The sequence below is a fragment of the Ctenopharyngodon idella genome, chromosome 21 (assembly GCF_019924925.1).
Source record: "Ctenopharyngodon idella isolate HZGC_01 chromosome 21, HZGC01, whole genome shotgun sequence".
NCBI lineage: Eukaryota > Metazoa > Chordata > Actinopteri > Cypriniformes > Xenocyprididae > Ctenopharyngodon > Ctenopharyngodon idella.
The window spans coordinates 6,108,144-6,180,232 of NC_067240.1; the positions used below are offsets into that span (position 1 = coordinate 6,108,144).

The window sequence follows — 72,089 nt, forward strand, 5'->3', positions numbered from 1 at the left end:
ACTGAATAATTCTGCACTACACAATTAAATAACCAAATAGCATAAGAGAAACACAAACCAATATTAAACAATTTAGAACATGAAATGACTTTATTTTACCAAATAAATACTGTTTACTTTCATATATGTTTTTATGGTCAATCAAATCATAATATAGAAGTGAAACTGAACCTGAAGAGTGAATGTCCAGTCTCTCTGGTTGTGTATGAATCTCTGTGCTGTGTTTTGTAGACTGACTTCACAGCTGTCACAGAATATGTGAGAATGATTTCATCTGTTACATGTCACATAATGCGAATATGCGAATATTAAAAGTAAAAAAATGAATTTGAAAAAAAAAAAAAAACATGTCTTATCTTAGTATATATGTTGAATGTTGAATGGATACTTTATATTTTATATAAAGGATACTTTATATAATGGATACTTTAGTAAATGACCATTTTGACAAGGAAAATGCCTTGATTATCTAATGAATCATACATCTCTTTGGAGAAATTATACTCTTTAAACTAAAATTAAAAATTAAACTTTTTAATTTTTTTTAAATTTTGTATTTCATCAGACATGACTGGCTTATTTTGATTAAAATTGATATTGTTCACCAAGCAACATCTGAATAACATTTATCAACTGACAATTATAACATCAATACAAAGGCTAACACAAACACAATTGTTGTTATATAATTGTATTTTTCTAGACACATAATCAGACTTCTCAAACAATATCCATAAATCTAAACTGCAGGTGCTACACATTTAACATCTGCAACATTTTTTTTTTTTTTTTAGAGTGTTAAATGCAAGATAGGCAATGCTGATTTATCAATGTAGCAGTTTATTGGAAAAACTAATATATGGGCAATCTCTCTATGAAAGACATTGCTTAGGTGAGGATAAAGCCTGGTTGCCAGTCATTTTCTCCATTAAAAGGGTGATTTGTCTTTTTCTGTTGTTGCTCCCCGATTATGGAATTCTCAGGCTCACATTACCATGTTTTGAGGTACAGAAGAACAGGAAAATTAATTTGCAAGTGTAAAACAGTAACTTAAAACTTTTCCTGTCAAGGGTATTTGAAAAAAAAAATGATGGAGAGCAAAGACAGGAGAGTTTTCCAACCCGGTGCAGATAAAGAGCAGGCTGAACAAAACCAATCAGTACATTACAAAAAAAACTCAAAGAAAAAAGTTCCGTAATATACTTATGTGTTGGAATGAAAGAGAATCCTGAGATAGTAAATGGCATATAGAAAATAATCATGTTTACAGTAGTTATTACAATGAGAAGAGATGCTCTTCTTTTCATGAGATTTTCCTCCTCTCTCCCTCTCTCTCCTGGTCCTGACTGCTTCAGAGCTCTGAGAACAGCCACAAGACAAAACAACTGGATGGAGAAGAAGAGGAGGAACTGAATGAAGTAGAACCATACATACATATAAAACAAGCCTATAGTAAAGATGCAGCACACACAGGATCCAAGCGTGATTATCCAGGCCACAGTGCAGCAGATCACTCTATATCTGAGAGGTTTGTACTTCAGAAAGGTTACAGGATGAACCACTGCCAGGTAACGCTCAACACAAATCAGACAATGAAACAGAGGACGACCAGTGATGCCTATTCCTGTCAAAAACACTGTTAATGTTGTTAGATGTGAAAACCTAGTACAAAAATAAAATATATAAAACAAAGAGACCAGACAGTTACCAGTCTCACAAACAGACAGACTGAGGTTAAAGAATCCTGATGCAACTCCTGATCCTGTGATGATAAGCCATGTAACATAGGAGTGTGTAGGAAGACCAAACAATACGTTGATGCCATGTATAAAAATGTTCAGACCGTCCATCAGTCCAATGGACTGAGTTGTGGAGTTTGTAGATGTTTCAGGTGTGGTGAAGTTCACTGTAGAGTTATTCATGTCTTCTTTTCTTTTCTTTCAGCTCAAAAACTCAAGAAATGGATTAACAAATATAGCAGCTGTGATCAATAGGAAAAGAGAAAATGTAATTCAGACTGTATTAAACAAGCCAATGTTACGTCTTCTATTATTAAATTAGAAGGTTTTCAAACAGTGTGTAATTCTACACTATTGCAATTAGTGTTTCATTATTAAATGTCTATCATATACGGCAAGGTCATTTTTAGGCAGGTCACTTACTATTCAACAATATTACTAATCTGTCTGCATTGACACAATTATAAGAGAACTGAACTGAGCTGAATGATGAAGTCACTGTTTTCTCCAGAGCTGCTGTATAGATAAATGAACTAAATGAATCAACACTGAACTTAGTTAAGCTGGACAATAACACTATTTTCTTCCAGAGCTGCTGTACAGCCAAAACAAACTTTGTTGCATTATTTTTTTGTTATCACTGTAAAGCTGCTTTGAAACAATCTGTATTGTAAAAAGCACTATATGAATAAAGATGACCCAAATAACTTTAGAGAAATTCAATCAAATATTATTTGACTTCAGAACATGAAATGGCTATTACTTCAAATAATGTCCTTACATAGCCTATAGCACTGCATGAAAATTCTAATCTGTTCTACTTTTAACTGTCTTTCACATTCGTTTTAAAATCTTTTAGGTATCTGCTCTGTTTTAGTTATAAAAGTTAAACCATCTTACAAAAAATGTTGTATATTATTAAGCTGAAAACAAGAAAATTAATCAAAAGTTTATCACCTGAAGAGTGAATGTCCAGTCTCTCTGTCTGTATTTGTAAAAAACTCTGTGCTGTGTTTTGGAGACTGACTTCACAGCTGTTACAAGAATATATGTGCATGACTCCATAGGCATCAAATCACAAAACATCAGATATGCAAATCTTAAAAGTAAAAAAAAAAAAAAAAAAAACAGTAACAGGAACAAAATTGCCTTTTGTTATTTTATGTTGAACTCTTACAACATGTAATTTACATTTAATAAAGAAAAAAAGATAATTTCATTGGACTATTTTATGGAGTCCAATTAAGTACAAATATATTTTAACAACACACAGAATATAGGTAATCTGAATGTATATGGGAGAGTCGATGATTTTATACTTGCAAATTTTCTTTTGTATTTAGTGATATAACATATTATTTTTTTTTTATATTTTTTTATTTATTTATTTATTTTTTTTATGGAGAGCAAAAGCAGGACAGTTTTCCAGCTCGTTTGAAATAAAGAATTGGCTGAACAAAACCAGCAAAAATATAACAAATGAAACTAAAAGCAATGAGTTCAACCATAAAGAGCTGTGAAGAAACGAAAGACAATCCTATGATTATATATGGCAAATATATAATAGCAATGCTCACAGTAGTTATTAAAATGATGTGAAACGCTCTTCTCTTCATGTTGTTTTCCTCCCCTCTCTCTCTCCCTCTCTCTCCTGGTCCTGACTGCTTCAGAGCTCTGAGAACAGCCACAAGACAAAACAACTGGATGGAGAGGAAGAGGAGAAACTGCAGTGTGTAGAACCATGTATATGCATGAAGGTTATTTGAGATTAAACTAAACATGCAGAACAAACAAGAACCAAGAGTATTTATCCAGGCCGCAGTGCAGCAGATCACTCTATATCTGAGAGGTTTATACTTCAGAAAGGTTACAGGATGAACCACTGCCAGGTAACGCTCAACACACATCAGACACTGAAACAGAGGACGACCAGTGACAGAGAGTCCTTGCAAAAAATATGTTGTTCTTGTGAGACTTGAAAACAAAAATGACAGTAGACTAAATAAAACGTTCAGACAGTTAGCAATCTCGCAAACAGACAGATTGAGGTTGAAGAACTCTGATGCAACTCCTCTTCCTGTTCCTGTGATGATGAGCCATATAACATAAGAGTGTGTAGGAACACCAACCAGGAAAGGGAGGCCAAATAGACAAATGTTCAAACTATTGAGTTGTGCAATAGAATGAGTTGTGGAGTTTGTAGATGCTTCAGGTGTGAAGTTCACTGTAGAGTTATTCATCTCCTCTGTGTTTGTCTTCTCAGCTCAGAAAATCAACTCAAGAAATATAAAAAATATGGCAACTGTGTTCAACAGTAAAAGAGAAGTGAAAATGTAATTCAAACTGTTAAGTTTTTGTCATGCATTGAATTTAAAAGTTTTCAAAAAGTGTGTAATTACACATAATATGGAATGTTTCAATATTAAATGTCTAATATTAGAGGTCATTTTAATGCATTAATTCACAATACAATGTCTAAATAACAGAAAAACATGAATGCAATACAATATTAAATGACAAACATGAAATGATTATCTTATTAATAATAATAATAATAAAAAAGCAGTTTTAATTTTACAGTTCACATGGAAATTCCCTTAAATGGCTATTACAATTTATTTTTAGCTATTAGATTAAACAAGTAGATTTCAACTCTGATTGTAAACCATCTTACATGCTCATAAACCTTACAATACCTAAAATTCAGAGCAAAAACTGAATAGCTGAAAGCAAGAAAATTAATCCAAAGTATATCACCTGAAAAGTGAATGTCCAGTCTCTCTGGATGTGTATAAATCTGTGCTGTGTTTTGTAGACTGACATCGCAGCTGCCACAAGAGTATGTGTGCATGACTTCATCTGCTGCACTTCACATAAAACATCTATGCAAATATTGATGTAAAAAAAAAAAATGAATATGAAAAAGATGGTATTTGTAAAAACCTGTGTAAACAGGAATAAAAAATGCATTTTAGTTCAATGTGGAAGCTGCATACTGGACTCTCTTGACAAACTCTACCTAAAGTTTTGCAAAACTCCAAAAAACTTACATATAAAATGAATTGCAGTTTCCAGCTGAAATCAACAATAGTGGCTGTAAATCACTAACAACTTTTATTACTTTTCATACAAATTATGATAAAAGGGAGAGATAATTAAGACTCAATTAATAAAGACTTGTCCCTTGTTCCTTGCACTGTTCCTCAGCTGTAGTTCTTGTGTTTCTCTTTCCTTCACTGATTCTGCTTGTTAACAGGAGGTGTTCATCAGTGTAATTCACACATAATCTCAAGTGGACTTTATTACTAAACTAATGCAGGGAATAGTGAATGAGGGTATAGGGTGTGGTTTGGGACACAGCCTCTGAGTGTCAAATTTGAGCGCTGCTAATTTACGTTTTACTGCTGTAGGCTATTTCTTGAAAGCAGCAAATATTACCCAGAATGCATTGTGTCGTATGGTATATTACCATTTATTTAAACTACAGCAAATATCTGTAAAACGACATGTATTTTACTGTATATTGACAGACCATTACCTGTAAAATTAAATTTATTTTTAAAAGCCTTGATTATCTAATGAATCATACATCTCTTTGGAGAAATTACACTCCATAACCATGTTTTCACATTTTGTTTTGTATTTAATCAAACATGACTGGCTTATTTTGATTAAGATTGATTTTGTTCACCAAGCATTTGAATAACATTTATCAACTGACAATTATAACATCAATACAAAGGTTAACACAAACACAATGATTGTTATATAATCTTATTTTGACACATAATCAGACTTCTCAAACAATATTCATAAATCTAAAACTGGCCTGAACAGGTGCAACATATTTAACATCTGCAACACATTTTTTTTTAAAGTGTTAAATGCAAGATAGGCAATGCTGTAGAGTTAATGGGGAATCTCTCTATGAAAGACATTGCTTAGGTGAGGATAAAGCCTGGTTGCCAGTCATTTTCTCCATTAAAAAGGTGATTTTGCTTTTTCTGTTGTTGTAGCCAATCAAAAACATATCTGTTGATTTCTTGAACACAATGGCCAATCAGAGGTCTTTAAGTTACAAAGAGTTATGTTTTCCCTTGAAATTGACATAAGGCTTAAGCTAATACATTTCCCCCCGGTTTCACAGACAAAGGCTTAAGCCTAGTCACAGACTAAAATGCATGTTTGAGCTGGTTTAACTGAAAGCAACTTATCTTAAAATGTATCAGTGCCAGTGTTTCGTCTCAAGATGCAGACCATTAATCTAAGGAGCTAATATATTGCGCAATTATTAAACAAACAAATCCAGCATTTTGCAAACAAACACAATCTGCTCTGCAAAGGAAAACTCGACTCGCAAACAAACAGAAAGTGATGTGCAAATACAAATGTCAGTTTGAGCGAAAACGCAGAGGAGTAACAAATAAATATATTGTGTTTTACAAATAAATAAATGAGCCTATACATCATATTTCACAAATAAATACAAACCATCCTACAAATGGCTTGTAAGGCTTCTCCCTGGACACTAGCGTAAACTGACCGATAGCAAAGCGCCAACCTGTTTTGGAAGAGGAAGTTGCTCAACTGCATTTGTGAGAAAATCTGCCTGGACACATTTGTGAGAAAATCAAGCTGAGAGATCTCATAAAAAGGCAAGTGTCTTACAAACGTAACAGACAGGTGTGCGTATGTATGCACTAGATTTGGTATTTGTTCAAAGGTTACATGCCATTTGTAGGATGCTTCGTATTCATTTGTGAAATATGATGTAGGCTCATTTATTTATATTTGTAAAACACAATACATATATTTGTTACTCCTCTGCGATTTCGCTCAAACTGACATTTGTATTTGCACATCACTTTCTGTTTGTTTGCGAGTCGAGTTTTCCTTTGCAAAGCAGATTGTGTTTATTTGCAAAATGCTAGATTTGTTTGTTTAATAATGGCACAATATTAGCTCCATAGTAATCTTCTTCTCTCTCTCTCTCTCTCTCTCTCTCTCTCTCTCTCTCTCTCTCTCGAATCTAGCTCCACAGCAGACTATATCCAACAGTCAAAACAGAATTACGCCATGAAAGTGTGGACTCAGAGGAAGATTGTGAGGGCTTAGGCTTCCATTTGGGACAGGGCCCAAGAAGCAACATAATATTGTGTAAAAACAAGTTAAGCACATATCACATTTTCTAATTATTATACACTTTATTTACATTGAAAACAATTTAATATTTTTTTTGTGATAAAATGCAACTAAAAAAAAAAGTTGATTTGATTGTGTACTAATGAATAATGGCCTACACTCATAAAAATAAAGGTTCCAAATAGTATTTTTCACAGTGAGTATTAGATATAAGTACTATTTTAGCCTCCCCAAAGAACCTTTCAGTGAGAAGTTCTTAAACGACTTTTTTTTTTTCTTACATACAGGTTCAAATTAGCATGTTTTTAGAAAATGAATTTGAAATTATAAGTTAAAAACTAAATAAATAAAGCAAGCTATTAAAAGGACATTTTGGAAATATTTTCCATACTGGAAAATGTCCAGTAAATGAACTTAATAGAATTAAATTAACTGGATATTTTATGAAGAACAAAGGCAGGAAAGTTTTCTTTCCCATGAAGATAAAGAACAGGCTGAACAAAACCAGCCAGAATAAAACAAAACAAAAGAAAAAAATGTCCACAATAAACAGATGTGAAAAAATAAAAGAGAATCCTGAGATAATAAATGGCATATATATAACAAACATGGTAACAGGAGTTATTAGAATGAGATAAAATGCCCTTCTCTTCATGTGGTTTTCCTCCTCTCTACCTCTCAATCTTCCTCTCTCTCCTGGTCCTGACTGCTTCAGAGCTCTGAGAACAGCCACAAGACAAAACAACTGGATGGAGAAGAAGACAATGAACTGAATCGAGTAAAAGTATATGTAAATATAAAAATTAACTTGGTTTGCCATAAACATGCTGAACAAACAGATCCAAGAATAATTATCCAGGCCGCAGAAGAGCAGATCACTTTATATCTGAGCGGTCTGTACTTCAGAAAGGTTACAGGATGAACCACTGCCAGGTAACGCTCAACACAGATCAGACACTGAAACACAGGACGACCAGTGACGAATAGTCCTAATAAAAAACTTGCTGATTTTGAAAGATTAGAAAACCAAGAATAGTAAGAAATTATAGTCAACAAAGAGTTCAGACAGGTACTACTCTCACAAAAAGAGAGATTGAGGTTGAAAAACTCAGATGCAACTCCATTTCCTGTTCCTGTGATGATGACCTAGATCACATAGGAGTGTGTACACAGTAAAATCCCCAGAATTAAATCAGCTCTGCTCAGAGTACATATGGTCCCTCTCTAAATAGTGTTAAAGTAACAATGAAGCAGAGTTCAAGTTAATCAGATAATTAAGCAATTACTTAAGTGATGATTGAACATTAATGATGAACACCTGCTCTTAACAAGCAGAATCACTGAAGAGAAACACAAGAACTACAACTGACTTCAGCCACAGCCTTAGATGAAATCAACTGTAGATAAAAGACATTAAATCTCTCAAGATCTGATTAAAATATCGGATTCACTTATTACTAACCAGATTGACTTTATTTCTGTCAGACGTCTAAAGAAGTTCTTATTGAGAATTAACAGCGGTTTAGATGTTGGTGTTTTATTGGTCAAAAAATTATGCCACCATCATGGTGGTCAAGGTTTGTTTTATTTGGGCTCTTGACACTTTTATGTCTATAAAATAGTTTGTGTTTGAGCAACTGTAATAGTGTTTCACAACAAGCACTTGTACATATCTCCTGAATCAAAATGCTGTTTGTGGAGTTGTTTAATCAGATCTTCAGAGATTTCACAATTTTTATCTTCAGTTGATTTCATCTAAGGCTGTGACTGAAGTCAGTTGTAGTTCTTGTGTTTCTCTTTTCTTCAGTCATTCTGCTTGTTAAAAGCAGGTGTTCATCACTAATGCCCAATCATCACTTAATTAATTGCTTAATTATCTCATTAACTTTAACTCTGCTTCAGTGTTATTTTAACACTATTTAGAGAGGGACCAAATGTACTCTGAACAGAGTTAAGTTAACTCTGTGGATTTTGCTGTGTAGGAAGACCAAACAAGACATTGATGCTGTAAACACACATGTCCAGGTTTGTTAAATTATATGGTAAATTTTCAGATGTGAAGTTCACTGTAGAGTTTCTCATCTTCTCCTTGTTTATCTCTCAGTCCAAAAGCTCACAAAAATGTGTCAATTACCGTTATGTGTCTGATGTTGTAGAAAGTGTTACATAAAACGTGTTACCATTCTGATAAATCAACTTGTAGACGACCCTATATAATTCACTCCTCCACTTCTGAATCAGTTTTTGGTTCAAACATATATGGTTGAATTAAACCATCATTTCCACTTGTCATTGTGTAGCGTTTACTACAGTTGACCGAGAGGATCAGGTAGTCTGAGTTGGAGTGATTATTGACTGCAGGGGGACTTTAATACTATTGCAACCATGATCTATGGGGGGAAAAGTGTAGGGTGATGTTAGGTAAATTTTAAGAATTCAGTTTTTAAAGATTTAATAATTTAATAAAAATGTTTAATTGCTTATGAATTGTATTATACAAACATAATTCATTAATTTATAAATGAACTTGAAGACACTTAGAAATACAGAGCACATTAATGAATTTATGGATCCTCAGAGGATCATATGAATATAATAAAGGAGCATTGCATGAATGAAAATGGTCTGCATAAAAATACTGAATTTTCACTCTGGTTCCATATTTAACAGAACAGAATACCGAAGCTGAAGGACTAAAGTTCTTTCAAATACACCTTTTAAAGACTCAGATACTCAGTTTGGTACTCATCTCATGTCTCAGGCACGCATAGAATTCACACAGAATGCTTAATATGAGTTGAATTAAGTTTATGTTAGTTTAGCAAGTTTAGCAAAGGGTCAGTCTCAGAAAAAGGATCCATTACATTCGTTGTTTTACCATTCTAAAATATAAATTAACATAATTCATATCACGACTGAAGTAAATCAAAATAAATTAACAAAAGTATGATTTGATGGTACAATACATTCTATACATCTGGCTCTGGTTTCACAGACAAGGCTTAAGTCCCTGACTAAAATGCATGTTTGAGCTGTTTTAACTGAAAGCAACTTGCACTGACATGTCTTAAAATATCTCAGTGTCATTGTTTTGTCTCAAGATGCACACCAGAAATGTTTTGTTTGTTTGTTTGTTTGTTTTTCCTAAGGCATGTTTATAAAAGCTTCTTAAATGTCCTAATTGAACAAAGGCCTAATCCTGGCTTAATCTAAGCCCTCTCTGTGAAACCAGGCCTCGGAGTCCAATAAAAATAAGTCTGATATTTTATTAACAAAAACAATCAAGTGTTTACTCTCACAAGCTAATTTCATACAGAAAATATCAAGTTTAAGAGGAATTTGTCACCAGAAGAGTGAATGTCCAGTCTCTCTGTATGTGTATAAAACTATGTTCTGTTCAGTAGACTGACTTCATAGCTGTTATAAGAATACAAAAAGACAAATCACACATCAATATGTAAGTATATCATGTAAATGTAAGCTTTAAGCTTGTGCAAGGCTGTGGCATGTGGCACAGTGCTGCCCACAAGGCTATCATTACTACATAACAGGTTTTTTTTTTTTTTTTTTTTTTATCAATTCTTTTGTCTTTGGGTCATTCTCATATTTCTGCTCGTTCTAAATCAGATACAGATAAAGTAGTGCAGTAAACTTTATATATATGAATACATTAATGAGAGAGTGATTGCATGTGTTAATTAATTCTACCTGTCAGCCTCTCTCTACTAATAGTGAAGCTGTGGGTTTTAGTTTCTAAGAAATACACCCTGAAAGCAACATACTGTCGGCCCAGATTCGGCCCACATCTGGTCCATGAGTAATTCACATGAACCAGATGTGGCCCGGATTTGGGCCACACTATGTTGCTGTGTGGGCTGTATGCTAGAACTTTTCAGTTTCTAAGCTATTTTATTGATAAATCATAGAACAGTGTTGACAATACATTTATGCGCTACTAAATGTTTCCGCGTGTGCATGATCTGGACATGACATCCCTAACAGCAACACAGTGTCGGCCCAGATCTGGCCCGCATTTGGTCTGCATGTAATCCATATGTACCAGATGTGGGCCAGATCTGGGCCACACTATGTTGCTGTCTGGGATGCGAGCTATACCCTACTGTCTGTGTGTTTGAGCTTAGAATGGCGATTAACTTACCCGTACACTAAGCTGTTTAAAACGTGCATTCACCCGATCAATATTGAGCATCCAGCTGGCATAATTAAACATAGCTTGTTGCGCTTTCTCGGATTATGCATTTATTTGTCATTTTAATGTTTGGAAATGGAGAGTAAAATTGGACTTCAAAGATTTCTTATCCTGTTGCGCCCTCTGTTGGCCATGATCAGCGACTAGTCAACGTCAAGCTTAAAGGAGTAACTCACTTTAAAATGAAAATTACCCCAAGCTTTATTTACCCTCAAGCCATTCTAGGTGTATATGACTTTCTTTTTTCTGGTGAACATAATTAGAGTTATATTAATAAATATACTGATGCATCCAAGCTTTATAATGGCAGTGAACGGGACCAACGAGTATGAAGCTGAAGAAAGTGAGAAAGAAAGAAAAATATCCATATTTAACAAGTTATGAAGTGAAATATCTAGCTTCCACCAGACCACCTTCCGTATTCAACTTACAAAGAAAGTGTAATGCCTTTCGCAGTTCAAAACGCTTACGCTATGTCCTACACCCTATTCAACTTACAAAAAAAGCTTAACTGACGCAACGTCAGTTCTGCTATTTTCGTAAGTTGAATACGGAAGGCGGTCTGGCGGAAGCTAGATATTTCACTATTCAACTTGTTAAATATAGATGATTTTCTCACACAAATGCATCGCTTTGCTTCAGAAGGCCTTTATCAACCCCCATTGGAGCCGTGTGGAGTATGTTTATAATGGATGGATGCACTTTCTTGAGCTTCATACTCGTTGGTCCCATTCACTGCTATTATAAAGCTCGGACGCATTAGGATATTTATTAATATAACTTCAATTGTGTTCATTAGAAAGAAGAAAGTAATATACACCTAGGATGGCTTGAGGGTGAGTAAACCTTGGGGTAATTTTCATTTTAAAGTGAAATAATCCTTCAAAGCGACATGGCAGAGCATTAAAGTCGACTAGTCTGTTCAACTTCTGAATTATACTACCAATAGAAGAGCTGCATTTTTCAATCGTCACGTTTATAGTAAATATTTAGGATGCCAAAATTGAATGCATCAATCTCAATGGAAATCTTCAATATGGGAAAAGTGACACTGTGTCATTGATGAAGTGTTTTATTGCATAATCTACAGTAACCTCTCATAATAACTATATCTGTAAAAAACACACAAAAATGTACAATGTACAACTATAAGACAGTTTGTAGCTGTATGTTATTCTAAATAAACAGATAATGACAGAAAGTCACAGTAACATGTTCTGAGCCACTTTACGCAGCAAAGACAGTAGATAAGCCACATTTCATTAAATCTATTAAATTATTCTGGTGTCACAAACACTAACATAAGAAAAACAGAAACCTTCCACTCAGAAATAAATGTTAAAGAAAGAAGTGTAGTGGTTTAACTTTTCAAAACTAAACAATTGAATGTTTTATTTAAAACAGGAGAGTTTTCCAACCCGGTTCAGATAAAGAAAAGGCTGGACAAAACCAGCAAGTAGATAACAAAAAAATCCAAATGTAAATGATTCCTGAAAATACAGATTAGTCAGAATGTAATACAATCCAGAGATAGCAAATGGCATATAGATAATAGCCAAACTCACAGTAATTATTAGAATGAGATAAAAAGCTCTTCTCTTCATGTGGTTTTTCTGCTCTTTCTCTCTCCCTCTCTCTCTGGTCCTGACTGCTTCAGAGCTCTGAGAACAGCCACCAGGAAAAACAACTGGATGGAGAAGAAGAGTAGGTACTGAATCGAAAAGCAGCATACATAAATATAAAATTTACATGAGACTATAGTAAACACGCAGCACAAACAGGATCCAAGAGTGATTATCCAGGCCACAGTGCAGCAGATCACTCTATATCTGAGAGGTTTGAACTTCAGAAAGGTTACAGGATGAACCACTGCCAGGTAACGCTCAACACAGATCAGACACTGAAACAGAGGACGACCAGTGATGCCTAGCCCTAAGATAAAATATAGTAATGTCATGAAACTTGAAAACCAATAATCAATTACATAGACCCAAATGTTCAGACAGCTGGCAATCTCGCAAACAGACAGATTGAGGATGAAGAACTCTGATGCAACTCCACTTCCTGTTCCTGTCATGATGAGCCATAAAACATAAGAGTGTGTAGGAAGACCAAAGAGGAAACTGAAGCTGTGCAGACAAAAATCCAAAATTTTCATTAGCCCAATGGACTGAGTTGTGGAGAATGTAGATGCTTCAGGTGTGGCGAAGTTCACTGTACAGTTATTCATCTCTATGGGGAAATAAATAAATAAATAAATGAGAACAGGCTACATGAACCTAAATTTGCATGCAGAGTTTTGAATTTTTAGGGAAACGTAAATACAACAACAAAAAATAATAATTAGTGTATTAGCCTAAAGTCTCACGGAAATAGAGAGCACATAAATTAATTACTGGGTCCCAGGATGATTACATGAATATTTAATAGACACAAATACACATCATAAAGTAAAACATTTTGAATGATATATTCACGGTCTGCATAAAAATGCTAAGATTTGCAGAGCATCTGATTTTATCAAAAGCCATTTTAACAGAATAGAACAGCTAAAACGGGCCACATACCTTTCAAGCACAACTTTTAAGATGTAAACAATGTAAAAAAGCTCAAAATGATACTCATCTGTCATTTGTCTCACACACAGTCTCAGGTTCACAAAGAACGCTCAAAATGAGTTGAATGAAGTTTAATACAGCAGTAAATGGGTCAATCTCAGCAACGGGTCCCATTATATCTGTCAGTTTATCAGCATTAAACTAACAAACTTCACATAATTCAGACTGAATGAAACGTTGTCAAAAATGGCAAATTTGAAATACATTCTATTATATACTTCTATAAGCCCCAATTTAAATTCAAATTACCAAAACACTAAAAAAAAAAAGAGTTCACATAGTTTTAGATTACGTATTCTACTTTCATATAGAAAATGCCATAAGTTTTTAAGAGGAATTAGTCACCTGAAGAGTGAATGTCCAGTCTCTGTGAATGTGTGTAAATCTCTGTGCTGTGTTTTGTAGACTGACTTCACTGCTGTTACAAGAATATGTTTGAATGATTTTATCTGCTACACATCACATGAAACATTAGAAATGCAAATATATAATGCAAACAAATACAAGGTTAAAAAAGTTCATATATCAAACTAAACATGCACTGATAGCCAGTCACTGACTTTCATCAATGCACATTTCTAGGAAGCAGCATTAGTATAGCCACTATACTATAGCATATCAATATTATAAACAGTACTTCTTTTTTGTTTTCTACATCTTCTTCTTTTTTTTTTTTTTTTTTTTTTGTAGCATTAGATGTAAGAGTTACATTTTAAAATAGTCACATTTCAAGTAAATCTTTAGGATGTCAAAATTGAATGCAGCAATTTGTGGAAACCCTCAATATGAGAAAAGTGACACTATGTCATTGAAGAAGCATTTTATTGGATAAACGGATAATCTATAGCAAACACTTATAAAAAAAAAAAAACATATTTGATAATCACATTCTGAATAAACATAATCTTTATGGGAAAAAGAACAATCAGGACAGACAATCAAGTCTAGATAAACAATGAATGAAAGTCACACTAACATGTTCTGAGCCGCTTTACACTGTGAAGACAGTACAGAAGCCATGTGTGAAGCTTCTTCACTTGTACTAACATGTTTAATTTCTAAAAACGAAACAATTGAATGAGAGTTTTCCAACCCGGTTCAGATAAAGAAAAGGCTGAACAAAACCAGCGAGTAGATACAAAAAAAAACTTAAAGTAAAAGATTCCTGATAATACAGATTAGTCAGAACATAAGTCAATCCTGAGATAGCAAAAGGCATATACATAAAAGTCAAGCTCACATTAGTTATTAGAATGAGATAAAACGCTATTCTCTTTATGTGGTTTTCCTCCTTTCTCGCTCTCCCTCTCTCTCCTGGTCCTGACTGCTTCAGAGCTCTGAGAACAGCCACAAGACAAAACAACTGGATGGAGAAGAAGAGTAGAAACTGAATAGAGTAGAAACATACATAATAAAAAAAATTACACGAGACTATAGTAAACATGCAGCACAAACAGGATCCAAGAGTGAATATCCAGGCCACAGTGCAGCAGATCACTCTATATCTGAGAGGTTTGAACTTCAGAAAGGTTACAGGATGAACCACTGCCAGGTAACGCTCAACACACATCAGACACTGAAACAGAGGACGACCAGTGGCGGTGAGTCCTAACATAAAATATCTCAGTGTCTTAAGATTTAAAAACCAACGCTCAAGTACGTGGACCAAAATGTTCAGACAGCTGGTAATCTCACAAACAGACAGATTGAGGTTGAAGATCTCTGATGCAACTCCACTTCTTGTTCCTGTCATGATGAGCCATAAAACATAAGAGTGTGTAGGAAGACCAAACAGGAAATTAAAGCTGTGCAGACAAAAATCCAAAATTTTCATTGGCCCAATGGACTGAGTTGTGGAGAATGTAGATGCTCCAGGTGTGGCAAAGTCCACTGTACAATTATTCATCTCTTCCTTCTTTCTCTACTCAAAATCTCAATGTGTTCTATGGAAAAATAAAAAAAAAAAAAAAAATGTTAACATATACATGAGCCTACATTTGTACACTGAGTTTACAGCTTAAAAATATCTTCATGGCAAGATTGTTAAGATTTGCAGAGCATCTGATTTTTATCAAAAGCTGCTGTCCCATTTTAACAGAACAGAATATCCAAATGGGCCTCATATCTTTAAAGCACAACTTTGAAGATGTAAACAGTGTAAAAAATCTTAAAATGATACTCATCTGTCATTTGTCTCAAGCACACACAGTCACAGGTTCTCACAGAATGCTCCAAATTAGATGAATGGAGTTTAATACAGCACAGCAAATGGGTTCTATTATTTCTTTTTCATTAAAACTTCACAATTAATAATATTAGAGTACTTTCCCTATGTTTAAACTGAAAATGTAATGTGTTTTAAGAGGAGTTACCTAGTAGTACCTGAGTAGTACCTGAAGAGTGAATGTCCAGTCTCTCTGAACGCATATAAATATCTGAGCTGTGTTTTGAATAGTCAGAAGAATATGTGTGTATGACTTCATCTGTTTCATGTCACATAAAACATGGCATATTCAAATATATAAAGAAAAAAAAAAGTAAGTTTCAAAAAGACTACTGAATTTAAAATTGTTCATCATTCCCACAAAACATTTAACCAATTCACATCTTTAGTAATAAGCAGTATATGGAAATGGTAACACAGGGTCAATGATTAAGTATTTTATTGGATAAACAATTGACAGACTTGCAGCAAACTTAATCTGAGTGTAAGTAGAGTAATCAAAAGTACAACTAAGTCTTGTTTGTGATGTGATCTCTTTAAATAAACAGTGAAACACACTAACTTTCTAACATATTGAACAGAATGCACTAATTATAATAAATATAGAATCACTGATTTGTAATATTATTCACTGTAAAAAATCCAACTTGCAAAATGTTGGCTCGGTTTAAAATTGTAAGTCAAGTGGACAAATTTTTGAGCACAGTGTTGAGTTTACTTATAAAAGCTATTTAACTGCATGTTGAATGCTACTTTGTCCACTGAATATAAACAATTAAGTTGAGAAAACTTAATATTTTGATTTCTAAGTTCGACCGCTTAACTTTTCTGTTATTGCGCATGCGCGGTCTGTCGTCCCGGTAACGCGCGGGGTTTCCCCTCTCCAATCACGCTGATGAAGGTAATGGATTTCAGCGTCTGTTCGAGGTGAGTTTTTAACGTTATTATTGAAATTAAGCTAAATAAACTGCACACCTAGATTATAAAGTGCAATGATATGTTCATAAAAGAGTAAACTCATTCTATAGCACGTGGTTATATTTTCAAAAGAGCTCAATTGTCGAGTTAGCGATCTTCACAGTTTAGCTGCTAACATCTGAAGGCTAACGTTAACAAATAGTGTATCAATTAAAAAAATTAAATGTATAGAAGTAGATTTTGTGTTGTAGACGGTGTTAATTTTGTTCTTTAATGTTCGTCATCTTTGATTTTACTGTAGGCCTAACGTTACATGTGCAGTAAATACGGCCAAGTAAGGATGTGTGAGTAACCGCTCTACTCCTTTTTTCCTATTAAGGGAAATTTAGTAACTAGTTAACCTTTTATTGTTTATATTAACTAACATTAGTTAATGTATTAAATAACATGAACAACGAGCAAAACATTTGTTACAGTATTTATTAATCTTTGTAATGTTAGTCAATAAAAATCCACCTGTTCGTTCATATTACTTAAGTGCATTGACTAATGTTAACAAATACAACATTTTAATTTAATAATGTATTAAGAAATGTTGAAATTAACATTAAGATTAATAAATGCTGTAGAAATATTGTTCATTCTTTGTTAATGTTAACTAAAGTAGTGAACTAATGTTAACTAATAAAACAGTCTAAAGTGTTACCATCATTTATTAATATTTTATGTTGTTTTAAACATTTAATGTTAATTTTGTAGAAATGTAACATTGCACCTCTCAAATTATTATTATTATTATTATTTTTTTTTTTTTCCTTTTCATAGGTTTGGAATGCAGTGTAAGCTTTGCAAATTTGCCCACAGTATACTAGCAGAGAGGTCCTCAATCACCACTATCAAGGGTGATCCTGGAAGCAGCCTTGCTTGTTACTGACTGCATCTGCACTTTCAAAACCGTAGGTGCCTTAAAATCTCATTTGATAAGAGCACACAAACAGAGTGCTGCAGTTAAAGAGCACTTTAATTTTTCATGTGAGTTATGTGATTTTAAAGATTTTTGTCAGCCATCTCAGTTTTTATTTTTAAACCATATTAGAAATCATTTGAAGAAATATGACACAGTCAAATGTCCTTTTTGTTTTTGTCTTTCAGACCTCAGATATCCTTGCTCAAAGAAAGGCAACAGCTCTTAAAGGGCTCCCTGTGTTTATGAGGGAAAAGTCAGAAAACGTCCTGAAGACCTGCCTGGTAAGAAAATGTGTTGTTATCAGCATACACTATCCAAAACAACTGTTCTATCAGACAAGAGGCAGGGAAAAGAGTAGAAAGCAGGAGACAAAGTAGAGGTAAAAAATAGTTTATTTAATAATTGTTAACACTTTAACTTTTGTTAACAAATGAAACCATATTGTAATGTATTAACTAATATTAACTAACAAAGAGTAACAAATACAGTAACAAATGTATTGCTCATGGTTAATGTTAGTTAAAGGGATAGTTCACCCAAAAATGAAAATTTTGTCATGAATTACTCACCATTGTGTCGTTCCAAACTTGTAAGACTTCCATTCATCTTCAGAACACAAATGAAGATCTTTCTGATGCAATCAGAGATTTCTGTCCCTCAATTGACTGCCTTTGCTACAACCACTTTGACACTTCAAAAAGTTCATAAAGAGATTGTAAAACTGATTCATATGAATCAAGCGGTTTAGTCCAAATTTTCTGAAAAGACTTGATCACTTTTTATGATGAATAGTTTTAATTTAGGCTTTACTTACATGTAAACATTGATCCGCGAACATAAGCTCAACCAAACATAAATAACGGACAAGAATTAACCTCTTGCAGAAGCTCAAACGTGCTGTGTAACCAGTGAGGTTTATTATTGTGTGTAACTCAGCACGTTTGAGCTTCTGCAAGAGGTTTGTTCTTGTGCGTTATTTACGTTCGGTTGAAAATCTAAGATTTCATCAAAAAATATCTTAATTTGTGTTTGAAGATGAACAAAGGTCTTATGAGTTTGGAACAACATGAGGGTTAGTAATTAATGACAGAAATTTCATTTTGGGGTGAACTAACCCTTTAATAAAAAACAACTGTTCAACGTTTGTTACTTCAGTTCATTAACTGTCATCAAATCCAACTTTCGGTTTTAATAATGTATCAGTAAATATTGATATTAACATTAACAAAGATTAATAAATGCTGAGGAAGTGCAGTTCATTATTAGTTTGTTAATTAATGTAGTTTACTAATTTTAACTAATGAAATCTTGTTGTAAAGTGTTACCGAATAATCTTAGTTTAGCTTTTCTCAGTGATCAGTCTGATTTTATCTGATAGCACAAATTCACCAAGTGTTATACCAAGGCAAAGACAATGGAAAATTACTGCTTCACAACACTGTCCTGACTTTTGTCATTACATTGCATTTAAAATTAAGATTAAGATTTTCATTACAATACATTTGCATTACGTTTAAACAATATAAAAGTGTTAGATCAGCACAGCTGTGTATTCTGCTGCCAACGAGTGGCACAGCTAATCACATCAATGCTGATATTTGTCTAACAGTACAGTTGCAAGTGTGGCACTGTTTGGGGTTGGGACATACAGGCAGTTTTATCGTTTTTTTTTTTTTAGTACTATGACTAAATTGGGTCAAGCTTCAAAACTTGTCTACCTTTACTTTCCAAATGATGTTATGTGTAGGAAGAGTAAGAAGATGTTAAACACTGGTCTAGCAGAATTCAATCGAAAATGACTTTTGACCATGTTTTTATTCTGCTTATTACTTCAGGACACAGAGCCAGAAGACAGTTACACAAAAAGGATGAAGATGGGGATCTTAAGCATCAAAGATGATGTTTCCAGCATCCATTCCAACCCAAATGTAAGGTGCTTCTGAACTTGAACTATCCTAAAGAGCTTAAATAAACTTTTGAAACCACTAATTAGTTTTTCCTGTTGTTTCAATAACAGTTGTTCCTTAACAGTACGTCCAAAAAAAAAAAAAAAAAAAGCTTTGAGTTGTAATGTAAGGCCCAGTGTTGTTTTAGCAGTTGTAATTCTTGATTTGTTTTTTTTGTTTGTTTTGTTTTTTGTTTTTTTGTTTTTTGAGTTCAGCCAAAAATGAAAATTCTCACCCTCATGTCTTTCTCAGAGGCTCAGTAAGGCCTCTGTTGCCAGTAATGTTACTGCACCTCTCAAGATCCATAAAGGTACTGAAAACATATTTAAAACAAGTCATGTGACTACAGTGGTTCAACTTTGTTATAAAGCTTCAAATACTTTTTGTGCACCAAAAAAAAAAAATAAATAAAAAAAAAAATAACGACTTGTCAACCATATGTAGTGATGGGCGATATCAAAACACTTTATGAATCGAATCAGTAGTTCACATGATTTCAGCAGTTTAATAGTTTGATACTCAATCCAAATCACTAATTCGAAACAAAAGATTTGTAAAGCTCTGAAGCTTCATGAAGCAGTGTTTTGAAATCTTGAGATGTGCAGTAACATTGCTGGCAATGCAGGCCTCACCGAGCCATCGGATTTCATCAAAAATATCTTAATTTGTGTTCCGAAAATGAACGACATGAGGGTGAGTAATAAATTCCTTTTTTTTTTTTTTTTTTTGGCCTTTACAACTTAAAAGTCTTGTTTATTGCTCTTTATAGCACTTTAAGAACAATTGTTTTGCTCCAGCACTTCAAAAGAAGTGTGTTGTTGTATTATGCCAGCACTTTGAAAAGCATTACGAGATTAGAGGATTTTTTTTTTTTTTTGCCTCTAAGTTTTTTGGGTTTTTTTTGTAATTCATCTTGATCTTGTAGAACTTCATGCTGACAGAAAATGTGCCGTTTTGCAAGCGTCAATAAATATGTTCTATAATGTTGAGTATTGTGTTGTATTTGTGTTGTTTTTACTGTATAGTATGTACTCCATGCATTTGGATGCCCAGTGGGAGGTCTATACAAGTTTCTGTGTGGGATAATTGGAGAAAGTTGAGTTAACTTTAAAAAATAAAAAGTTGAGTTAACTTAAAAAATGAAGGCAACCAGCTGCAAAGCTTTTTTGAGTTTACTGAACTTCAGGATCTCTGTAGTTGTGCTTACGTGTAGTTGTGCTTGGTTGTTAGGTGAACTTACTGAGACAGATTTAATTAACTTAATCAAATAAGTTTAGTGAACTTTAAAAAATTATTTGGCACAACTTTGACCACTGAAGTTGAGTAAACTCAAAAATGCTTTGCAGCTGGTTGCCTTATTTTTTTAAGTTAACACTGTAAAAAATAAAAAGTTGAGTTCTTCATAAGCTAAAATAGACACACAGTGAAGAAGAAATTATTATCTGAACAGGGAATGTCTAGTTTTCCCATGCAGACACTCTTTAAAAATTTGAAATTGACCTACAGGTGTGATGCAGTGAACACCTGGCATGCAAATTTCTTGAAGTGTCAAATTTAAATACACAGTAAATATGTTATGATGAGATTTCAAGTCCAATGAAATAATCGTTGTCTCCTGGGTAATTGTCGAAATGGAAAATAATTATAATGGGTGTTGATGAAGTGATTTATTGCAGTGGTTCTCAACCAGGAGGCTGGGGCCAGTACACTGTAAAAAATTATTTTCATGATTTGTTATCACAACATTTTTTTCTTTTGTCAAATCAACTTAGATAATTCATGTGGTTCAGATAACATAATATTTTGAGTTTCTGTTGATTAAACCAATCACCTTCATTGTATTAACTCTTTTAACTTTTTTTTTTTTTTTTTTTTAATTAACTCAAAATTTTGAGGTAACTTACTTTTTTAAGTTAAACCAACAGGGGCCCTCAACAAACCTCTGAAAAAAGATTTAAAAACTAAGCAACTTAATATTTTATAAAACACGAAAACAGGAAGGTTTTCTAGCCCGGTTCAGATAAAGAACAGGCTGAACAAAACCAGCCAAAATAAAACAATATAATCCAACATCAAAAAGTTCCTGAATAAAATCATGTGTTAGAATGAAAAACAAACCTGAGACAATAAATGGCACATAGATAAAACCCATGCTCACAGTAATTATAAGAATGAGATGAAATGCTCTTCTCTTCATGTGGTTTTCCTCCTCTCTCTCTCTCCTTCTCTCTCCTGGTCCTGACTGCTTCAGAGCTCTGAGAACAGCCACAAGACAAAACAACTGGATGGAGAGGAAAAGGATGAACAGCACTGAGTAGAACCATGTATAAACATGAAAAAACAAGCCTGTAGTAAAGAGGCAGAACAAACAAGAACCAAGAGTCATTATCCAGACCGCAGTGCAGCAGATCACTCTATATCTGAGAGGTTTGAACTTCAGAAAGGTTACAGGATGAACCACTGCCAGGTAACGCTCAACACACATCAGACACTGAAACAGAGGACGACCGGTGATGCCTAGTCCTATTAAAAAATTTGTTAATTTCTTGATTTGGATCCAAGTCTCAAATATAGAGAGCAAAGAATTCACAGAGTTACCAAGCTCACAAACAGAGAGATTGAGGTTGAAGAATCCTGTTGCAACTCCACTTTCTGTTCCTGTGATGATGAGCCATATAACATAGGAGTGTGCAGGAAAACCAAACATGAAACTGAAAAAGTCCAGAATGTTGGATGGCCCAAAGAATTGAGTTGTGGAGTTTGCAGATGCTCCATATGTGGTGAAGTTCACTGATGAGTTATTCATCGCCTTATCTGTCGCTTAGCAGCTCACAGAAATTGTAAAAGGTCTAGGAAACAAATTGGACAAGATAAGGTTGGAGATTCATAATCCTAGTTTAAAGTTATAGTTCACCCAAACATTAAAATGTTATCCTCTCCCTCATGTGATACCAAACCTGTATGAATTTCATTGTTCTGTGGAACAAAAGATATTTTGAAGAAGATATTTTGAAAAATGTCTGTTTTATTTGTTCACCCCAATGTTGTTTGAAACCACCATTCTTCAAAATATCTTCATTTTGTGTTCCACAAAAGAATATGATGACAATTTTCATTTTAGGTTTAAACATAACGATCAAATTTTTTCCACATCTACTCGATACTCAACATAGAATTTGATTTGTTTACTAATGCTTTGTTTACTTGTGTCCTTGTCATGCTAATTGCTAACCTCCTGGGACCTAGAATATCATGTACAAATTATTGTTTTAGTTTTTAGGCTAATTTTCATTTTAACATTGTTAAACAAAGGTATAATAAAACAAAGAAAGTGTGCCTGCATTTAACACATTTTTCAGCACTTAATTTTTTGTGATTAACCACACATGAATCTTCGCATGTAATTCCAAATTTAATTTTATGAAATATTTTACAGCTTGATTTGTTTATTTACTGTACTTAATGACTAACGAAACAATTTGTGTATACACATTGCAAAAATGGTGTTTCCAAGCTCTTACATATGTTTTGTTTATGAACTGTGCTTTTGGGAAACTTTTATTATTAAAAATAATTTTTACATTAACTTATAGAAAAAGGAGAAAATATGGAGCATGTAAATAGATTTCTGGATTAGGTGAATATATTTGATAGAAAGTAACAATGATGAATAATATCTTTATGTTTGTATAAAAATACTGAGATTCGTAAAGTATCCTAACTGATTAAAAAAAAAAAAAAATGCTATTTGAAGTCCCATTTTAACAGAACAGAATTGCTATAATGGGCTATTATGTCCTTTCACTTCACATAATGGGTGAAACAAACAAATCAAGTAAGCAAAAAAGTAAGATTTGAAATGACATTTTCAATACATTCCAGTGCAAATATTTATATCTTTCTCTTTTTTTTTCCCCCTAAATAAGACTGCAACGTTAATAGTTAATAGTTGAATATTGTACCACTTACCGTAATTTAATCTCTTTCCTTAAATGAAATCTCCTAAATCGTGGAGGAAAACCTTCTGTTGGACAAGCCTGTTAGTGATCTCTCTCTTTCTCTGCACGACCATGTCAGAAGTGTGCATGTGCAGCTATTACCAGGATGTATAACATGTTTTTTTGTTGTTGTTGGTTTTTTTATTTGCATTTGTTTTTCCATTCATTTCCATTCAAATTCACTTAGGCTATTTCGGCTATGTATTTGAGCACAACCATTACAAAGAAATGGCATGTAACACTATTAAACTTGATGTTTTGATGTAGAAAGACTGAAATAGTATAGTCATGTAATAATTGTCTGGATTTATTTTGCTGAATTAGGAAGATATGCTAATATAAAAACATGTTTACATAATTTCCTTTGCTTTAATATTGATGGTCAGTTGGATATTAAAATGGTAGGGTGCAACTGAAAATTACTGAAAAAAAAAAAAAAAAAAAAAAAAAAATCAAGAAAATATCAAGTTTTTTTTAGAAGATTGTCACCTGAAGAATGAATGTCCAACCACTTACAACATCTAATAAACACAGAATACACACAGCAAAATCCCCAGAGTTAAATCAAGTCTGCTTAGAGAACATTTAGTCCCTCTCTAAATATTGTTAAAATAACACTGAAGCAGAGTTAAAGTTAATGGAAATAATTAAGCAATTAATTAAGTGATGATTGAGCAATAATGATAAACGCCTGCTGTTAACAAGCAGAATCAAACTACAACTGACTTCAGTCACAGCCTTAGACAAGCCTTAGATAAAAACTGAAAAAAAACTGAAGATAAAATCGTTACATCTCTGTAGATCTGATTAAACAACTCCACAAACAGCATTACCAGCTTCACATATTACTAACCAGATTGACTTTATTTTCTCATATATACAGAATTGAGAATTAACAGAGGTTTATTGGTCAAGAAAAGAAAAGAAAAGAAAAGAAAAGAAAAGAAAAAAAAAAAGACGCCACCATCGAGGAGATCAGCGTTTGCTTAAGTTGGGCTCTTGACCCTTGACTTTCTATGTTAGATTTTTCTCTCCAACAATGCATATGTTGTTGGAAAGCAGTGAAATCAGTGCTTTACAGTGAGCAGGTATTAGCTGCTTTTATATGATGCAGTTGTTGTGAGATTGCCTGATTGCATCCAAAGCAACTGATAATATGTTTTGTCATTTGTACATTTTGAAGAGAATGTACTATATCAAACAGATATATTGAGTAATTTAAAACAAAAAAATGCATTGCATAAAAAAATTTAACTACAGCATCACTTAGACACAGAGAGACATCAAGAATCAGCATATGAATCTCAACAATGGTGATTAAAAAAAATGCTTCACGCTGCAATGCATGCTGGGTATCACCATAGGACAAAACTCCCATCATGCACTGCAGTATGACTAATTACTGTCACCACCATTGAGGATTGTATGCTATGTTTTCATGTATAAGCCTGAGCAGAAGTAGTCGTTCATTTTTAGCACAGAAGCATTACGGTGGCATTTGAATCAAGAATCAGCATATGAATCTCAACAATGGTGATTAAAAAAAATGCTTCACGCTGCAAAGCAATAGACCTCTTTGTAATGCTAATTCGAAATGCTTTCAAGCAGCAAATTCAAGCTGACCTGCTCCTTCAGTCTTTTGAATGTACAAGTGTTTGATATGAAACACTATTGCAATTGCTCAAACACAAATGATTTTAAAAACATAAAAGGGTCAAGAGCCCAACTAAAACAAACCCTGACCACTACGATGGTGGCATACATTTTTAATCAATAAAACAACAACACCTAAACCTCTGTTAATTCTCAATAAGAACTTTTTTAGACTTGTGACAGAAATAAAGTCAATCTGGTTAGTAATAAGTGAATCAGATCTTTTAATCAGATCTAGTGAGATTTAATGACTTTTATCTTCAGTTGATTTCAATTAAATGGTTTTGGCTAAAGTCAGTTGTAGTTCTTGTGTTTCTCTTTTCTTCAGTGATTCTGCTTGTTAACAGCAGGTGTTCATCGTTAATTTTTAATCATCACTTAATTAATAGCTTAATTATCTCATTAACTTTAACTCTGCTTCAGTGTTATTTTAACACTTTTCAGAGAGGGACCAAATGTACTCTGAGCAGAGCAGATTTAACTCTGGGGATTTTACTGTGCAGTTAATATGTTGGCCTATGTAAAGTCAGGCATTTTATAAGGAATCAGTGAATGGGTGGATCACTAAATAAACAGGAAATGGAATGAAAGAGGAGCATACTAACATGTTCTGCATCAAAAATGCAAATATTCATTAAAGAATCCATTGTAATTGAAAACCACAGGGAACATTTTTTAAAGTTGTTCCAGCCAAAGCTAAAAACGAAATTAGGCTTGGTAATGGTAATTATGTAAAAATTAAACAATTGAATGTTATGGGAAACAGGGGCAGGAAAGTTTTCCAATTCGGTGCAGATAAAGAACAGGCTGCACAAAACTAACAAGAACAAAACAAAAAAATACAGCAGAAAAAAGGTCACCAGAATATTGTTGTGTCAGAATGAAAGAGAATCCTGAGAGAGTCAATGGCACATATATGATAGTCATGCTTACAGTAATTATTAGAATGAGATAAAACGCTCTTCTCTTCATGTGGTTTTCCTCCTCTCTCTCTCTCCCTCTCTCTCCTGGTCCGGACTGCTTCAGAGCTCTGAGAACAGCCACACAGCAGAACAACTGGATAGAGAGGAAGAAGGAGAACTGAATCGAGTAGAAGCATGCATAAATATTAAAGTTAAATAAGACTACACGAAACATTAAACACAAACAGGAGCCAAGAGTGATTATCCAGGCTCCAGTGCAGCAGATCACTCTATATCTGAGAGGTTTGAACTTCAGAAAAGTTACAGGATGAATTACTGCCAGGTAAAGCTCAACGCAGATCAGACATTGAAACAGAGGACGACCAGTGATGCCTAGTCCTGAAAAAAACCATGTTAATTCCCCAAGTCTTGAAAACCAAGGAAGAGTACAGACTAGTACAGAGAGCAAGGAATCGAGACTGTAACCAATCTCACAAACAGACAGATTGAGTCTGAAGAACTCTGATGCAACTCCACTTCCTGTTCCTGTGATGATGAGCCATATAACATAGGAGTGTGTAGGAACACCAAACAGGAAATTAATGATGTGCACACAAATGTCCAGAATGGTCACTACTCCAAAGGACTGAGTTGTGGAGTCTGCAGATGTTCCAGATGTGGTGAAGTTCACTGTAGAGCTGTTCATCTCTGTGGGGGCAAAAAGAACTTTGGCACAGAAAACTCAACTTTCAACTTTTCATATACAAATACATCACATACAGGTGCTGGTCATATAATTAGAATATCATGAAAAAGTTCATTTTTTTATTGTAAATTATTTTTAAAAATGAAACTTTCATATATTCTAGATTCCCTACATGTAAAGTAAAACATTTCAAAAGTTTTTTTTTTTAAATTTTGATGATTAGAGCGTACAGCTCATGAAAGTCCAAAATCCAGTATCTCAAAATATTAGAATATTTTCTAAGATCAATCAAAAAATGGATTTGCTAAACAGAAAAGTTCAAGTTCTTTAAAGTATGTTCATTTGTGCACTCAATACTTGGTCGGCAGCACATATTACAGCAAATGACTTGCTCCTAGCACAAATTACAGCATCAGTGAAGTGTGGCCTGGAAGTGATCAGCCTGTGGCACTGCTGAGGCACTATTGAGCCTTCAGATCATCTGTATATTGTTGGATCGACTGTTTCTCATCTTTCTCTTGAAAATATCCCATAGATTCAGGTCAGGCATGTTGGCTGGCCAATAAAGCACAGTAATATCATGGTCAGCAAACCACTTGGAAGTGGTTTTTGCACTGTGGGCAGGTGCTAAAGTCCTGCTGGAAAAGGAAATCAGCATCTCCATAAAGCTTGTCAGCAGATGGAAGCATAAAGTGCTCCAAAATCTCCTGGAAGATGGCTGCATTGACTTTGCACTTGATAAAACACAATGGACCAACACCAGCAGACATCACGGCCCCCCCAAATCATTATTGACTTCAGAAACTTCACACTAGACTTCAAGCAGCTTGGATTCTGTGCCTCTCCAGTCTTCCTTCAGACTCGGGGACCATGATTTCAACATGAAATGCAAAATTTACTTTTATCTGAAAAGAGGACTTTCGACCACTGTTCACTGTCCAGTTCTTTTTCTCCTTAGCCCAGGTAAGATGCTTCTGACATTGTTTCTGTTTCAGAAGTGGCTTGGTAGTCCTTTTCCTGAAGATGTCTGAGTGTGGTGACTCTTGATGCGCTGACTCCGGCTTCATTCTACTCATTGTGAAGCTCTCCCAAGTGTTTGAATCGGCTTTACTTGACAGTATTCTCAAGCTTGCGGTCATCCCTGTTGCTTGTGCACCTTTGCCTACCCAATTTCTTCCTTCCAGTCAACTTTGCATTTAATATGCTTTGATATTTCACTCTGTAAACAGCCACCCCATTCAGTAATGACCTTCTGTGACTTATTCTCTTTGTGGAGGGTGTCAATGATTGTCTCCTGGACCATTGCCAATTCAGCAGTCTTCCCCATTAGTGTGGTTTCAAAGAACAAGAGATACCCGGAATTTATACTGTAGGGATGGTCATTTAATGAAACTCAAATGTAAATATTCTAATATTTTGAGATACTGGATTTTGGACTTTCATTAGCTGTACGCTCTAATCAACAAATTTAAAAAAAAAAAAAACTTTTGAAATGTTTTACTTTACATGTAGGGAATCTAGAATATATGAAAGTTTCATTTTTTAAAATAAATTACAATAAAAAAATGAACTTTTTCATGATATTCTAATTATATGACCAGCACCTGTATAACATATACATCAAATAAACTTTGCAAGTAGTTTCACTGTTTTGTTGTGAAAGATTTGAGTATGATTGGTTTATCATTACATGAGCATGATTTGTTTATATAATATTTGCTTTATGGGTTATTACCGAATTTGTGTAAACATGGCTGAAAATGGATGCTCCGGAGTTCTTTTTTTTTTTTTTTTTTTTTTAATAAATAAAAACATAATAAAGTACCATATCATGAATGAAATCTTCATGGTCTGTATAAAATGATAAAATGCTGAGATTTGCAAAGCATATTTCATCAAAAAGCTATTTAGCTTCATTATAACAGAACAGAATCGGCAATCTCTGACTCTCAAACAAATGTTTAAGTTGAATTAAGTTTATTGTGTGCTGTTGTAGTTCAGTAAAAGGGTCATTCTCAGTTATCTGTTGTTTTAACAATTTAAAGTGAACAAACTTTACATAATTCATTTCAGACTGCGTGTAACAAAGTCAAAAGTCAACAAAAGTAGCCTATAATATAAAGGTAAAATTTCAGTCCAACTAACCAAAACAATTCCCTCAAAATCAGATATCACTCTGTTATTAATAACAATCTAGATAAATGAACTAGATCTGCTATAGTTTATAAGAGTTTATTACCTGAAGAATGGATGTCCAGTCTTTCTGGATGTGTAAATCTCTGTGCTGTGTTTTGTAGACTGACTTCACAGCTGTCAACTTCATCTGCTACACTCACATAAAACAGAAAATATGCAAATATTAAATTATATAAGTCTCAGATTAATAGATGAATAATTTGAATTTGTTCACAAAGGCACATTTTACACAACATTTCGATTTTTGCCCCTTATCTTCACTGTAGACAATGGCATGATTGTTTTGATGTAATCTTGTTTTTGAAAGAATAAAAATACCATTAGCACAGCAAAACAGCACATACTACATAAAACAAGGTGTATTATTATATTGTGCATTAGACATGAGAGTGAAATTTGAATAAATTGTCATATGATGAATAAAAGCTCAGAAGGTTAAGACGATTTTGCAACCTTCGATATGGAAAAGGTGAGACTTCATTTATTATTATTGTTTTATTGGATAAAATGGCAGACTGGTCACAACACAAATAATATAAACATAAATAAACTTAATGTGTAAAGAAATTAAAAGTAGGGTCAAAAAAGTAAGTTTGTGTTCAAATTCCGAGCCACTTTACAGTATAAATCAGACACAGAAGCCACATGTGAACTATTCCGTATATATGAACCGTATATATAAATGTATTTGCAGATGAATCGCATTGACAAGAGAGAATGTATTTTACTCCAAAATCAATTTTGATATCAGTTATCTATAACTAAAATGAAGTAAAACAGAAAATATATATCTTTAGTTATTTAAAGCTGCAATCCGTAAGTTCTGCCTCTTTGTCGCCATCTCTGTTCGAAACATGCAATTGCAGTTATGTGCGGTTGTGCATCGGCACGGCTCCTCAGCGCGGATGAATCTAATGTTTTGAGGAGAATGTGTGGCTGTCAGTCACCGCACCGGTGGATACTGTACTTCCAAATCACAGATTAGTCTTGGAAGTATGACCAAAATAAGAATTTTCACCAGAGAATCTCATCTGAACAAGTAAGTAACATCTGCCACTTTTGTTCTGACCAACTGAGAAAAAAAAAAAGCATTACAATAAATCACGCTGCTAATGGTGATTAAATCTAACGATCGCTTAGCTCATATCACATCAAACCATGAAAATTATTATTATTGTTATACTTTGTCCTCAAATTGTTAATGTTAACAACAGTGTTGGGCACGTTACTTTAAAAAAATAAATTAGTTATAGTTACTAGTTACTTCTCACAAATAGTAACTGAGTTAGTAACCGAGTTACATCATTATAAAAGTAACTATTGCGTTACTTTAAAAAAAAAAATCAAATATTTCAAATAACTTGGATGTCCCATTATTAAATATGTTGAATGAAATTGACACTAAATAGAAAAAAATTATTATTATAAATAATTGTACACTAATATACACTATTTTAATGTTGCTGTGGGACAATGTGAGAGACACCTATCAAATTCAATATATTATTGTAAATATTATCATTAGTGCAAAAATAAATGGTGGTCTAGAACTTTTAATATTTATTGCACAGACCACAACTGGCCAACAAATAAGTCTAAAAATGAATTATGCTTGATCCGACTCGACACATGATCCGCTCTTCCTCACGACATGAAATTTCTCTGTACTGTACATGATGGTATTAAAGAAAACTTATTTAGTGTCATATTTATGTTTAAAGAGGCCTATTATAATGTTTTTTTATTATTATTATTATTTAATCTATTTGATTATGAAAAGAGAACAGTATAAGATACGCAATATATCGGGAGACATGGAGTGGGTTGGACATTCTTTTGACCACTTCATTAAGTTTTGTGTCTTGTAGAAAGCCTTTCTTTGAAGTGAATTTCGTTTTGTCTTAATTTTAATCAATGTTTCATCAACCAATTGCCTGGATTTAATAAATAAGAAGCAAATAGCCTATAGCAGACAATATAATCATGACATGGAGGCGCTGGCGCGATCACTTGCCCGTGAACTGGAGCACGTCTTATAGGCTAAATTAACCGATATTAAACAATTAAAATGTCTCGTTGCTGTTTTTGTCACATTCATAATCATTACTTTTGCCGGTTCTTTATGGCAGGCTTTATGCGTGCGCTTGAGTACTATAGCCTATATTACATAAACGCTCATTATTATGGTTTATTCTCTCCAGTATTTAAGAAATTAAATTAATATAAATGTGATCAGTCAAATTGCTTAAATGAACAACTACGAGTCGACTAGAAAAAAACTTATTTCACATAGGCCTATTTTCGACTCATCAGTGGAAAGATTGAAAAAGAAGAAAAGGAACAAGAGGAGGAGTAAGCTAAGCAAGAGAAAAAAAGGACAAAACATGCTACTTTCTGTCAAGACTTTAGAATTTGAAATGAAAAGTTAATTTAAAAAAAAAAAAAAAAAAAATGAATAAAGGAATAAGAAGTGTTGTAAACCAGTTTTGAATTAAGTTGTTTTTCAAATAAAGGTTTCGGAGTCAGTGATATCAGATTGTGTGTTTTTTATTGTACTTACCCACATGGAACAAGAGGGTAACAAGCACCACTTTAATTTACAGCCCACAATGTCATACTTACCCTGTAACTACATGAAACAAGAATGTATTTCCCCAGTATTAACATAATTGCAATACTTGTAGTTTTACTTGCCTTGAAACAACTTAATCAGTGCACTTTTGCAAAAAAACTAATTACTGTGTAAATGCACTGATATGTAGCCTACACCGTAATTTTAAAAAGCCTTTATATATTTGAACACTATTATTACAAAAAGGTGTGCAGTGTATGTTCTCGCTAAATTGCTCCCGAACGCAAGATTGTTGTCTATCATAATAGTATAAGTACCCCTTAGTTCTAAAATACTTAGAGTATAAATAATTTATTATTTTCCTTGTTGTTACCCCTTTATTCCCAAGACTTTACATATTGTTCCCCTATACTTACACGTACTTACTTTATAGGTACACTATAATTATCGGACGTTACACTGTAAATACGTTGTAATTACGCAGTACTTTCTGGGCTGTAACCTAAAGAGTTACCTTTTTTTTATTTATTTTTTATTTTGAATGTGTTTTACAAGATAAAATAACAGAACTTAGTCAAATATTACAATTGCTGATGCTATGAGCAACAGAGATAAGACAGTTTTCCAGTGCGGTGCAGAAAAAGAACAGGTGGAACAAAACCAGCCAGCACATAACAGACCACAGCAGGATCCCAAAGAAGCAACATATTGTGTTTCATCAAAATGTCAAAGAATCCAGCCAAAATAGGTGGGACATATATGATAACCATGTTTACAGTAGTTATTAGAATGAAATAAAATGCTCTTCTCTTTGCACGGTTCGCTTCCTTTCTCGCTCTTCGTCACTCTCCTGGTCCGGACTGTTTGAGAGCTCTGAGAACAGTCACAAGACAAAACAACTGGATGGAGAGGAAGATGAGGAACTGCAATGAGAAGAACCAGGCATATATCATGATAGATAGCATTAATATAATCATGCAGCCCAAACAGGATCCGAGAGTGATTATCCAGGCTGCAGAGGAGCAGATCACTATATCTGAGAGGTCTGAACTTCAGAAAGGTTACAGGATGAACCACTGCCAGGTAACGCTCAACACAGATCAGACACTGAAACAGAGGACGACCAGTGATGGAGAGTCCTTCCAAAAAATATGATAATGTTAAAAAACTTGAAAAATTAACTGACAGTACAGAGATCAAACCAGTTAGAAAGCTGGCAATCTCACAAACAGACAGATTGAGGTTGAAGAACTCTGATGCAACTCCACTTCCTGTTCCTGTGATGATGAGCCAGATGATATAGGAGTGTATAGGAACACCAAACAGGAAATTGATGCTGTACAAAAAGATATCCAGACTTTCCTAGTGATGCAAAGGACTCAGTTGTGGAGTTTGTAGATGTTTCAGATGTGGTGAAGTTCATTGTAGAGTTATTCATCTCCTCTGCTTTTGTATTCTCAGTTCAGCCCCTCACAAAATAAATATTTCTATGGAAAAGATTTTAAAACATTTAAAAATTTTCAAATTTGCAATACATTCCAGCATGTAATCCACATTTGCAATTCCAAATAACAGAAGCACTCCAATATTAAATGACTTGAGAATATTAAATTATTGTATATCAATATCATGGTTTACATTCACAGCCTTTTTTTTTTTTTTTTTTTTTGAAAGTAAGAATTTAATTAAAAGTTCATCACCTGAAGAGTGAATGTCCAGTCTCTCTGTACTGTGTAGACTGACTTCACAGCTGCCATAAGATAATATGTACATGACTCCAAATACTACATGTCACAATAAACATAAGATATGCAAATATTAAAAAGTAAAAAGTAGTTCTAAATGACAGATAATGTTGTGTGTAACTGTAAATATGAAGAGAAAAATTTACAACAGGCTATGAGAAATTCAAGAAAACTGTACTTTATTTAGAATGTTGAATAAATTACCATTTTGATAATGATTTCATGTGGTGTAATAAATAGAATAAAATCAAGAAAGAAAAGTTTGACCACATTAAGGTATTATGTTTCAATTTCTTTTTTAAGACAAAGCACTAAGCGTACTAAACATGAATGGGACAATTTATTTCAACCCTAATTTCATAGATTTATATGAATGCATAAGAAAAACTTTATATCTCAGATAATAATACCTTTCCAGCATGTCAACAGGTGACCATGTGATTTATCAGCTGACTCTCAACTTCAGTATTGAGGCTGAAAAAAGTATTGTTATAATATTTTATTTTTACAGGCTAAAACATAATCAGTCTGCCAAAACTCTCTTTATAAATCCAAAGACTTTCACAGGTGGAACATTTTGCTATATGTAAATGTTTGCTATGTAAATGTTCAGTATGTCAGTGAATACACTGACAAAGCTTTTGATTTATTTATTTATTTATTTAATATTAGCGCTTTGTATGTAAATAAAATAGAAAAAGTATTTTTAAGTGTAAGTCATTGACAATCTCGCAAAATACACAGAGCATGTTCTGGAATAAACTCTGATATAAAGAAATAATATAAATTTCACTTAAAATTAAAAGTAATGACAACTTACAAAGTTTCCATCTATAAATAAAAATTATGAAATAGAAAAATAAGGATAAGTAATTTGTGATTTATCACAATTACAGGTTTTATGGGGAACATACACAGGAGAGTTTTCCAGCGCATTGCAGATAAAGAACAGGCTGAACAAAACCACCCAGAATAAAACAAATAATGCCAACAGATAAAGGTTCATCACAACTGAGTGTGAGTATGTAAAAGAATCCTGAAAGAGTAAATGGCATGTATACAATAGCCATGCTCACAGTTGTTATTAGAATTAGATAAAACGCTCTTCTCTTCATGTGGTTTTCCTCCTCTCTCTCTCTCCCTCTCTCTCCTGGTCCTGACTGTTTCAGAGCTCTGAGAACAGCCACACAGCAGAACAACTGAATGAAGAAGATGACGAGGAACTGAATCGAGTTAATGCATGCATAAAAATAAACGTTAAGTAAGAGTAAAATAAACATGCAGCACAAACAGGAGCCAAAACTAATTATCCAGACCACAGTGCAGCAGATCACTCTATATCTGAGAGGTTTGTACTTCAGAAAGTGTACAGGATGAACCACTGCCAGGTAACGCTCAACACACATCAGACAATGAAACAGAGGACGACCAGTGACGGCAAATCCTAATAAAAACTGTCCTAAGTTTGTTAGATTTGAAAGCCAAGGAAAATAAGAAAGTACAGCGAACAAAGAGTTCAGACTGTTAACAATCTCACAAACAGACAGATTGAGGTTGAAGAATCCTGATGCGACTCCACTTCCTGTTCCTGTGATGATGAGCCATATAACATAGGAGTGTGTAGGAAGACCAAACAGGAAATTGATGCTGTGTACACCATGTTTTACATTGGCCAGTAGCCCACTGCACTGAGGTGTGGAGTTTGTAGAAACAGCAGACGTGAAGTTCACTGTGAAGTTATTCATCTTCTCTCTGTCTGTCTTCTCTGCCCAGAAGATCACCAAACAATTTAATATTGCAAGATCTATAGGGACAAAAAAGGCAGTGTTATGTAAAATGAACCATTTGGTTTAGGAGACCAACCAGTTGAGGAGAACAGATGTTGGTTATTATATGGGGATGCAGGGGTTCAGATAATCTTTGAGACAGTTTTGAAAATTAGACCTGTAAACTTTTTTTGTTGTAAAGGTCTTCTTACGAGAATTTGTCTCAACCAAACAGTACAAACAACCAGAAGCAGTTTAAAATGCAGTGAAGAAGCTGTTTGACATTTTACACAAGAGGACAACAAGACTAAAAGGCCTCCATGACACCATTTCTAAATTAGTTTCACAAATTAGTATTGTTCATACTGTTCAAATGAAACTTAATAGTCTTAGCGGAGTTAAGCGTTTGTATTAGACTATATAGACGTTGGCTGAAACACACAGAGAATTTGACTTCAAATGAGAATGAAATGAAGGAAATCTCTTCGTGTTTTCGGGCAGTTCCAGACCGACCATGTGAAATTTACATTTACATTTAACACGAAGAGATTTCCTTCATTTCATTCTCATTTGAATTCAAATTCTCTGTGTTTCAGCCAACGTCTATATAGTCTAATACAAATGCTTAACTCCGCTCTGAACTAAACATGAAAAATAGACTAGACTGAGCATGCAACATTTCTTTGACACTGCAACGTCTCTGTCTCTGCAGTGTCTTTTTTATAAACGTGAATTCAACATATGACAACTAGCAATACACTCAAAATGTAAAAAAAAATAATAATAAAAATTACTGCAAAATATGGTTATTTTAATTCAGCCAAGAGGTCACGCCATAACATATTAATCTTCTGCTGTTCACACATCTTCACTTGATGCAAATTCACAGATTTCACCAAACTTGAACTTTGGAATGCAGCAAAATGTGAAAATTTTCGCATTAGCTTGCATATGCGGTGTGACATTCACATGCGTACAAATGGAAGTCAATGGAATGAAAAGGGTAGTGTGACCGCCCCTTTAATTACATTCAACCAAAAAATAAATCTCTTCCTATACCACTCCTCCTATACCAAACATCACATAATTTAGACTAAGTGAATCAAAATGAAAACAAGTCAACGAAAGTAAATTTTGATTTTCAATACATTTCTGTCCAAGTAAAAACAACACAAACAAATATTGAGATTCTATTAAAATATCAACCTTTACATTTATATAGAAAATCTGAGTTAAACGCTTATCACCTGAAGAGTGGATGTCCAGTCTCTCTGGATGTATATAAATCTCTGTACTGTGTTTTGTAGACTGACTTCACAGCTGTCACAGAATATATGACTTCATCTGCATAAAATATGCAAATATATAAAATAAACAAATATAAGGTTTAAAAGACAGTATCTGACTAAAGTGAACAGGTTTGAACTGACTGCCACTTACTGACACCAATTATTCATCAAGACACATTTCCATACAACATTTAACTTACTGACACCTATTTTCCAACAACAGGTTTATTGTGATGTAATCTTATTTCTGAAAGAGTAGAAACAGTATGGGGTTCTTCTCAATACTCAATACTCCTCATTTCCTCCATCCTCCAGCCTATGACCCAGAAACCGGTCCAAGCTGAAGGACATCTGAATTCTCTGATTGCACTGCAAGCACAAGAGGAACGAGGAGTGAGGAAGCTTCCAGAGGAGCTAAGAGTGAGGGTGCACAGGTATATTCTATGCGGAAACGAAAACCTTATGCATGTATATATTCTCCTCCGCCTTCACATCTGTCACAAAAATTTTAACTTATGTTTTACCTCTGTTAAAAGTTTTAAAGGGCACCTATTATGCAAAATCCACTTTTACATGGTGTTTGGCAGTGTGTGAACACAACCACCCTACAATGATAAAAATCCACCCACTCACAGTAAATTCCCCAGTGTTAAAATAACACTGTTCTGACATTAAACCAGACTGACTTTATTTCTGCCATTTGTCTACAATTCTTTTTGAGAATTAACAGAGGTTTAGATGTTGCTTATTTACTGAAAATGTTTGGTCATCATAATGGTAATCAGTGTTTCCTTTAGTTAGGCAGTTTGACTTGGATTTTTATTTCAGTTTGTGGTTTTTGTAACAGTGTTTACCAAAACACAAAAAAAAGACAATCAAGTGATTTCACTTGCATTACCAAAAAGAAAAGTGATTAATTAATCTCATCATTGACCAAAAGTGGCTGTTTGTTGTTAATATATTTTCTTGCCACAGATCAGACATTCTGAATTTTGAGTTCCACACAGACATCAAGAATCAGCATATGTATCTCAACAATGGTCTCATACTTCATGCTGCAATGTAGGCTGGGTGCCACGAGTTTTATACTATGGCAGCTCCCAACATACATTATGACACGAGGCATGTCACCATTGTTGAGATTCATATGTTGTTTCTTGATGTTGGTGTGTCTGAATGATGCATATTTAAAAAAAAAAAAAAAAAAAAAAAGAATGAATGAATGAAAAGGTGGGGCATTCAGACACACACATCAAAAATCAGCCTATGAATCTCAACAGTGGTGACATGCTTCATGGCGCAATGGATGCTGGGAGCCACAGTAGTGTAAAACTCATGACTCCCATCATGTATTGCAGCATGCAGCATGTCACCTTTGTTGAGATTCATATGTTAATTCTTGATGTTTGTGGGTGTGTCTATTTTCTTTTATTCTTTTCTTGATATGTTTAGAAATCAAAATTCAGAATGTCTGATCTGTGGCAAAAAAGTATTGATGGTAAAAACTAATAGTAAGACTAATAACAAGTAACCACTTTCAGTCAGTGACGACATTAATCAATTACTTTTTTTATGATGATGAAAGATATATCACTTGATCGTCTTTGTTTCTGGCTTTCTTTGCAACAAATTACATGTTTTTGTAAACACTGTTATAAAGACCACAAACCGACATAAGAAATCAAGTCAAACTGCCCAACTAAAGGAAACACTGAGCACAATAACGGTGACCAAATATTTTCAATAAAACATCAACATCTAAACCTCTGTTAATTCTCAAAAAGAACTGTAGATAAATGACATAAGTCAGTCTGGTTTGTAATAGGAGAGATTTAATGTCTTTTCAGTTGATTTCATCTAAGGCTGTGGCTGGAAGTTTTTCTTCAGTGATTGTGCTCGTTATCATCAGGTGTCTTCAATAATCGAACAATCATCACTCAATTAATCACTTAAGTATCTAATTAACTCTAACACTGCTTTGGTGTTATCTTTAACACTCTGCTGGTGGTTCCCATATGAACACCGAACTGTGTTAATTTTACACTGCAGAATTTACTGTTCTTCTTTTTTTCTAAAGCAGTCTCATTAGACATGCCATTTTGATTCTCTGAGCAGTGTGACGTCACAGTGCTCAGGCTGCATTACTATAGTTCCTGCTTTCAGCGAGTTCACGCTTGAGCAGCAATGTCGCTCAACAATGTCTTGTAAGCAATCATGGTGTTCTGTTTTTGGATGTAAGACTGAACATAAGACTCTTTATTTTCTCCCAGCATCTCAGCCACTGAGGATGCAGTGGATTAGTTTTATTTTTGAAGATAATGCACCCCAAAATCAACCTAAATTAATTTATGTCTGAGTTTATATCATTTCACTTCAGACTACTTTGTGAATGAGTGGCAATGCAAGGCAGGCTTTGCTAAAGAGTTGGTACTCAAGGATGGATCTGTACCAACTGTTCGTGATCCTCCAGAAAAAGTAAGTGTCACACTGTTTATTTTTTATGACTTTTGAGCAAATTGCCATTTCAATCGATGTGTCTGTTAGCCAGTTCCACAACAAATGTGGCTAAAGCTATTGTTGTCTTAGAGACCATATATGTGTCATCTAATTTAAACCTTGTTTATATACTTTATAACCACGTTTGTAAAGCGCAGTGTAAAAGGTTATTGTCTTGAAAAACTGTGTTCGTTTTCTGTGAAGACAATATATTAAAAACGCTATGTTTTTTTTTTTTTTTTTTTTTTGCAACTAACCATTCAGAAACGTCCAGATGCATTCTAAAAGCTGTAACTTCTTCCTGAGTCTCTCCATCAGTGTCCGACTCCAGTTTGAACAATGTAAGACTGAACACAGTTACTGACAATCGTCATTTTGGCAGCGTGAGATTCTCCAGCTTTGTTGTTGTTGAGCAACTGAAGCGTGAGCTGTTAAAGCTCCGCCCTCTTCTGGAAAGGGGGCTTGGAGCAGCAGCTCATTTGCATTTAATGGGACACACACAAAAACAGTGTGTTTCTGCTCATACCCAAATAGGGGCAAACTGACAAGCTATAATAAATGATCTGTGGGGTATTTTGAGCTGAAACTTCACAGACACATTCTGGGGACACCAGAGACTTATATTACATATTGTGAAAAGGGGCATAATAGATTCCCTTTAAATATCTCATATATGTCAACAGGGCATCTTGCTTTCTACTGACTAAAAGTAACTTTGCAACTACATGTCAACTTATTCTACTAACCCTTACCCTTTATTCTTCTAACCTTAACCCTACCCATTACGCAACGTTACGTGTAGTCAAGAGAATGTCGAAAGGGAACCATCAAAATGAAGTGTAACCCCAAACTTTAACAACATAAAGGCAGATCCCTTGAGTGCAGCTGATGACACTTGAGTGACCAAGAATATTCCAATGTACAAATAAGATTCCCTTCGATTCCCCCGTCCTCCTTTTCTTTCCTTGCATCCTTTCCTCACATCCTAAGGAGGGTGGAGCTGAGATGCGAGGAAATGAAGCAAGGAAAGAAAACAAGGATGCACAAATAAGAAATGAAAAGCACACTAGCTATGGCTACGTCTGAAATCGCATACTCTCTTGAGTAGGTACGTATTTTGAATAAGTAATTACTACACGACTGCTAAAAAGGTAAGTTCTATATATTATGAATGTGTGTAGTATGAATGTAATCTGGAAATACTACATTCACCATGTTGCCCTTGTCACGTGACCTACCAGCGTCAGTTGCATCACCGCCATTCACAGATCCTCTCCAGTGGCCTCATGGGATAGTAAAATGTCCATCATATGCACACTTCAGAATCTCGCCAGATACTATGAATTCGGACATACTTTTTTTGTCACATAATGTTTTTCGCCTACCCAGCCAGCACAGCTATGTGGGGCCCAAATGGGTGTCACCTGGGCTGTCTAACTGGGGCCCAGCCGGTTTTGTCCACAGTTTCCATGGAGGCCCCACATGGGTTAGCCCAGATGAAATGAACACTGCTCAGTGTGCACACTACAGGCTGTTAAATGTAACACAGAAACATGCTGGAATTAATGAGATAATTAGGTGATAATGAGCAGAATCACCGAAGGACAGAGGAACAACAAGAACTACGACTTCAGCCACAGCCTTCGATGAAATCAACTGAAGATAAAAGACATTAAATCTCTCAAGATCTGATTAAACATCTCCACAAACAGCATTACCGGCTTCACTTATTACTAACCAGATTGACTTTATTTCTGACATACATCCACAAAAGTTGTTATTGAGAAATACCAGAGGTTTAGATGTTGATGATTGAACGACTGAGCTTTAAAATTACAACAAAACAGTTGATTAAATCAGGCCAAAATAATAAATCTGAAAAACACAATGTACACTAAACACTTTAAAACACCAGCAAGATTTATTCACACACAGACATCAAGAATCAGCGTATGAATCTCAACAATGGTGACATGCTTCATGCCGCAATGCATTCTGGGTGCTTCATGCGAAACTCATCCATGGCTCCCAGAACGCATTGCGGCATGAAGCATGTCACCATTGTTGAGATTGGTACGCTGATTCTTGATGTCTGTGTGTAAGTAAATCTTACAGAGTGTTTAAAGTGTTTAGTGAACAATGTGTTTCTCAAATTTTCTGATTAAAACAATTTTATTGTTGTAATTCCAGAAGTGATCCAGCCCAAAGTTAATCACATTTTGCTCATAATCCATTAAATGATGATTTCACATTGTCTCTTGAGTTTCTTGCCATAACACACAGTTAGAGCAGCCAGAGAAACATTAACACTAAAACAGTCAAGAGTAAAACTGCCTAACTGAAGTAAGCACTGACCTTGATCATGGTGACATCAAACCAAACTTATTTTCAACAAATCATCAACATCTAAACCTCTGGTAATTCTCAATAACAACTTTTGTAGATGTATGTCAGAAATAAATTCAATCTGGTTAGTAATAAGTGAAGCTGGTAATGCTGTTTGTGGAGATATTTAATCGGATCTTGAGAGATTTAATGTCTTTTCTCTTAAGTTGATTTCATCGAAGGCTGTGGCTGAAGTCGTAGTTCTTGTTGTTCCTCTGTCCTTTGGTGATTCTGCTCGTTATCACCTAATTATCTCATTAACTCCAGCATGTTTCTGTGTTACATTTAACAGCCTGTAGTGTGCACACTGAGCAGTGTTCATTTCATCTGGGCTAACCCATGTGGGGCCTCCATGGAAACTGTGGACAAAACCGGCTGGGTCCCAGTTAGACAGCCCAGGTGACACCCATCTGGGCCCCACATAGCTTGGCTGGGAACTGGATGAAGGAGAAGAGTATGTACTAAATTGAAAAGCAGCATACATAAATATAAAATTTACATGAGACTATAGTAAACATGCAGAACAAACAGGATCCAAGAGTAATTATCCAGGCCACAGTGCAGCAGATCACTTGTGCACAGATCAGGTTTGAACTTTAGAAAGGTTACAGGATGAACCACAGCCTTCTAACATTCAACACAGATCAGACACTGAAACAGAGGATGACCAGTGATGCCTAGTCCTAATATAAAATATAGTAATGTCGTGAAACTTGAAAACCAATAATCAATTACATGGACCAAAATGTTCAGACAGTTTGCAATTTCACAAACAGAGAGATTGAGGTTGAAGAACTCTGATGCAACTCCACTTCCTGTTCCTGTCATGATGAGTCATAAAACATAAGAGTGTGTAGGAAGACCAAAGAGGAAATTGAAGCTGTGCAGACAAAAATCCAAAATTTTCATTAGCCCAATGGACTGAGTTGTGGAGAATGTAGATACTTTAAGTGTGGTAAAGTTCATTGTACAGTTATTCATCTCTATTGGGAAAAAGTAAAATGAGAATAGGCTACATGAACCTAAATTTGCATGCAGAGTTTTGTATTTTCAGGGAAACATAATATAAAAAATAATTTGTGTATTAACTTAAAGTCTCATGGAAATAGAGAGCACATAAATTATTTACTGGGTCCCAGAAGGATTACATGAATGTTTAATAGAAACAAATGCACATTATAAAATAAAATATTTTGAATGATATCTTCATAGTCTGCATAAAAATGCTAAGATTTGCAGAGCATCTGATTTTATCAAAAGCCATTTATCTGCTGTCCCATTTTAACAGAACAGAACAGAACAGCTAAAATGGGCCACATTCATTTCAAGCACAACTTTTAAGACATAAACAATGTTAAAACGCTCAAAATGATACTCATCTGTCATTTGTCTCACACACAGTCTTCACATAATTCAGACTGGATGAAACGTTGTCAAAATTGCCAAATTTGAAATACATTCTATTATGTACTTCCATAAGCCCCAATTTAAATCCAAATTACCAAAACATTAAAAAAAACTTTCGGTAACACTTTATTTTAGGGTCTTTTAACTAGTTGCTTATTAGCATGCATATTAATAGAATATTGGCTATTTATTAGTACTTATTAAGCACATATTAATGCCTTATTCTGCATGACCTTATTCTACATTCTTAATCCTACCCAATACCTAAACTTAACAACTACCTTACTAACTATTAATAAGCAGTAAATTAGGAGTTTATCGAGGGAAAAGTCTTAGTTAATAGTTTATATGTGTTCCCTATGCTTAAGTGTTACCAAACTTTCATATAGAAGATTTCATGTTTTTAAGAGGAATTAGTCACCTGAAGAATGAATGTCCAGTCTCTCTGGATGTGTATAAATCTCTGTGCTGTGTTTTGTAGACTGACTTCACAGCTGTTACAGAATATCACAGTTGTTAGAATATGTGTGCATGATTTCATCAGCTACACACCATATAAAACATTAGAAATGCAGGTATATAATGTAAATAAAGTTAAGGTTTAAAAAAGTTCATATATCAAACTAAACATGTGAACTGACATTCATTAATTACACATTTCTAAGAAGCAGAATTAGTATTAATATTATAAACAGTATTTATTTATTTATTTTTTTTATTATTATTATACTAGCAATAGATGTGAGAGTTACATTTCAAGTAAATCTTGAGGATGTCAAAATTGAATGCAGCAATTTGTGGAAAAGTCAAACCTCAATATTGGAATAATGACAATAATGACACCTTGTCATTGAAGAAGCATTTTATTGGATAAACAATCTTTAGCAAACACTTATAATAACCATATTTGATAATCACATTCAGAATAAACTTAAACTTCATGGGGAAAAGAATAATCAGGACAATCAAGACAGATTGTGGCTGTCTACCTCTCTAAATAAACAATGAATGACAGAAAGTCACACTAACATGTTCTGAGCCGCTTTACACTGTGAAGACAGTACAGAAGCCATGTGTGAAGCTTCTTCACTTGTACTAACATGTTTAATTTCTAAAAACTAAACAGTTGAATGTTTTACAGGAGAGTTTTCCAACCCGGTTCAGATAAAGTAAAGGCTGAACAAAACCAGCGAGTAGATAACAAAAAAACCCAAAAGTAAAAGGTTCCTGAAAATACAGATTAGTCAGAATGTAATACAATCCTGAGATAGCAGGTGGCATATACATAATAGTCATGCTCACAGTAGTTATTAGAATGAGATAAAACGCTATTCTCTTTATGTGGTTTTCCTCCTTTCTCTCTCTCCCTCTCTCTCCTGGTCCTGACTGCTTCAGAGCTCTGAGAACAGCCACAAGACAAAACAACTGGATGGAGAGGAAGAGTATGAACTGAATAGAGTAGAAGCATACATAATAATAAAAATTACACCAAACTATAGTAAACATGCAGCACATACAGGATCCAAGAGTGAATATCCAGGCCACAGTGCAGCAGATCATTCTACATCTGAGAGGTTTGTACTTCAGAAAGGTTACAGGATGAACCACTGCCAGGTAACGCTCAACACACATCAGACAATAAAACAGAGGACGACCAGTGGCGGTGAGTCCTAACATAAAATATCTCAACGTCTTGAGACTTAAAAACCAACGCTCAAGTACATGGACCAAAATGTTCAGACAGCTGGTAATCTCACAAACAGACAGATTGAGGTTGAAGATCTCTGATGCAACTCCACTTCTTGTTCCTGTGATGATGAGCCATATAACATAGGAGTGTGTAGGAAGACCAAACAGGAAATTAAAGCTGTGCAGACAAAAATCCAAAATTTTCATTGGCCCAATGGACTGAGCTGTGGAGAATGTAGATGTTTCAGGTGTGGTGAAGTCCACTGTACAATTATTCATCTCTTCCTTCTTTCTCTACTCAAAATCTCACAGAAAATGCGTTCTATGGAGAAAAAAAAACTAAATGTTAACATATACATGAGCCTACATTTGTACACGGAGTTTACAGCTTGCCGGCTGACAGTGCGCGTTGCCATGGCAACCCAGCGCGTTGTTCTGCACTCTAGATGCGTGGTCGAGACTCGAGTGCCTCAAATGAGGTGGAGTCCCCTCACCTATTCCCCAGTCTAGTTTCTCTTTCTGAATCAGAAAAGTACTACTTTTGGTGAATAAGCCAGGGTGACCAGAGGATCACAGTGGGACAATACCCGCCGAGCCAATCTCCGTGGGCCCCCCACTACTCTAATGCATCGCAAACATGTTGTGACTGTGTTCATGGGTGGTTTATGTTTGGTAACAACATGGCCACGTCGGCGCTCAGCGCCGTGTGTCGTTCAGTTAGACGGCCACGTTCACTGTCCCACATGGCTGGTAGCTTCTGGGTGGATTGCTGGTCCTTCTCACGGGGGACCTAGCGTCTTAGTCAGGGCTCCAGCAGAGGATCAGATGTCGACTACTACATTGGAGAGAGGGTTGTTGGGGTCTGGACATGAAGATGAGGCTGAGCGTCTCACGGTTGTGATGTGCTCATGCTGAATCAGATTCAGAGTTAACGACCATGCTTTCCCGGGCCCCTGGGGGCGTGGTGTGATGTGTACTCGCCTTGCCCCGCCCCCTGTCTTTAGCCCGGACGTGCATGAAAAACTTGGCAGTTTGGAAGCCTTTTTTGGTGCCAAATATGGAACACCAAAAGGGTCATAATCTGCATTAAAAGTTTTTTCTCTCACTACCCTCTGTGGTGGGGTGGCAATGCTACGGGCACACCACCTCTGCCCTGCATGGGTCTTGGCCCCCGGCAAGTCTGTGGAAGGCCAAAGCGCTCATTGCATATGGGTAGTTCTGAGTCGGGGTTGAGCTACGCATGATGTAAGTCATAGCACAGGCCCCTGGCCAGACAATGTCCACCATGGTGGTCCGGAAACACCCCTGGCTAGCCTTGCAGAGGTGTGTCGTCGTCAAAGTGCGCTTTCTCGATGCTCTCATCTCAAAAGCTGGCCTAAAATCCAGCCCGCTCAGCCCGCAACCAAGCCAGTTGGCTAGCAAGAAACGGTCCTGGAGAAACGGGTGACCTGGAGCTGAGGTAAACAGTTCTTCGGGAGACAATGCCCACATCGCTCCCTCCCCGGAGGAGGGCCGGGTGGAGAATTTTGGTTTGTTCTGCCGCTGGCTCTCCGGAGTCCAGCGGTACCCACGCACGCCAAATGCACGCCTGTGGTGCATTTGGTCCAGCTGGCTCGGTGTCTGGAAGCCTGGCTAGCGCTTTCCAGCCCGTCCCGCTGGCTCATTCATACCATCAGACTCGGCTATGCAATTCAGTTCGCCCGGCATCCCCCGGTGTTCAGGGGTGTCCATTACACTCATGTGTCCCTGGACAATGCACCTGTTCTCCGGGCGGAGATTGCTGTCCTCCTGGTGAAGGATGAAGTCGAGCCGGTCCCTCCAGCCGATATGGAGTCAGGGTTCTCCAGCCCCTACTTCATTGTACCCAAGAAGGGCGGTGGGCTACGGCCAATCCTGGATCTGCGTGTCCTGAATCAGTCCCTTCACAGGCTGCCGTTCAAGATGCTTACGCAGAAACGCATTTTTGAATGCATCCGTCCCCAGGATTGGTTTGCAGCGATCGACCTGAAGGACGCGTACTTTCATGTCTCGATTCTGCCTCGTCACAGACCCTTTCTATGGTTTGCGTTCGAGGGTTGGGCATATCAGTACAAAGTCCTGCCATTCGGGCTGGCCCTGTCGCCCTGCATCTTTATGAAGGTTGCGGAGGCGGCCATTGTTCCGCTCAAGGAACAGGGCGTTCGCATTCTCATCCTGGCCAGCTCACGGGAGCAGTTGGGCGAACACAGGGACATGGTGTTAGCTCACCTCAGCCGGTTGGGTCTTCGGATCAACTGGGACAAGAGCAAACTCTCCCCCGGGCAGAGGATCTCTTATCTCGGTATGGAACTGGATTCGGTCGCCCGGACAGCGCGCCTCACTAAGGAGCACGTCCAGTCAGTGTTGAACTGCCTGAGTACGCTCAAGCGCAGGACAGCGGCCCCACTGAAACACTTTCAGAGGCTCCTGGGGCATATGGCATCCACAACCGCAGTCACGGCGCTCAGATTGCTTCATATGAGACCGCTTCAACACTGGCTCCGCGGCCGGGTCCCGAGATGGGCGTGGAAGCGCGGTACGTTCCATGTCCCCATGACACCAAACTGCCGTCGCACCCTCACCAAGTAGTCGGACCCTTCGTTCCTGCGGGCTGGAGTTCCCCTCGAACAAGTGTCCAGGCATGCTGTGGTCCACACAGATGCCTCTGCCACGGGGCGGGGGGCCACGTACAACGGGCATGCAGCATCGGGTCTGTAGACGGGGCCTCAACTGCAGTGGCATATCAATTGCCTCGAGTTGCTAGCAGTACGTCTTGCACTGGGTCGCTTCCAGGAGCTGTTGACAGACAAGCACGTACTGGTCCGCTCGGACAGCACTGCGGCCGTTGCATACATCAACCATCAGGGTGGTCTACGCTCCCGCCATATGTCGCAATTCGCCCACCATCTCTGTTATGGAGTCAGAAGCATCTGAGGTCGCTTCGTGCTATTCATGTCCCAGGCGTGCTCAACCGTGCAGCTGACGAGCTCTCACTGCAGCCTCTGCTTCCGGGCGAATGGAGACTCCATCCCCAGGTGGTCCAGCTGATCTGGCAGCGCTTCAGTGAGATAGATCTGTTCGCCTCCCCGGAGACTGCCCACTGCCAGTGGTTCTATTCCCTGACCGGTGGCACGCTCGGCACGGATGCCCTGGCACTTAGCTGGCCCCGGGGCCTACGCAAGTATGCGTTTCCCCCAGTGAGCCTTCTCGCACAGCTCCTGTGCAAAGTCAGGGAGAACGAGGAGCAGGTCTTGTTAGTGGCTCCATACTGGCCCACTCGGACCTGGTTCTCGGACCTCACGCTCCTCGCAACAGCACCTCCCTGGCCCATTCCTCTGAGGAAGGACCTCCTGACTCAGAGACGGGGCACCCTCTGGCACCCGCGTCCCGACCTGTGGGAACTCTTCAGGACCTCAGATCAGCTCTTTGTCTGTTACGGAGGCCAGCAGAAGGGAAAGGCTGTCTCCAAGCAGAGGATGGCCCACTGGATAGTGGATGCCATCGCCCTGGCATATGAATCCCAGGGCGTGCCTTGCCCGCTCGGGTTGAGAGCCCCCTCTCGGGTTGAGAGTGGCCTCTTCCTGGGCGCTGGCGCACGGCGCCTCGCTGACAGATATCTGTAGAGCTGCGGGCTGGGCGACACCTAACACGTTCGCTAGATTCTATAGCCTTCGTGTAGAACTGGTATCTTCCCGTGTACTCGCTTCCAGCAGCCAGTAGACGCGAAGAGCCTGTTCTAGTGTCAGCTTGCAATGCCACTCCCGCCCCCTGGGCCGGATACGTGCATCCTTTTACTCCAGTCGAGTTCCCCGCTTGGCGAACCCTGTCGAGTTCCTCCGCCTGCTCGGACATTGCGGAGTGCCTGATGCCAGGCCAAACCTCCGTCACCGACGTTGACGTTTGGCTGGGTTCCACATGTCGTGACCCCTCCACGTGAGTGGTCCCATGTGTGTATTTGTCCACGGTCAACTCCCTACGGCGAGCCCGTGTCTTTCCCTTAGCAGAGCCAGCTCTGCTGTCACCTGTCAGATGAGTCTCCCCCTACCCAGGTGGAGCCATCCCAGGGACTCCATATGCGTACTGCCCTCGGCCAGTTCATATGTGTACTCTCCACGTAAATTCCTCCCCTACGGGTGGGTAGTGATCTCTGCAGCGTCCCCCATGGGTTTGCTTCCCCAGTGTAGTCTAGTTTACTTAGTGGGTATGTCGGAACAGCAGTAGACTCTCTCGGCGTAAGCTCGCCCCTTCCCCGTCCCACTGGTGTGCCGGGTGGCTAGAGCTTGCGCTGGGCACTGGAAGGGGTTCATAACTGTGGCGCTTTATTTGGGATCCCAATTCGTCGGTCACTACTGATGTGACCGACTGAAAGAGAACGTCTCGGTTACGTATGTAACCCTCATTCCCTGAAGGAGGGAACGGAGACGTACGTCCCGTCGCCACAGTTTCTGTACCCTTGCTGCAGTGCAGACTAGGTGCAGACTCCTCAGTGAAAAACAGAGTGCGATGGCATCTGCTTCCTATTTATACCACCTGGCGGAGGCGGTGCGCATTATGCAAATATCGCACGCCAATTCCATTGGCTTGTTTTAGTTCACTCGAAGCTGATAGGGCTCTCTGGCAATATCTCAATTCGTTGGTCACTACTGACGTACGTCTCCGTTCCCTCCTTCAGGGAACGAGGGTTGCATACGTAACCGAGACGATTTGCAGAGCATCTGATTTTTATCAAAAGCCTATTACCCGCTGTCCCATTTTAACAGAACAGAACTAATGGGCCACATACCTTTCAAGCACAACGTTTAAGATTTAAACAATGTAAAAAAGCTCAAAATGATACTCCTCTGTCATTTGTCTCACACAGATTGCTCAAAATGAGATTAATGGAGTTTAATGCAGTATAGCAGACAGGGCAATCGCAGGAACTATTATAGTCAGTTATAGTATTATACTATTATAGTTTATCATTTTTAAACTAAAAACTTCACATAACTTAGACTGCATGAAATGTAGTTACAAATGCCAAATTTGAAATACATTCTATTATATACTTCTTAAATCCAAGTTATCAAAATGCAGAAATAAAAAGACCTTAAATTCAAATATTCAATTAATAATTTTAGAGTACTTTCCCTATGTTTAAACAAAAAATGTAATGTGTTTTAAGAGGAGTTTAGTACCTGAAGAGTGAATGTCCAGTCTCTCTGAATGCATATAAATATCTGAGCTGTGTTTTGAATAGTCACAAGAATATGTGTGTATGATTTCATGTTTCACGTCACATAAAACATGGCATATTCAAATATATAAAGAAAAATAAGTAAGGTTCAAAAAGGCAGTCATATATCTGACTTTATCATTTGACTGGACTGACACTGACTGACTTGAATTTAAAATTGTTCATCATTCCCACACAGCATTTAACCAATTCATATCTTTAGTATAAGCATGACAACAACAGTATATGGAAATGGTAACACAGGGTCAATGATTAAGTATTTTATTTGATAAACAAATGACAGACAGTGTAAGCAGAACAATCAAAAGTACAACTTTGTTTGTGATGTGATCTCTTTAAATAAACAGTGAAAGACACTAACTTTCTAACATGTTGAACAGAATGCACTAATAATAATAAAAATAGAATCATTGATATTTAATATTATTCTTCATCAGCTAAAATAGAATCAGTCTTACAGTGAAGAAGAAATTATTATCTGAACAGGGAATGTTTAGTTTTCCAGCCCGGTTCAGATAAAGAACAGGCTGAACAAAACCAGCTAAAATAAAACAATATAATCCAACATCAAAAATTTCCTGAATATAATCTTGTGTCAGAATGAAAAACAAACCAGAGATAATAAATGGCACATAGATAAAACCCATGCTCACAATAGTTATAAGAATGAGATAAAATGCTCTTCTCTTCATGTGGTTTTCCTCCTGTCTCTCTCTCCTTCTCTCTCCTGGTCCTGACTGCTTCAGAGCTCTGAGAACAGCCACAAGACAAAACATCTGGATGGAGAAGAAGAGGAAGAACTGCAGTGAGTAGAACCATGTATATATATATATATATATATATATATATATATATATATATATATATATAGGGGGGAGAGTGGGGCAAGATGAGCCAGTGGGTAAGTTGACCCACCCCCTGTACCCCCTTTATTGTCGTGTGACCATATATTTTAGAACCACCGATCATTTCTGCCAGACTGTGAAAAGGAGAAGCACATGGGAGGAGTGGAAGTCGCTTATTTACTTAAAAAATTTAACATAACAGATGTAATGGCTGTTTCATCAAAGCAAATTTGTCCAGGTATAAAACTATTTATGATGCATATTGGTGATTTAGCAACGTATAAAACCATGCAAGTCATTTAGCTAAATATTATTCTGAATTGGTAAGCTACCTAGCTTTTCCTAAAATGGCAGCTATGGGGCAAAGTGAGCCAAATGCTGTGGGGTAAATTGAGCCAGTGTTTTAACTTACCCCACCATAAGGCATTGAATTTAAGTTAAATCTGAAGTATAAACTGGTGTCATTTCAATGTAATATTACGCAACTGGTTTTTTATACCTCCCAGAGAACTACTAAGGACTACTATATACAGGTACATAATTAACATGAATGATGCCATAATGAATACTTAATTCTAAAGTGAAGATCATGGTAAGCCACTAGTAACGACTGAAGTATTACCAAATCCTTCAGAAGGAATTACTAATTATTTGGATCAGTATTCTAAAGTGAAAAACATGATAACTCTCTAGTAACTACTAAAGTCATTGTAAACTTTTGAGGTTGAACCACTGCCAGGTAACGCTCAACACACATCAGACACCGAAACAGAGGATGACGAGTGATGGCGAGTCCTTGCAAAAAATGATAATGTTAAAAAACTTAAAAAATGAACTGCTGGTACAGAGATCAAACCAGTTAGAGAGCTGGCAATCTCACAAACAGAGAGATTGAGGTTGAAGCAACTCCACTTCCTGTTCCTGTGATGATGTGCCAGATGACATAGGAGTGTATAGGAACACCAAACAGGAAACCGATGCAATGGACTGAGTTGTGGAGTTTGTAGATGCTTCAGATGTGGTGAAGTTCACTGTAGAGTTATGCATCTCCTCTGTGTTTGTATTCATAGTTCAGCACCTCACAAATATACAGTATATATTTCTAAAAGGTTTTAAAACATTTACATTTATAGGTTTTCAAATTTGCAATACATTCCAGCATGTAATCCACATTTGCAATTCCAAATAACAGAAGCACTCCAATATTAAATGACTTGAGAATATTAAATTATTGTGTTAATTCAAACAATATCATGGTTTACATTTTTTTTGTTGAAAGCAAGAATTTAATTAAAAGTTCATCACCTGAAGGGTGAATGTCCAGTCTCTCTGTGCTGTGTTTGTAGACTTACTTCACAGCTGCCATAAGATAATATGTACATGAATCCAAATTCTACATGTCACAATAAACATCAGATATGCAAATATTAAAAGTAAAAAGTGGTTCCAAATGACAGATAATGTTGTGTAACTGTGTAAATATGAAGAGAAAAATTTACAACATGCTATGAGAAATTCATTCATATTTACAATGTGGAATAAACGACCGTTTTGATAATGATTTTACGTGATATAATAAATAGAATCAAATCAAGAAATTAAGAAAAATTGGACCACATTTTGGTATTGTGTTTTAATTTCTTCTGGCTCACTATCTTGTTGTTCACCAATAAACAGGACCTGTGGGTTTGTGGGACCTGGTGTGAGACGATGGAAAAGTTCTTTGTCTTTTTTAAGACAAAGCACTAAGCATACTAAACGTTATTGGGACATTTTTTTTTTTTTCAACCCTTAGTTCATAGATTTATATGAATGCATAAGTAAAACTTTCTATCTCAGATAATAATGCCAGGTGACCATGAGATTTATCAGCTGACTCCTAACTTCAGTATTGAGGCTGATAAAAAGTATTGTTATAATTTTTTAAACTGTCTTTATAAATCCAAAGACTTTCACAGGTGGAACATTTTGCTATATGTAAATGTTTATTATGTCAGTTGACAAAGCTTTTTATTTTTATTTAATATTAGCTCTTTGTATGTAAATAAAATAGAAAAGTATTTTTAAGTCATTGAGAATCTCGCAAAATACAGAGCATGTTCTGGAATAAACACTAATATATATCACTTAAATATATATCACTTAAGATATTTCACTTAAAATTAAAAGTAATCACAACTTACAAAGTTCCCATCCATAAATAAAAATTATGAAATAGAAAAAATAAGGATAAGTAATTTGTGATTTATCACAATTACAGGTTTTATGGGGAACAGAGACAGGAGAGTTTTCCAGCCCGGTGCAGATAAAGAACAGGCTGAACAAAACCACCCAGAATAAAACAAATAATGCCAACAGATAAAGGTTCATCACAACTGAGTGTGAGTATGTAAAAGAATCCTGAGAGAGTAAATGGCATGTATACAATAGCCATGCTCACAGTTGTTATTAGAATTAGATAAAACGCTCTTCTCTTCATGTGGTTTTCCTCCTCTCTCTCTCTCCTTCTCTCTCCTGGTCCTGACTGCTTCAGAGCTCTGAGAACAGCTACAAGACAAAACAACTGGATGAAGAAGAAGAGGAGGAACTGAATCGAGTTAATGCATGCATAAATATAAAAGTTAAGTAAGAGTAAAGTAAACATGCAGCACAAACAGGAGCCAAAACTAATTATCCAGGCCACAGTGCAGCAGATCACTCTATATCTGAGAGGTTTGAACTTCAGAAAGGTTACAGGATGAACCACTGCCAGGTAACGCTCAACACACATCAGACACTGAAATAGAGGACGGCCAGTGATGGCAAATCCTAATAAAAACTGTCCTAAGTTTGTTAGACTTGAAAGCCAAGGAAAATAAGAAAGTACAGTGAACAAAGAGTTCAGACTGTTAACAATCTCACAAACAGAGAGATTGAGATTGAAGAATCCTGATGCGACTCCACTTCCTGTTCCTCTGACGATGAGCCATATAACATAGCAGTGTGTAGGAAGACCAAACAGTAAATTGATGCTGTGTACACCATGTTTTACATTGGCCAGTAGCCCACTGCACTGAGGTGTGGAGTTCACTGTGAAGTTCACTGTGAAGTTATTCATCTTCTCTCTGTCTGTCTTCAATGCCCAGACGATCACCAAACAAATGTTTAATATTGCAAGATCTATAGGGACAAAAAGAGGCGGTGTTATGTAAATTGAACTGTTTGGTTTAGGAGACCAATCAGTTGAGGAGAACAGATGTTGGTTATTATATGGGGATGCAGGGGTTCAGATAATCTTTGAGACAGTTTTGAAAGTTAGACGCATGGCCTTTTTTGTTGTAAAGGTCTTCCTATGAGAATTTGTCTCAACCAAACAGTACAAACAACCAGAAGCAGTTTAAAATGCAATGAAGAAGCTGTTTGACATTTTACACAAGAGGATAACAAGACTAAAAGGCCTCCATGACACCATTTCTAAAGTAGTTTCACAAATTAGTATTGTTCATACTGTTCAAATGAAACTTAATAGGCTTAAATTTCACATGGTCGGTCTGGAACTGCCCGAAAACACGAAGAGATTTCCTTCATTTCATTCTCAGTTGAAGTCAAATTCTCTGCGTGTTTCAGCCAATGTCTATATAGTCTAATACAAACGCTTAACTCCGCTCTGAACTAAACATGAAAAATAGACTAGACTGAGCATGCAAAATTTCTTTGGACACTGTAACATTTGTCTCTGTCTCTGCAGTGTCTTTTTTATAAACATGAATTCAACATAATTATAACAAATAGCAATACACTCAAAATGTAAAAAAAAATAAAACTCACTTTACTGCAAAAATATGGTTCTTTAAATTCAGCCAAGAGGTCACACCATGACGTATCAATCTTCTGCTGGTCCCACGTCTTCGGTGTACGTGATGCAAATTCACAGATTTCACCAAATATGAACTTTGGAACACAGCAAAATGCAGAAATGTTCGCATGAGCTTGCGCTTGCGGTGTGACACATTCTCTTGCGTATGAATGGAAGTCAATGGAATGAAAAGGGTAGTGTGACCACCCCTTTGATTGCGTTCAACCAATAAATAAATCTCTTCCTATACCACCCCTCCTATACCAAACTTTACATAATTTAGACCAAGTGAATAAGAATGAAAACAAGTCAACAAAAGTAATTTTGATTTTCAATACATTTCTGTCCAAGTAAAAACAGCACAAGTATTGAGATTCTATTAAAATATCAACCTTTACATTTATATAGAAAATCTGAGTTAAACGCTTATCACCTGAAGAGTGGATGTCCAGTCTCTCTGGATGTATATAAATCTCTGTGCTGTGTTTTGTAGACTGACTTCACAGCTGTCACAGAATATATGACTTAATCTGCATAAAATATGCAAATATATAAAATAAACAAATATAAGGTTTAAAAAGACAGTATCTGACTAAAGTGAACAGGTTTGAACTGACTGCCACTTACTGACACCAATTATTCATCAAGACACATTTCCACACAACATTTAACTTACTGACACTTATCTTCAATACTCAGGATGACAACAACAGTTGTGATGTAATGTTATCTCTGATAGAGTAGAAATAGTAGGGGGTTCTTCTCAATACTCAAATGGATGTGTCCTCATTTCCTCATTCCTCCGTCCTCCAGCCTGTGACCCAGAAACCGATAAAAGTTAAAGGACATCTGAATTCTCTGATTGCACTGCAAGCACAAGAGAAACGAGTAGTGAGGAAGCTTCCAGAGGAGCTATGAGTGAGGATGCACAGGTATATGGGGGGGGGGAACAAAAGCGTTCGTGTTGTTTACATTATATGCTCCTGCGCGCCGACTGCCAACAAAACACAGACATCTGATGCAGCTTTACTCACCACCCGCGATCTGCAAATCCAGCGCCGAACTGGAACTTGTTTAAAAAAAAACATACAACTCAGTTGCTGCCCCGGAAAAACAAACTTCATCCACTTTTCCCTTAACGCTGGGTTCTTTGGGAAGCTGAAAAAGGTAATCTTTCCCTCACAACCAAAAACACACTCCTTGACAGGAGCTGTATCATTTCGGAGGCTTCGTCCTTCGGAGATCGCATTTGAATACTTCATCAAGGATGTCATATTTAAGAAAAGTAATCGTAATAAAATTTACTGATATTCGTTGTGAGGTGTAAAATACTGTAATTTCTTTCTTACATTGCAATCTAATGGTTATTTTTCTTAAATGAGACCGATGATGTATGCAGCCTTCAAAGGGTGCAGCCCCTGAATTGGGACACAGCCATTGTTGAAAAATCTCTCGGCTTCCGTATCCCAAACGAAACGCGAAACGCTCTTGTTCTGGGTGATGTGTGTGTGCACGCTTATCAGGGAGAAGTGCCTATACAAGGAATTCCGCCCTTTGTTACGTGATAAAAGGCCATACTAGAAAAAAACTCTCCGAAACCTGTACTGAAACCTTAAGTAGTCATTTGGCACAGAAATACTCCATCATACGCCCAACTCGTGTCTTGAAACTTTGGCCATGTTTAGCATGACAATCCAACTCTTCAACAGTGTAAATAAGTCAGAATGCATGAAATAGCATTACACCCCCATTTTCTCCACACTTGAGCAGCATTGTTGCTCAACAATGTCTCGTAAGCAAAGACCAGCACATTTATCCACTAACCATTCAGAAACGTCCAGATGCATTCTAAAAGTTGTAACTTCTTCCCGAGTCTCTCCATCAGTGTCTGACTCCGGTTTGAACAATGTAAGGCTGAACACCGTTACTGACAAACGTCATTTTGGCTGCGTGAGATTCTCCAGCTTTGTTGTTGTTGAGCAACCGAAGCATGAGCTGTTAAAGCTCTGCCCTCTTCTGTAAAGGGTGCGGGGAGCAGCAGCTAATTTGCATCTAAAGGGACACACACAAAAACGGTGTGTTTTTGCTCTCACACAAATAGGGGCAAATTTGTTTTTCGCCTACTAAATAGCAAGGAAGTATGAAATTTCGGATGCAGCCTATGTCTCATTTCGAAGACTGTGTCTTCTGGAGGTTACATTTGTCATACATTATCAAGGATGTGTCATTTCAGAAAAGTACCATTATAAAATCAAAATTTCTTTTTAACACTTTTCCAAAATTCTTGAATTTTTGGGCACTTATTTTTAAATTTTAGTATATATACTAAAATCTAAAATAACTGCCCAAAAATTCAAGAATTTTGGAAAAGTGTTAGACACAGTACTAAAGGTAGGCCTATACCTCTAGGTGCAGTGGTGTTTGTTGGGAGCATTGCCCAAAAATGTTCAATGAGGAAAAGAGATTTTTATGGATATATTGTTATTTGAAAGCTAAAATACGATAACAGCTAGAGCTACACGATTAATCGTAAAAAGATCACGATCTCGATTCAAGCACCCACGCGATCCTACTTTATTAATGGCAACGATTCTCCCGCGTCTATTAAACCTTTGACAAAATCATACCGGAACGTTCAAATCTGTGTTCGTCCTGCCAGAGCCAGAGAGAGCCGTTTTGAATCACACATTAGTTATTTCTGTGTTACAAATATTCACATTATCACAGGAGTACTGAGATATAAGTTTTAAGTTAGTATTTAAACACCGATGTTTACGATAGCGATCAAAATTGATAGATAGAGTTGTTACGATAGAGTTGTTACGAACTTGGCATGTCAAATAACAGTTGTATCAATTACATCTAATTCCACTAGGTGTCGACAACTGACTGTTAAAAAATGTATTTGCCAATTTGTCATTGAATCGTTCATTCAAAGGATTTGTTCAAAAACACTGATTCATCCAGCAATGAAACAAGTATTTATTAACGAGTCATTGAATTCATTCAAAACCATTTTTTAAATAATTCATTCAAACATTTTCCATCAATTAGAGTCAGCAATTTATATTTTGACAGAACCTCTAGTAAATTACATGTTATTTTGTTTGGATGTATATTCAGAATCGTATGAGAATCGTGATCTCTATTTGAAACCAAAAAATCGTGTTTCTCATTTTATCCAGAATCGTGCAGTTCTACAGTGCACTGGAAGGAAGAAGATCCTCCAGGCTTGGTTCAATGGATTCAGAGACTGAAACAGGTTTGTACAATGGAAATAATGACTGCATGGAAAAATATTACACTATGTATAACTAAGACAGGTTAGACTATGATGACAAATATATCAACGAGGCTGATAAAGTTGCATATTAATGTAATGTGTTATCAGTTGTACTTGTTCGTTCCACAAAGAATGTATTGATGACATTTAATGACTAAAATAATTTGATATTATTTGATATTAAATTAAACAAATCAATAATTAATTATTGAATTAAAGTTGTCTAAAACAACATTAAGAAAGTAAAGTAACTAGTAAAATAACACAATTGCAGGTCTTATGAGGAACAGAGGCTGGAGAGTTTTCCAGTTCGGTGAAGATAAAGAACTGGCTGAACAAAACCAGCCAACACATAACATACCAAACCAGGGAGCCAATATATGTGATTATTCTGTTGTGTCAGAATTATACAGAATCCTGTGATAGTATATGGGACATATATAAATGCCATGCTCACAGTAGTTATTAGAATTATATGAAACGCTCTTCTCTTCATGTGGTTTTCCTCCTCTCTCTCTCTCACTCTCTCTCCTGGTCCTGACTGCTTTAGAGCTCTGAGAACAACCACAAGGAAAAACAACTGGATGGAGAGGAAGAGGAGGAACTGTGTTGAGAAGAACCATGTGTGTACATGAATGTTTTCTGAGATTACAATAAATAAACTATAGAAACAGGAGCCAAGAATAAATATCCAGACCACAGTGCATCAAATTACTCTATATCTGAGAGGTTTGTACTTCAAAAATGTTACAGGATGAACCACTGCCAGGTAACGCTCAACACAGATCAGACACTGAAACAGAGGACAGCCAGTGACAATTAGGCCTTGTAGAAACAGCGGTAAAAATGAGAGACTTGAAATGTACATTGGCAGTATAGCAAGTAAACTATTCAGACAGTTAACAAGCTCACAAATAGAGAGATTGAGATTGAAGAACTCTGATGCAACTCCACTTCCTGTTCCTGTGATGATGAGCCATATAACATAGATGTTTGCAGGAACACCAAACAGGAAATGTATGCCAAGTATACAGGTTTCAACAAAGTTCATTAGCCCAATGGACTGAGTTGTGGAGTTTGTAGATGTTTCAGATGTGGTGAAGTTCACTGTAGAGTTATTCATCTCCTCTGTGTTTGTCTTCTTATTTCAGCAGCTCAACCATACTGTATATAATACTGTAACTGTGATCTTTTTTTTTAAGGAGAACTGTAAATGAACCAGTTAATTCAGACTGAGTCAATAAAGGTTAACATAACATTTAAATATATTCATTCAGTATTAAACATAATACAATTACTTTGTAATACAAAGTTCCTACTTTAACCTCAATCAACCAGAACATCATTATTAAACGACTTCAAAATATGGTTGTATATATTCAATAGTATTTATGCTTAGCCTAAATTAAGCATATCATTTTCTTTAATACATTTCCTTTAAATTTATTTACTTCTGTTCAGAAAATTGCTCAGTCCAATTTTAACAATTTTAACTAAAAGCTTAAATGCATCCCAAAACATTTTCGGATGAACACAATTACACTCTTGGTTGATAGTACTGAGGTTAAAATAAGAAATCAAAAAGTTTTTATCACCTGAAGAGTGAAAGTCCAGTCTCTCTGGATGTCTATACACTTCTGTGCTGTGTTTTGGAGACAACAAGAATTTCAATCTGCTACACGTCACATAAAACACAAGATATGCACATTTTTAGACTGAACTTTTAAGGTATGTCAAAGAAAAAAAAAGTGTTATGACAGGATGTCAAGTGTAAAGCAATTAGTGGTTTGGACAACTGGTTTATTTTTAAGACAAAGCCCTTAGCATACTGAACCTGCATGGGACAAATATATATTTTCAACCAAAAGTTCATTGATGATATGAACGCATAAGTATCTCAGATAATAATGCCTTTCCAGCATGTCAGCATCATCAGTGACCATGAGATTTATCAACTGACTCCCAACTTCAATATTGAGGCTGAAAAAATGTTGTAATATTTTATTTTTACAGGATAAAACATAATCTATATGCCACAACTATCTTTATAAATCCAAAGACTTTCACAGGTGGAACAATTTGCTATATGTAAATGTTTGCTATGTAAATGTGTAGCGTGTCAGCGAATACATTGACAACTTTTTTTTTTTTTTCTTTTTTTTGAGTGTGTGTGTGTGTGTGTGTGTGTGTGTGTGTGTGTGTAAATATGGACACTGGACAGTCCAAAAATTTGCATGTGGCTGCAGGGGTTTAGATAGATTTCTTTTTTCTTTTTTTTCTTTTTTTAAACAACGAAAAGGTACTCAGACACGTTAAAACTTTTAAAACAATTTAAAACAATCTCATCAATCTCTGTGGCAACCCTCAGTATGGAAAAGGTGACACAAAATCACTGATGAACAGTTTTATAGAAAAAAAAAAATTCAAAATAGTAGCAACCAATTATGTGATGAACATGATCTACTAAAAAAAAATGCTTAAATCTAAAGTGACAAACTTTAGTATTGAATTAAACCAATCATGAATCAGTTACTAAATTAAAGTGATCTAATACAACATTTAGAAAATTAACTGAATTAACTGGATTTAGTGAAATATCTCAATTGCAGATCTTATGAGGAACAGAGGCTGGAGAGTTTTCCAGTTCAGTGAAGATAAAGAACAGGCTGAACAAAACCAGCCAACACATAACATACCAAACCAGGGAGCCAATATACCTGATGATTCTGTTGTGTTAGAATGATACAGAATCCTGTGATAGTATAAGGGACATATATAAAAGCCATGCTCGTTATTAGAATTATATGAAACGCTCTTCTCTTCATGTGGTTTTCTTCCCCTCTCTCTCTCACTCTCTCTCCTGGTCCTGACTGCTTCAGAGCTCTGAGAACAGCCACAAGACAAAACAACTGGATGCTGAAGAAGAAGAGGAACTGCAGTGAGAAGAACCATGTTTGGAAATGAATGTTTTATGAGATAATGCAATAAATAAACTATAGAAACAGGAGCCAATAATAATTATCCAGACCACAGTGCAGCAGATCACTCTATATCCGAGAGGTTTAAATTTCAGAAAGGTTACAGGATGAACCACTGCCAGGTAACGCTCAACACAGATCAGACACTGAAACAGAGGACGGCCAGTGAGAATTAATCCTTGTAAAAACAACATTAAAAATGAGAGACTTGAAAAGTAAATTGTAAGTATAGAGACCAAAACAATTCAGACACGTAACAATCTCAGAAATAGAGATATTGAGATTGAAGAACTCTGATGCAACTCCACTTCCTGTTTCTGTGATGATGAGCCATATAACATAGACATTTGTAGGAACACCAAACAGGAAATTTATGCTGTGTATGCAGGTTACCACAAACTCATTAGCCCAAAAGACTAAGTTGTGGAGTTTGTAGATGTTTCAAGAGTGGTGAAGTTCACTGTAGAGTTATTCATCTCCTCTGTGTCGTTTGTCGTCTTAGCTCAGCAGCTCAGAAGCCAAATATAATATTGCCACTGTGATTTGTTTTTATGGAAAACTGTGAATGAACCAGTTAATTCAGACTGAATCAATAAGGTAAACATAACATTTAAATATATTCATCCAGTATTAAACATAATACAATTACTTTGTAATACAAAGTTCCTACTTTAAAATTGTATAACCAAACCACACCATTATTAAATGACTTCAAAATATGGTTGTATATATATATATATATATATATATATATATATATTAGTGGTGGGCCGTTATCGGCGTTAACGTGCTGCGTTAACGTAAGACTCTTATCGGGCGATAAAAAAAATATCGCCGTTAATCTATTCTCAAAGTTGGGTTGGGAGCTGGGTCTATACTACGCAAGCTATGATGACTTTCACCTTGATATTTTAGCGCGGATGTATACCTAGCCGAATTGCACAGTAGAGGGTGAGAACGAGTCTTCGAACCTGTGTGTATTCCTTGTGTATGAAATTGGCACAAGTGACCCATCTTACAAACTACCTGCGAGGCGAACTATCATGAGGAGAATACATGAACAGCACGCCGCAGAGAAAGCCTGCAAAAGATGAGAAGATGGTAGAGGCGAGGTGTGTAGCACTGACTGGGGACCATTGGACATCTGTCAACAACGATAACTACCTTGGCGTTACTGTACACCTTATCGATGCCAGCTGGGAACTTCACTCCTTCGCTTTAGGTAGGCTACGTTATGTAATTTTAAATGACATAATTTAATTTAATTACTTAGCCTATTAATTACCACGACACCACGAATTACCACCACATTATGTTTGCTTCTTGATGATTGCTAGTTGTTTACTACTAGTAGTGAACTTATTCTGATCTACTTTGTCTGTCCGTTAGGTGTGATGAAAACAGAGGAGCGTCACTTTGCAGAAGCGTGTGCCAGGCAGTTTCTCGACGTCGCTAATCAGTGGGGGATAGCTGACAAAATCAGCACTATTGGAACAGACAGTGCTCCTAATATGGTGGCAGCAGGGAGGATACTGCCATTCGAGCATTTGCCCTGTGTTGCGCATGTTGTACAGAGAGCTATTGTAATGTCACTTCGGGAAGGTGGTTTTGATGGTGCACTGGCCAAGTGCCGTAAAGTGGTCGGACATTTCAAACACAGTCCGGCCAACTAAAAAAAAAGCTACTGACTGTAAACAGTTCATCACAACCTCTTATGCAGGCCTACAGTTCAAAATTCTTGTTTAACTGAATAAACAGTTAGTAAACACAACTACATCTTATTGAACATAATTTATTTTCATCACCAATTATCATAGTAGAACAGCATTCTCAAGCAGTTTGTGATGCATTTTGGAAACAGGAGATGAGCCCCTGGTCTAATGCGCCACCTGGCTTGAGAAACCGGTTCTCAAAGACTTACTTTTAGTCATTATTTGTGTAGCACACATATTCTGAATGCCTTCGGCGGAATTCAAATGAGCCATTTTAATCTAGATTAATCTAGATTAATTCCAAGATTACAGTGAGATTAATCTAGATTAAAAAAATTAATCTATGCCCACCACTAATATATATATATATATATATATATATATATACATATAATATAATATATATATAATATATAATACATAAGTATTTGTGCTTATAGCCTAAATTTATAAGCATGTAATTTTCTTTTATATAGGTTTGTGAGGTGCTATATTATGAATACTTTTCAGTTCAGCATGCACTGGTACTTGTACTGTAACATATTTTAACTTCTTGTGACTTGACTGACATCCAGTAGTTTACATTTAAATTGTGTATCAAGACACATTTTTACACACTGTTAATCAACTGACCCTGAACCCATAGAAGGAACTTTCACCTGAACAGTGGATATTCAGTCTTCTCAAACAGACTTTATACATTTGAAACTGGCCAGCACAGGTGCCACTCATTGAACACATGGCATGCAAATTTTTAGACAGATCAATTTGTTTGTTTGTTTGTTTTCTTCTGTGGGAAAAATGGTTCTCTGTGTTATGAATGTCGAGTTTAATTCAGTAATCTTTGTGGGCAACCCTCAATATGGAAAAGGTGTATTTACTTTACATTTTTCAAACATAATTACACAATATCACAATCATGGGATTTGAGGAAAACAAAGGCAGGATAATTTTCCAGCCCGGTGCAGATAAAGAACAGGCTGAACAAAACCAGCCAGTACATAAAAAATATGGTATGATATGATACAATGTCATATGTCATGAATACAAGTGTTTCAGACACAGGTTCACGCGGAGGCGTTCCCCATAGCGCTTGACGCAGCGTCTCGTTCCCTGTTCTCAGGGAACCATGGTTACATGCGTAAGCTGAGACGTTTTCGTAATGCCATCAACTATTAGTATTTTGACAGTCATTGCACTATGATTGACTATATGTTCATGTTGGATAGAAAACTAGTGCTATGTTTTGACAGAACGACTCAATTTTGAATCAGGTATGCTGTGTTTTGATTGAGTTAGTATATGTAGAAAAAGGTTTTTAGCATTTTGAAATGTAGAGTTTGTATTTATTTAACAAAATATGGTTTTGGGCAGAAAATTAAATATTTGGCTAATTGTGTGATGTATGTGTGTTTCTGTGTTAAGAGTTTAGAAAAAGTACTTTATGTATTAGTAAACGCTTGTTAGCAATTGTAAAAAAAAAAAAAAAACAAAAAACTGTAACTTACATGTACAATAAGCTGTTTAAAACGTGCATTCACCCGATCAATATTGAGCATCCAGCTGGTATAATCAAATATATCTTGTGGCGCTCTCTCGGAGTATGCATTTATTTGTCATTTTAACGGTTGGAAACAGAGAGTAAAATTGGACTTTAAAGATTTCTTATCCTGTTGCGCCCTCTGTTGGCCATGATCAGTGACAAGTCAACATCAAGCTTAAAGGATTAGTTCACTTTCAAATGAAAATTACCCCAAGCTTTACTCACCCTCAAGCCATCCTAGGTGTATATGACTTTCTTCTTTCTGATGAACACAATCTGAGTTATATTAATAAATATCCTGATGCATCCAAGCATCATGTCAGTGAATGGGACCAATGAGTATAAAGCTGAAGAAAGTGAATTAAGTGAAGAAAAGAAAAGAAAAGAAAAGAAAAAAGAAAAGAAAAGAAAGAAAAATATCTATATTTAACAAGTTATAAAGTGAAATATCTAGCTTCTGCCAGACCGCCTTCCGTATTCAACTTACGATGAAAGTGTAATGCCTCTTGCAGGTCAAAACGCTTACACTACGTCCTACACCTTCCGTATTCAACGTACAAAAAGGCTTAACTGATGCGACGTCAGTTAGGCTTTTTTCGTAAGTTGAATATGGAAGACAGTCTGGCGGAAGCTAGATATTTCACTTTATAACTTGTTAAATATGGATATGGATATTTTTCTTACACAAATACATTCACTTCAGTAGGCCTTTATTAACCCCCCAGAGCCATGTGGAGTACGTTTATGATGGATGGATGCACTTTCTTGAGCTTTGTACTCGTGTTCATCAAAAAAAAGAAGAAAGTCACATACACTTAGGATGGCTTGAGGGTAAGTAAAGCTTGGGGTAATTTTCATTTTAAAGTGACCTAATCCTTTAAAGCGAGAAAGAAAAGCATTAAAGTCAACTACTCTGTTGAACTTCTATATTATACTACCAATAGAAGAGTTGCATTTTTCAATCGTTTCGTTTATGGTGAATTTTTTCGGATGTCAAAATTGAATGCATCAATCTCAATGGAAATCTTCAATATGGGAAAAGTTACAATGTGTCATTGATGAAGTGTTTTATTACATAATCTACAGCAACTTCTTATAACTAAATCTGGTAAACACACTCAATGTACAACTATAAGACCGTTTGTGGCTGTATATTATTCTAAATAAACAGATAATGACAGAAAGTCACAGTAACATGTTCTGAGCCACTACACAGCAAAGACCATAGATAAGCCACATTTCATTAAATCTACTGAATTTTTCTGGTCATTACTGTAAGAAAAACTCTTAAGCTCTTAAAGAAAGAAGTGTGGTGGTTTAACTTTTAAAAACAAAACAATTGAATGTTTGATTTAAAACGGGAGAGTTTTACAACCCGGTTCAGATAAAGAAAAGGCTGGACAAAACCAGCGAGTAGATAACAAAAAAATCCAAATGTAAAATGTTCCTGAAAATACAGATTAGTCAGAATGTAATACAATCCTGAGATAGCAAATGGCATATAGGTAATAGCCATACTAAGTAGTTATTAGAATGAGATAAAACGCTCTTCTCTTCATGTGGTTTTCCTGCTCTTTCTCTCTCCCTCTCTTTCCTGGTCCTGACTGCTTCAGAGCTCTGAGAACAGCCACCAGGAAAAACAACCGGATGATGGAGAAGAGTATGTACAGGTGCTGGTCATATAATTAGAATATCATCAAAAAGTTGATTTATTTCACTAATTTCATTCAAAAAGTGAAACCTGTATATTATATTCATTCATTACACACAGACTGATATATTTCAAATGTTTATTTCTTTTAATTTTGATGATTATAACTGACAACTAAGGAAAATCCCAAATTCAGTATCTCAGAAAATTAGAATATTACTTAAGACCAATACGAAGAAAGGATTTTTAGAAATCTTGGCCAACTGAAAAGTATGAACATGAAAAGTATGAACATGTACAGCACTCAATACTTAGTTGGGGCTCCTTTTGCCTGAATTACTGCAGCAATGCGGCGTGGCATGGAGTCGATCAGTCTATGGCACTGCTCAGGTGTTATAAGAGCCCAGGTTGCTCTGATAGTGGCCTTCGGCTATTCTGCATTGTTGGATCTGGCATATCGCATCTTCCTCTTCACAATACCCCATAGATTTTCTATGGGGTTAAGGTCAGGCGAGTTTGCTGGCCAATTAAGAACAGGGATACCATGGTCCTTAAACCAGGTACTGGTAGCTTTGGCACTGTGTGCAGGTGCCAAGTCCTGTTGGAAAATGAAATCTGCATCTCCATAAAGTTGGTCAGCAGCAGAAAGCATGAAGTGCTCTAAAACTTCCTGGTATACGGCTGCGTTGACCTTGGACCTCAGAAAACACAGCGGATCAACACCAGCAGATGACATGGCACCCCAAACCATCACTGACTGTGGAAACTTTACACTGGACCTCAAGCAACGTGGATTGTGTGCCTCTCCTCTCTTCCTCCAGACTCTGGGACCCTGATTTCCAAAGGAAATGCAAAATTTACTTTCATCAGAGAACATAACTTTAGACCACTCAGCAGCAGTCCAGTCCTTTTTGTCTTTAGCCCAGGCGAGACGTTTCTGACACTGTCTGTTGTTCAAGAGTGGCTTGACACAAGGGATGCGACAGCTGAAACCCATGTCTTGCATACGTCTGTGCGTAGTGGTTCTTGAAGCACTGACTCCAGCTGCAGTCCACTCTTTGTGAATCTCCCCCACATTTTTGAATGGGTTTTGTTTCACAATCCTCTCCAGGGTGTGCTTATCCCTATTGCTTATGCACTTTTTTCTACCACATCTTTTCCTTCCCTTCGCCTCTCTATTAATGTGCTTGGACACAGAGCTCTGTGAACAGCCAGCCTCTTTTGCAATGACCTTTTGTGTCTTGCCCTCCTTGTGCAAGGTGTCAATGGTCGTCTTTTGGACAACTGTCAAGTCAGCAGTCTTCCCCATGATTGTGTAGCCTACAGAACTAGACTGAGTGACCATTTAAAGGCCTTTGCAGGTGTTTTGAGTTAATTAGCTGATTAGAGTGTGGCACCAGGTGTCTTCAATATCGAACCTTTTCACAATATTCTAATTTTCTGAGATACTGAATTTGGGATTTTCCTTAGTTGTCAGTTATAATCATCAAAATTAAAAGAAATAAACATTTGAAATATATCAGTCTGTGTGTAATGAATGAATATAATATACAAGTTTCACTTTTTGAATGGAATTAGTGAAATAAATCAACTTTTTGATGATATTCTAATTATATGACCAGCACCTGTACTGAATCAAAAAGCAGCATACATAAATATAAAATTTACATGAGACTATAGTAAACATGCAGAACAAACAGGATCCAAGAGTGATTATCCAGGCCACAGTGCAGCAGATCACTCTATATCTGAGAGGTTTGAACTTCAGAAGGGTTACAGGATAAACCACTGCCAGGTACTGAAACAGAGGACGACCAGTGATGCCTAGTCCTAACATAAAATATAGTAATGTCATGAAACTTGAAAACCAATAATCAATTACATGGACCAAAATGTTCAGACAGTTTGCAATTTCACAAACAGAGAGATTGAGGTTGAAGAACTCTGATGCAAACTCCACTTCCTGTTCCTGTCATGATGAGTCATAAAACATAAGAGTGTGTAGGAAGACCAAAGAGGAAATTGAAGCTGTGCAGACAAAAATCCAAAATTTTCATTAGCCCAATGGACTGAGTTGTGGAGAATGTAGATGCTTCAAGTGTGGCAAAGTTCACTGTACAGTAATTCATCTCTAGTGGGAAAAAGTAAAATGAGAATAGGCTACATGATCCTAAATTTGCATGCAGAGTTTTGTATTTTCGGGGAAACATAATATAAAAAATAATTTGTGTATTAACTTAAAGTCTCATGGAAATAGAGAGCACATAAATCATTCACTGGGTCCCAGAAGGATTACATGAATATTTAATGGAAACAAATACACATCATAAAATAAAATATTTTGAATGATATCTTCATGGTCTGCATAAAAATGCTAAGATTTGCAGAGCATCTGATTTTATCAAAAGCCATTTATCTGCTGTCCCATTTTAACAGAACAGAACAGAACAGCTAAAATGGGCCACATTCATTTCAAGCACAACTTTTAAGACATAAACAATTTGTCTCATTTGTCTCACACACAGTCTCAGGTTCACACAGAACGCTCAAAATGAGAGTTTATGAAGTTTAATACAGCAGTAAATGGGTCAGTCTCAGGAACGGGTCCCATTATATCTGTCAGTTTATTAGTATTAAACTAACAAACTTCACATAATTCAGACTGGACGAAACAATGTCAAAATTGCCAAATTTGAAATACATTCCAGCACCGAAGGTATCCACAAGACACAGACCGGCCTACATCCAAGACTCCCCGAATGCCACAGCGCCAAGAGAGCCGATGCTGTGGGCTGATCCGAAGATGCCGAGCTTCCAGCAGGGGGAAGACATCGAGAATTATCTTCGGCGGTTCGAGCGTCTGGCCAGGACCTGGAGGTGGCCGGAGGAGGAGTGGAGCTATCGTCTGGTTCCGTTGCTGACAGTAAGAGAGCACTTCAAATTAGTGTCACAAAGAGGTCTCTTTCTCTTTGGTTTCCTGACAGCTATTACAAAAATGCAACAACAAAAAAATTCCATTAAACAAATGCCACCGTAATGCTTCTGTGCAAAAAATGAACAACTACTTCTGCTTAGGCTTATACATGAAAACATGGCATACAATCCTCAATGGTGGTGACAGTAATTATTCATACTGCAGTGCATGATGGGAGTTTTGTCCTATGGTGATACCCAGCATGCATTGCAACGTGAAGCATTTTTTTAAATCACCATTGTTGAGATTCATATGCTGATTCTTGATGTCTCTCTGTGTCTAAGTGATGCTGTAGTTCAATTTTTTTTATGCAATGCATTTTTTTTTTTTTTTAAATTGCTTAATATATCTGTTTGATGCAGTACTTTCTCTTCAAAATGTACAAATGACAAAACATATGATCAGTTGCTTTGGATGCAATCTCACAATCACTACATCATATAAAAGCAGCTAACATCTGCTCACTGTAAAACATTGACTTCACTGCTTTCCAACAACATATGCACTGTTTGAGAAAAAAATCTAACATAGAAAGTCAAGGGTCAAGAGCCCAACTTAAGCAAACGCTGATCTCCTTGATGGTGGAGTCTTTTTTCTTTTCTTTTCTTTTCTTGACCAATAAACCTCTGTTAATTCTCAATTCTGTAGATATGAGAAAATAAAGTCAATCTGGTTAGTAATATGTGAAGCTGGTAATGCTGTTTGTGGAGTTGTTTAATCAGATCTACAGAGATGTAATGATTTTATCTTCAGTTTTTTCAGTTTTTATCTAAGGCTTATCTAAGACTGAAGTCAGTTGTAGTTCTTGTGTTTCTCTTTTCTCCAGTGATTCTGCTTGTTAACAGCAGGTGTTTATCATTATTGCTCAATCATCACTTAATAATTGCTTAATTATTTCCATTAACTTTAACTCTGCTTATTTTAACACTATTTAGAGAGGGACCAAATGTTCTCTGAGCAGAGTTAATTTAACTCTGGGGATTTTGCTGTGCAATTCACATCTTTAGTAATAAGCATGACAACAACAGCATATGGAAATGGTAACACAGGGTCAATGATTAAGTATTTTATTCGATAAACAAATGACAGACAGTGTAAGTAGAACAATCAAAAGTACAACTAAGTCTTGTTTGTGATGTGATCTCTTTAAATAAACAATGAAAGACACTAACTTTCTAACATGTTGAACAGAATGCACTAATTATAATAAAAATAGAATCATTGATATTTAATATTATTCTTCATAAGCTAAAATAGAATCAGTCTTATCACAATGAAGAAGAAATTAAAGTATCATCTGAACAGGGAATGTTTAGTTTTCCCATGCAGACTATCTTTAAAAATCTGAAATTGACCTACAGGTGTGATGCAGTGAACAACTGACATGCACATTTCTTGAAGTGTAAAATTTAAATACACAGTAAATATGTTATGATGAAATTGTGATGCCTAGTCCTATTAAAAAATTTGTCAATGTCTTGATTTGGATCCAAGTCTCAAATAGAAAGAGCAAAGAATTCATAGAGTTACCAAGCACACAAACAGAGAGATTGAGGTTGAAGAATCCTGATGTAACTCCACTTTCTGTTCCTGTGATGATGAGCCATATAACATAGGAGTGTGCAGGAAGACCGAACATGAAACTGAAAATGTTCAGAATGTTGGATGGCCCAAAGAAATGAGTTGTGGAGTTTGCAGATGCTCCAAATGTGGTGAAGTTCAGTGATGAGTTATTCATCGCCTTATGTCGCTTATCTCAAAAGCTCACAGAAATTGTAAAAGGTCTATGAAACAAATTGGACAAGATAAGGTCGGAGATTCATAATCCTATAGTTCACCTAAAAATGTAAATGTTATTCTCATTTACTTTCCCTCATGTCATTCCAAACATGTATGAATTTCTTAATTTTAAATTTAATTTTATGACATATTTTACAGCTTGATTTGTCTATTTACTGTATTTAATGACTAATAAAGCAATTTGTGTGTACACATGGCAAAAAAGGGTGTTTCCAAGCTCTTACATAATTGTTTATGAACTGTGCTTTTGGGAAACTTTTAATATTAAAAATAATTTGTGCATAACTTATAGAAAACAGAGAAAATATGGAGCATGTAAATATATTTCTGCATTAAATGATATTTGATAGAAAGTAACGATGAATAATATCTTTATGGTTTGTATAAAAATAATGAGATTCGCAAAGTATCCTAACTGATTTCAGCATATCCCATTTTAACAAAGCAGAATTGCTATAATGGGCTATATGTTGTTTCACTTCACACAATTCAGACTGAGTGAAACAAACAAATCAAGTAAACAAAAAAGTATGATTTGAAGTTACATTTTCAATACATTCGAGTGTAAATAATTATCTCTTTCTCTTTTTTTCCTAAATAAGACTGCAACGTTAATAAATGCCTTAATAGTTGTACAACTTACCATAATTTAATCTCTTTTCTTAAATGAAATCTCCTAAATCACGGAGGAAAAACTTATATTGTACAAGCCTGTTAGTGATCTCGCTTATTTTGTTTTGCTTTAATTGATGATCAGTCGGATATTAAAATGGCAGTGCAACCAAAATTTACTGCATATTAAGAAAATATAATTTGTTTAGAGAAGTTTGTCACCTGTCCAAACACTTACAACATCTAATAAACACATAATACAGTTCATACGTTGGCCTATGTAAAGTCAGGCATTTTATAAGGAATCAGTGAGTGGGTGGATCACTAAATAAACAGGAAATGGAATGAAAGAGGAACACAATAACATGTTCTGACATCAAAGCTAATATACATGAAAGAGAAATTTCATTTTAATTGAAAAACATAGGGAAATTTATTAAAAAGTTTTTCCAGCCAAAGTTAAAAACAAAATAAAGTTTGGTAATGGTAACCAAACCATTACCCATGCGGACGGGCCCAGGTTCGTGTCCCGCTTGGAGTGAGCAATGTGAACTGGAGGGGCTACATATACATATATATATACACTATATTGCCAAAAAGTTTTGGGACGCCTGCCTTTACGTGCACATGAACTTTAATGACATCCCATTCTTAATCCGTAGGGTTTATTATGGAGTTGTCCCATCCTTTGCAGCTATAACAGCCTCAACTCTTCTGGGAAGGCTTTCCACAAGGTTTAGGAGTGTGTTTATGGGAATTTTTGACCATTCTTCATTTGCCAGTGATGGCAAATACTATTTAAAAAAATATGCTAAGTTTGTTACTTGAAAGCCAAGGAAAATAAGAAAGTGCAGAGAACAAAGAGTTCACACTGTTAACAATCTCACAAACAGACAGATTGAGGTTGAAAAATCCTGATGCGACTCCACTTCCTGTTCCTGTGATGATGAGCCATATAACATAGCAGTGTGTAGGAAGACCAAACAGGAAATTGATGCTGTGTACACCATGTTTTACATTGGCCAGTAGCCCAC

At 36.1% G+C, this 72,089-nt stretch overlaps 1 protein-coding gene, 1 long non-coding RNA gene and 2 pseudogenes across 3 annotated transcripts; 1 reads left to right on the plus strand and 3 right to left on the minus strand.

Annotated features, from left to right (window-relative positions):
- Positions 1–2,608: 2,608 nt before the first annotated feature.
- LOC127504174 (G-protein coupled receptor 35-like) lies at positions 2,609–3,979 on the minus strand. The gene has a single exon (XM_051878686.1). The coding sequence runs from the start codon at positions 3,977–3,979 to the stop codon at positions 3,137–3,139; it is 843 nt and encodes a 280-aa protein (XP_051734646.1). The 3' UTR covers positions 2,609–3,136.
- Positions 3,980–16,562: 12,583 nt separating this feature from the next.
- LOC127503846 (uncharacterized) lies at positions 16,563–20,890 on the plus strand. 2 transcript variants are annotated; one of them, XR_007927230.1, is made up of 4 exons: positions 16,563–17,195; positions 17,677–17,883; positions 18,004–18,197; positions 19,654–20,890. It is a non-coding gene; the product is annotated as an uncharacterized LOC127503846 (long non-coding RNA). The 2 variants fall into 2 exon arrangements; XR_007927231.1 differs by having other exon boundaries at positions 18,004–18,099.
- Positions 20,891–32,387: 11,497 nt separating this feature from the next.
- On the minus strand, positions 32,388–33,596 carry LOC127504302 (somatostatin receptor type 2-like; annotated as a pseudogene).
- A 24,466-nt stretch (positions 33,597–58,062) lies between these two features.
- Positions 58,063–58,908, minus strand: LOC127504304 (C5a anaphylatoxin chemotactic receptor 1-like; annotated as a pseudogene).
- Positions 58,909–72,089: the final 13,181 nt, after the last annotated feature.

What these genes read in the sequence shown, in the direction of transcription:
- LOC127504174 (XM_051878686.1), bottom strand. Translation starts at nt 3,979, where the DNA reads ATGAATAACTCTACAGTGAACTTCACACCTGAAGCATCTACAAACTCC.